Source organism: Cryptomeria japonica, chromosome 1 (genome assembly GCF_030272615.1).
Source record: "Cryptomeria japonica chromosome 1, Sugi_1.0, whole genome shotgun sequence".
NCBI lineage: Eukaryota > Viridiplantae > Streptophyta > Pinopsida > Cupressales > Cupressaceae > Cryptomeria > Cryptomeria japonica.
In genome coordinates, this window is record NC_081405.1 from 545,736,749 (window position 1) to 545,808,837 (window position 72,089).

A 72,089-nucleotide genomic window follows, 5' to 3' on the forward strand; every position below is an offset into this window, starting at 1 on the left:
TGACATTTCAATTCAACACAACTCTCAATGTCAATGGAAGACCCCTTGCATGACTAGACAAGGGGGTGAGTGGAATGAGTGATCAAAAGAAGAAGGGTTGTATGTATACATCTCCACAATTATGTCACGGAGGTCTTGCCCAAGATCAAATTTGTGAGTAGCTAGCACAAAGTTCTGGTCACTGTCATCTCCCTGCAATAGATTTCACTTTAAGGCAGCATATGCACAGTAAAAATTCCTCTAAAATAACACTAAATCTAATTTTCGATTCAATAGTACTCTTGTTAAATGCTTATTAGTATAATCTATACTCGATTCAATAGTACTCTTGTTAAATGCTTATTAGTATAATCTATACCCAAGAAAGTATAAATATATTATCTTGAATAAATAATGAGAACTCATATTGAATTGCTAGTGTTTTTAATTTCTATTACTATGCATAAAAGAGTTAGTAATAGTTGATTTATTTATAATGATAAAAGATTATTCTCTTTTGACTTTGTTTTAGTTACTTAGATTCTATTGGGTTTGGCCTTATTTATGTTTTCTCATATTTGTTGTTTATTAAGATAAGTTGTCGAAGGGTCGTTATCCCTTACATTAAGATACAGTTCAACAAAAGCAAGGACCAAATATTAGACAATTATTATGATATTCATGGAAAACAAACCAATTATTTTTTTCTCATCTTTATTATGGACTTAGTCCTTCTAAAATTTGTAAGTGTAATTCTCTACCACCTTTTGAATAATGTTCTATTATGTTTTATTAATATAATTAAATAAGAAATATTGATTAAAATTTAATGAAATTCTAAATGAACCTTTTAATTTATGAGATATGATATCAGGGCCACTTCGAGATTAAACTAGTCATTCTTTCTTTGATTGTTTGATCTTGATGAGATGTTTTCATAGGTGATTATTTTTGGATGTGTGTTTCACCATATATGATCTTGCCATTACACTTAGAAATTCCCCCCCAAAAAGTGGTGTAAGGCTGCATGATATTTGGAAAAAAATCATGGACATGTGCTTTTGCAAAATTGAAATCATCTCCCTTTTCCACCCCATTGATGTCCTCCACAGTTGTTTGACATTATTTGATGTCACCACACTAATGTCTTTTGTTACGAACCTCAATAATCACAATCTCTTTAAAAAGAGATGTCGCAAGAAATTCTTATCATCGATTATTTGAAAATACTCTATTGAGCATTATTTTCCATAATCAAACTTTTCAATTGGTTTTCCAATGATGTGTCATGGAGGAATCATAAGGAATTTAGTATTGAGAGACTCTTGTACATTTGATTTGATTCATAGGTAGTGATTGAAATTATTCCCATCCTTTCCTTTCAACAGGGCCTAATGTGTTCTTAATTTTCTTGATTTTCATAGATTTACTTGAGTAAACTTTCCTGATTTTCATAGATTTTGGATTAGAAATTTTAGACAAAAGTGGTTAGTGCAACTTGTTGTTTGGTTAATAGATCTCATGGACATGCTATTATTTACAAATCCCTAAGGAAGTTTAGATAGGTAAGAAGCCCCAACTTCAACACATTACAATCTTTAGTTGTGAGGCACATGTTATTGTGCTTAAGAAGAATAGTTCAAAATGTAATTCAAACTACTTAAATATATTAAAGAGATATGAGCTTTGGAATAATGTGACAAGAAATATGGTATACAATCAAAATATTATCTATAGGGAGATAAAAATATTTTTGTATATTTGAGAAACCAAAGAAGATTTCATAGCGAATTCTTCAACTAGTACAACTAAAAATGTAGCCACCCAATGAACTAGATGTATAGGTTGGATCAAATGGGAAGGGTAGTATAGAGAGTGTAGAAAGTTCAAATGAAGAGGCATCCCAATCTTTGCTTGTGAATAGGTCCACTTGGTAGAAGAGGCAACTAGAGAGATATGTCCCACCTAATTTTAGATGTATATTTTCTTTGTCTACTAATGTTGATGAGTGTATGGCTAGTAATAAGGCAATGCAAATAAGTGATAGTGTGTCTTAGAAGTTGGCCATGGATAAGGAGATGACAACATTAAAGAAGAATAACACATGATACCTTCTTTAGTCTCTTAAGAGGATAAACTTGTGTCATGTCCCTTCTCTAGCTGCTGTTATTTTTTCTCCTAATAAGGCTTAAGTATGTTTCTTCTCCATACTTAGCCAATTTTGTAAGTTAGAGAGGTCTTTTGTTTCAATAAGTGGTGGGGACCGGTTCACTTAAGTGGCTTCCTGATTTTCAGTCATGGTTTGGGGCCAAGATAAATTAGATATTTTATGACTTCTTCCTACCTTGTGGATCAACGCTAAGGGTTATTCTTTTCCCTAATCTTATCGCCAGGTTTGAAGGTGGAGAACATATTTTAGGGTTGAGGGTTATATTGCTACGATGGAAGAAAAGGAGGTATTTTGCAATCATTATAATTTTATATTATTTTTGGTCTGCCCCCAGAACTCCATGCTAAGGAGGCAACCCTTGAGCATCAATCCTTGGATGCTACCCCAAGCAAATAGTCCCAGTCGTTGGATGCATGCTACAACAATGTAGGTGCGGTTATAGTAGCATATTTCAGTTTCAGAATTACAGTTCGTCATTGCTGAGGGTTTCAGAGGTAGTCACTAAGGCAACATTGATGATGGACAATTAAGGGTTTGAGACCATCATGGGTCCTCCTCCAGATTATTTTGTCAGCTCTTGGTATTCCTCAATCATCCAATAAGAAATAAATGATATTGTTTTCAATACCTTACTTTTGTTTTAGATAGTTTAGGCATATCTGGTTGATATCCAATAAGAAATCTATTCCAGAACTATTTGATCTATATTGAATGTAATGCTTCAATTTGATAGCATTTTCAACCCAATACCCTAGCTGGGTTATTTGAGTGGTATTAGAGCCACAAACCTTTCCAGCTTGTGGGGTTTAGTTTTATTTTTCATTGCATTTTCTTGTAACAGGGTTCTATGCACTCCAGAGGGTTAGGATTTCACAGATACAATACAATGAGTAGGTCTAGACAATGTGAAGAAGCCTTGGAGTTGAATTTGAGATGGGTGAAAGAAGAGATGGAAGTTCGCCTAGAGATTTGAATAATCAACTGGATAACTTTTCGATAGTGTTCTCCAAACAACATCAGCAAATGATGCAGCAGTTCCAGGACAGAATGATCACAACCATAGAGCAACTAAGAATTGATCATGCTCGATCAAGAAGGTCAAATAGTCATCACAATAGAGGTGAGGTTGGACAGGGAAATCAAGATAGAACCGCCTCCAATATGGTAAGAACAACTAATACAAGGTTTGATCGACCTTTACGTCCTCAATTTTAGCACGTCAAAGTGATAGAGAACCCTCTCTTGAAGCAGAGGAAGAAGAAACTCACGTCACAGTTGAGGCACAAGATGAATATATGCAGCTACCAACTGATGTAAGGAAGCTAATGAACTTAAATCAATTCATGAACCAACGTAGGGACACGACCAGGAATCGTCAGAGAAGACAAGATAGGAGGCCTAGAGGTCCAGTGAGGCAAGCTTTCTAGCCATTGGAATATAAAGATGCCTTGAATAAGATAAATATTCCAACTTTTAATGGAACTGGAGAACTATTAGCGAGATCATGGGTTCATAAGTTGGATACCTTCCTGGCACTCAAACCCATGAAAGAGGAAACAACAATACATTTTTCTACCATGCATTTGGAAGGGGTAGCATATGACTGATGGCATCATGGTCTCGTTTCCCACGATCATGTCATGATTCAATCATATGAAGAATTTGTTAATAGGATGATCACCCACTTTGACAAGAAATATATAGAAGTTTATTACAAAGAGTTAGCTCAATTGAAGCAAACTGAACAACTGGAATCATATATCAATGAATTCGAGAAGATTGCAGTAATGGTGCTCGATATGCCTCAGAAAAGGATCACCATGATATTTGTTGAAGGACTTAATGATAGATTGAAAGGCTTAGTGAAAGCTCACAGGCCGAAATCCCTTGAAGATGCCATAAAACTAGCTATGGATTTAGAAGTTTTGGCACCTTATCAGCCTCACAAAAAAGAATATAGCCCATGGAAAATTGAGAAAAATGGGCCAAATCAACAAAGGAATACAAGTTTTAACTAACCAAGAAGTATTCCTTCAAAGGCTAACTAGGAGTCTAGAAATGAGCTTAGGAGAAAGAAGTTATGCTTTTCCTGTAAAGAGCCTTGGGAACCAGGACACCACTGCCTTGGTAAAGGCAAACTTCATTTAATTGAAGTTCACTCAGAAGATGAGGATGAGTTAGAGGAAATTGTTGAGGAAGATAACACACAAGGGTTTCAAAATCCACAGATTGAATTGGAAGATACTCATGTTAGAAAAAATCCTTAGGTACCTACTCTCTTTGGAATTCCGAGAGGTAGACCTTTTCGGCTGAAAGGAGTCGTTAAGGGGCAACAAACAGTTTATTTGGTAGACAACAGTGCAACTCACAATTTAATTGATGAGGGTCTGGTCAGTAGGTATGGACTTCAAGCAAAGGAGTTCCCTGGATTTAATGTGATTGTGGTAGATGGTTTTCCCTTGAGTTGTACCCGGGTTATACCTCAGCTTAAGATTCAAATGGGAGATTATACTTTGACAAGATATTTTAATGTTCTTAGTCTCAGTAATGTGGATGCTATCTTGGGTCTTTAGTGGTTGGAATCTTTAGAGAGGTATGTGCAGAACTTCAAACAAATGAAGTTGGAATTCATGGTAGAGGGCAAGAAAATAGTGTTGAAAGATATGGCGGATGGAGGACCTAGAGTGGTCTCTACCAAAAGGATGGAGGCTTTTTTCCGTCATAATGACATTTAGTGGGCAACCCACTGTTTTTTCTCTAATAATGTTGTTACAGAAAAGGAACCAGCCTATCATGTGGATATATAGTCTATGTTAGACAAACACGATGCAGTGTTTGGAGATATTCCACTAGGACGACCTCCTGATAGAGGATTTGAGAATGTTGTTGAGCTGGAAGAAGGGTCAAAACCAGTAATAACCACTCCTTACAAACATCCTCATCACTTCAAAGAGGAAATAGAAAAGACAATTAAGGAGTTGCTGAAAATGGGTCATATTAGGCCAAGTTCTAGTCCGTTTGCTTCTTCAGTGGTGCTGGTCAAGAAGAAAGATGACACATTGAGAATGTGTATAGACTATGGAGCACTAAATAAAAGAACCATTAAGAACAGGTATCGTATTCCTAGAATAGATGAGTTATTGGATGAATTACATGGTTCAGTCTTCTTCTCCAAAATTGATCTACGGTTTGGCTACCATCAGCTAAGTGTAAGAGAAGAAGATATACAAAAACCAACATTTTGTTGTCATTATGGGAACTTCGAGTTCCTTGTCATGTCGTTTGGTTTGACCAATGCTTACGAAACTTTTTAGTCTTGCATGAACCATGTTTTCCGTGAGTAGTTGAGGAATTTTGTATTAGTATTCTTTGATGACATACTAATATACAGTAAAACATGGGATGAACATTTGCAGCACTTAGACTTTGTCCTCAGCATCATGAAACATCAATCTTTGTTTGCCAAAGCTTCTAAGTGTGAGTTTGGAATGTTGTAAATTCTCTACTTGGGACATGTGATAGGTGTTGACAAGGTAAAGGTACATTAGGAGAAGATTCAAGCAATCCAAGGGTGACCAACTCCTAAAAATATTCTTGATCTCAGAGGGTTTTTGGGATTATAAATTGCTATTACAAGAGGTTTGTATGAAGCTTTTCCCAGTTAGCTTCGCCATTGAATGATCTTACAAAGAAAGGGGATTTTCAATGGTCCACAGAAGCAAAAGTTACCTTTGAGAAACTCAAAAGTGTTATGAGTACATGTCCAGTGTTAGCACTACTGGATTTTACAAAGCCTTTCATTGTGGAGTGTGATGCTTCAGGACATGGAATTGGAGTAGTATTGATGCAGGATAGACATCCTATTGTGTTTGAGAGAAGGAATCTAGAGATCCATAAAAACTGTACTCCACCTATGACAAAGAGATGTTGGCTATCATGCATGCTTTAGCCAATTTTAGAAAGTACTTGGTGGGTGCTAAATTTACTGTTAGAACCGATCATAATAGTTTGCAATATTTTTTGGAACAAAAGGATCTTAATGAGAGGCAACAAAAATGGGTGAGAAAGATTCAGGCGTATGATTTTGATGTGGATTACATCAAAGGGAAGAAAAATGTGGTAGCTGATGCACTTTCTAGGAGGCTTATTCTCTGTTCACTTATAGAAGTTTCAGCTGATTGGAAATCACAACTGCAAGCCAAATATGCTAAGGATTCTTTTCCTTGTGATATATTGAACGGGAAGATGCATGATGACAAATTTACCGTGCTAGAAGATATAATATACTATAAGGGTAGAATCTATCTTGTACCAGGGTCCAAGTTGAAGCAGAATATTTTGAAATTTTTACATGAGACTCCCATGGTTGGGCATCCAAGTTTCTTTAAAACTTACAAATGGATTAGAGAAAGATTCTCTTGGAAAGGTCTTAAGGACGAGGTGCTCCAATATGTTCGTGAGTGCTTAATTTGTCAACAGAATAAGGCATAACATATCTTTCCAGCAGGTCTTCTACAACCCCTGCCCATTCCTGAACAAAAGTGGGAGGGTATTTCAATGGACTTCATCATGGGTCTCCCAAGGGTACAAGGGAAGGATTGCATATTTGTTGTGGTAGATAAATTCACCAAATATTCCCATTTCTTTGCCATTGCCACAGATTACTCAACGTCATAGGTTGTTGATTTGTTTGTCAAAGAGGTATTCAGATTGCATGGTCTTCTGAAGACCATTGTAAGTGATAGGGACAACAAGTTCGTCAGCTTGTTTTGGCAGGAGTTGTTTCGGTTGGTAGGGATAGAGTTGACACCGAGTACCAGTTATCACCCTCAGACAAATGCGCAGACGGAAATAGTAAACAAATGGATTGAAGGCTATCTCCAAAACCATGTTTTAGGATAGCAGTGTACATGGATAAGATGGTTGTATATGGGTGAATACTGCTACAATACAACATATCATATGACTATTGGGAAGCCCCCATTTAAAGATCTGTATGGATATGAGGATTTGTCATTCATGGACTTGGCTTTTGATAACAACAAGGTACCCCGGGCAAGGGAGACTATACTGGAGTACCAGGATATACTCAAAGCGTTGAAGGATAATGTTCTACATGCACAAAACCAACAAAAAATGTATGCGGATAGGCATAGAGTGGAAACCTTACAGGCAATCTTCCCTAAAGAGTGGTGATTTAGTATTCCTTAGCCTGCAACCTTACAGACAATCTTCCCTAAAGAGCATTGGAGCAAAAAAATTGAAACCGAGATTTTATGGACCCTATAAGTTGATTAGAAGGATTGGAGAAGTTGCCTATGAACTTGAGCTTCCCTTAGGTAGTAAGATTCATAATATTTTTCATGTTTCCTATTTGAAGAAGGTTGTGGGATAATAGACAGTTGCATCTCCTAAATTACCACCATTAGATGAGTCCGGAAGTTGGTGCTTGTACCTAAAGGCATTGTTGATTGGCGAGAGAGAAAACTGAGACATAAAGTGATCCGGGAATATCTAATTAAATGGAAGGATTTACCTTTAGAAGATTCTTCTTGGGAAGGAGAGGAAATTTTGCAACATCCAAACTTGTGATTGCTTGTGGACCAGCAATCTCGGGAAGGGAGGATTGTCATGTCCCTTCTCTAGCTGTTGTTATCTTTTCTCCTAATAAGGCTTAAGTATGTTTCTTCTCCATACTTAGACAATTTTCTGAGTTAGAGAAGTCTTTTGTTTCAATAAGTGCTGGGGACCGGTTCACTTAAGTGGCTTCCTGATTTTTAGTCATGGCTTGGGGTCAAGATAAATTAGATATTTTATGACTTCTTCCTACCTTATGGATCAACGCTGAGGGTTATTCTTTTCCCTAATATTATCGCCAGGTTTGAAGGTGGAGCGCATATTTTAGGGTTGAGGGTTATTTTTGGTCTGCCTCCAGAAATCCATGCTAAGGACGCAACCCCTGAGCATCAAGATTTGGATGTCACCCCAAGCAAACAGTCCTAGTCGCTGGATGCATGCTACAACAGTGTAGGTGTGGTTACAGTAGCAAATTTCAGTTTCAAAATTACAGTTCGTCATTGCTGAGCGTTTTAGAGGTATTTGTGAAGGGTTTCAGAGCTATTCACTCAAGCAACGTTGATGATGGACAATGAAGGGTTTGAGACCATCGTGGGTCCTCCTCCAGATTATTCTGTCATCTCTTGGTATTCCTCATGTTGGCAATATTGCATTATAACAGACAATGAAAGATTGTTGGCATTTCATAAGGATATTGAGAAGGTTGTTGATGATTATGGATATAACTGATTAAGGATGTTTACTGTCTTGATATTATTATTTTGTCATTGATGTCAAGAAATTGATTTTCTAATTCAGTATGATGTTGCCATATCTTGAGAAGTATGATTTGAAGATTATAAAGATGTTGGTAAAAGACACAGGAAAGAATATGATGAATAAGGTATTCAATGGGCAACTAGTACCGAGTCAGACAATGATGAGATCATGATGTTTTAGATTGTTTTAACATCATACATATGTTGTAAAATGTAAAGGTTAATACTATACTATGTTATCAAGCAAAGAACCTAGTCGGTAAACCCTAAGGAACCTAGTCGGTAAACCCTAAGATTATCGCTATCGGTTAATGAAGGCGGAATGTCTATCGAGTGAAGTTTAGTATTCACTGAGTTATAACCGAGTTGTTACCGAGTTGTAACCGAGCTATAATAGAATACATTAAATGTTTGCATGCATTATTTAATGAAGGAAGCTGATGAGCTGGAATTGATTAAATGATTGGTGAGTCGTGGATGAAGTTTGTTAATGAATCTAAGGCAATGGAAAGTTGGCATGAAGATCTACAGCTCAAATTGAACCGCAATACCTTGGCACAAGTTCCAAGACATATACACAAGTTCCAAGGCGGGGTAAAATGTTTTCAGATCGAAAGATGCATTGAACCTGGACAAGATCAAAGATTTGATGGCTATGATTGATCATGGGAAATGTGATCAAGGAGATTAAGCGGTTACCTAATTGTTTATAAATAGGAAACTGTTGATAAACAATGTATGTGGGCAAGTGTATGCACAGGGATGCTACATAGTGATTACCGAGCACATAAGCTTGAAGACCTGTTTGAATAACAGAGTATAGAAGCCCAGCAGATAGACAAGATTAGTTTTATGTCTAGGTTGTATTGAACAAATAGGAATCTGCTTTAGCATTTTAGATGTGAAGTTGCAGATAGATTTTATTACTATTATTTTGTGAAAGTGACAGAAAATCTCTTAACCGAGTGGACTTAACAGTCTTATTTGTAAAACCCTCTAGCAAGGTGACATTCTGATTGAGTGTTTGAAATCCTTTAACAAGGTCACTTCTAACAAGGTGAAGATCCTAACAGATCTGAGGGAAATCCCTTAACCGGGTCACATCTAGCAATGTGTTTGTAATCTTTAACAGGATTTGCTTTTAACCGAACATACTCTAGAAGAGTGTATTTCTTAGTGGGTCCGAAATCCCACAGTGGTTTTTCCCTATTTGGGTTTCCACGCTAAATCTGGTGTTATGAAGTTTATGATGTTTATATGCTTTTGAGTTTGCATGTTTGACAATTTTGGTTATATTACTGTAGTATATGTTACCGAGGTTGAATCTGATGTTTTTATGGATGATTAAGTTTGTACGATTCACCCCCACCCCCCTGACCCCCCCTCTCATCTTGTTGGCTATTGGATCTGTACTTATATTAAGTATCAGAACTATCACCTCAATCATCCAATAAGAAATAAATGATATTGTTTCCAATACCTTACTTCTGTTTTAGACAGTTTAGGCATATTTGGTTTATATCCAATAAGAAATCCGTTCCAGAACTGTTTGATCTGTCTTGAATGGAATGCTTCAATTTGATAGTATTTTCAACCCAATACCCTAGCTGGGTTATTTCAACTTGTTTATTGCAACAAGTTCTCAAGAAAATATTTAACTTTGAGAACAAAAGAAAAAGTATAAATTGATATTAATTACTAGAGATTATTCTTAAGTAAAGGCGATAAATTTTAATGACAACTTATATATATGTATTTGTTATTATATTTCACCTCATAATTGATAAAATAATATAACTACTTGGAAACTAAAAGAAGATAACTAGATGACACTAGGTAAAGAATAAAGAAAAAATGATTTGAAAGCTAGGCCTAAATAGGTCTCTCTATGGCCCCCATTTAGTCACATTATTTGGCCACTCTTCACTACAAAGAAACACCGACTCTCTTCTCTTTCCCTCATTCTTTCCTGTATGAAACGGCTAAATAAATCTCTTTGCTGTACATCATTTCGCCTTTTTTCCTTAAAAAAAAAAAGAAAAAGAAAAGAATCACACTCTCTTCTCTCTTCCATATTCGTTCTTGTACGAAAAGGTAATACCTTGTTCCTTGTTTCAGATGCAAATCTCTCCTTTTATCGTTGCCAACTCTCTTTTCTCTTTTCCACATTCGTTCGACTTGCTTTCATGTGCGATTCCACGTTTCTTTTACATACTTTCCTGTATGAAATGGGTCCACATATCACAGGATTCCAAGTTTCTTCAACCAAGTACTCACTTTACTAATCCGGTCTCTTCTTATTTTAATTCCCTGATTTCTCTTCCCTTACGGACACTCAGTTTTCTTCCTCGATCGAAAATACCTTTCTAGCCTGTCTTCATTGTTTTTCTCTCATTGCTTCTCTGTGTTCAATTTATTCTAATACAATGGCATCAACTTCTACCACCTCTGGTCCAACAGAGAGGGAGAATGCAAACACTTGTCAGGGAGTGGCGCCATCTTCATCTTCTTCTTCATCATCGTCTCGAAGCTTGTTTTCATGTTGCTTTGATTGGGTTTCTCCCTTTCTTTCATGGCGTTCAATGGAATTCAATTCCATGGCATCTACTTCGGGTACCACTGGCTGTATCCCAGAAAATGAGGGTCTTATGGGTGCTTTCCATGATATCGCACCGTATTCATCTACTTCAGGTACATCCTCAACGCTCATCCAAAAGCCCTCTTTTGATGTGTTCATTAATCATCGTGGACCAGATGTAAAAAGAATATTAACCAGCAGAATCTATGATATCCTTGATAACATGAAGATCACAGCTTTTCTGGATTCAGAGGAGTTGGAGTATGGCGATTTCTTGCCTACAACAATAGAAACAGCAATTCGTGGTGCTACCCTTCATATAGCAAATTTTTCCAGATAGATATGCAGAATCAGCTTGGTGTTTGGAAGAGCTATCATTAATGCTTAAAAGTGGCGCCAAAATTATCCCTGTTTTCTACTATGTAGAGCCTTCTGATCTCAGATATGTAGCTCATGGGAAAGGAAAGTACGCTGCTGCCTTTAATAAGCATGAAAAAAATTGTAGATATAAACCAGAAAAGCTTCAGGAATGGAAAAAGGTACTCTCCGAGGTCTCATTGTACAGTGGCGAAATCATAAAAAATAATGGGTACGTACTACACATTCAGCCTCCCTATCTTTACAAATATGCACTCTTTTTCATATCCATGTGATTTAACTTTGGCATAAACACCCGTTTATGTTTGATTTTTGAATGTTTTTCTTGTTTAGTGATGAGATGAGGCTGTTCAAGAATATTGTGAATATTGTATTGAAAGAAATACGGAATGTGCCCCTAATAGTTGCAAAACATCCAGTAGGTCTCAACGAAGCAATGAAAGATTTTGAGAATACACTCAAACTTGTCCAAAGTGATCAAGGTGTACAAATTGTGGGTATATGGGGTATGGGTGGTTGTGGCAAGACCACACTTGCCAAAGAATTATACAATAAAAGATCTTCTTCCATGGAAAGGTCTTGTTTTATTTTTGATATTAGAGAAGCCAAAGATGTGTTGCAGAACAAACAGATTCAACTCCTCAAAGGCCTTGGCGTGAATGAATCAATTGACAATATAGAGCACGGTAAAGCAATTCTTGCAAGGCATTTGAGATCTTTTAGGGTTCTCATAGTTATGGATGATGTGGATCATCTGAACCAATTGGATGCACTTTTACCTACAAAAGACAGCTTTGGAAAGGGCAGTCTCATCATTGTTACAACACGGGAACGTGAAGTTCTTACATCTTGGGGCATATGCTCTATATATAAAATGAAGGCACTTGATTCATTTAATGCCGAGCAACTTTTTTGTTGGAATGCTTTTTTACAGCCCTCTCCTCTCATTGGATTTGAGGAGCTTGTTAAAAAGTTCATAGAGGCTTGTCATGGATTGCCCCTCTCCCTCAAGGTATTTGGAGGACAGCTATATGGGAAGTCCAGCAAATCGTATTGGGAGTCTTTGTTTCATAAAATCTCAAGAATATTGTCTAATGATATCAAAGAAAAACTCAAAGTAAGTTATGATGATCTTGACAATGAAGAGAAAGAGGCATTTCTTGATACTGCATGTTTCTTTATCGGTGAAAAGAATAGTTTGGCAATTGAAGTTTGGGATGGATCAGGGTGGAGTGGTTTGTACAGTTGGGAAAGGCTTCTAAATAAGTTTTTGGTTGAGGTTGATGATAATAATTGCATCAGAATGCATGATCACTTAAGAGATCTAGGAAGGGAAATTGCAAATCAACATTCACCCTCTCGATTTTGGTTATCCCAGCATATTGTCAATTCTGACAAACAAATAGAGGTGAGGTTACTACTTTATTTTATTGTCTAAACAAACAATGGAAAGGAAAACATTTTCTGTTTAAGAAATTTATTGACCTGTAACATATTAAACAACTATTTAAGATGAAAGTCTTGCTAATATATTAAACTCAAACTACTATGATTTTAGATTGGTAGTTTGAAAGGATTTGTAATCGTCATTCTTCATAATTATTCTTTGACATTTCCATTTACTTAATGCTTAATCTTTCTTTTTGTACAAGACTCTAGACCTTTTGAATATACTGTTTACCTTGATAGAACTTACTATTTATGCTTTATGTATTTGAACAATTAATAATTTTTTTCCATTTTTATAAAGATTCTGATTGTTTTTTCTTTTTCAGAAAATAAAAAGCATTCGAGGAATTAAGGCTGCCCCAATTGAAATTGAAGAGCGGTTGTTGTATAAAGTACGATTGTCTATGTTTTCTGTTCGAATGATGTAGGAAAGATGTTGATTAATTACTGGCTTTGCTGAGTTTTGTGGTTGCTGATGGCAGGAAGAACACTTAAGTGGGAGAATTTGGTCCCTCACCCACTCTTTAGTTGGACTAAGGCTTTTGGTGATTAGAGGAGATTATTTTACTCAAGTAATGGGTGAGGCATCAAGAGAGCTGGTCTGGCTTCGCTGGTCCGATATTGGACAGAGAAATCTTCCGACACAACTTTCATTGAAAAATTTGAGGGTTTTAGAACTATTTAGATCATTTCAGTTAGAAAAGTTGTGGGAGGCTCAGAGCAATGTCAGTAGTCTTCCTTTTCTCCTCTACTAAATCTGTATTTCAATTTGTTTTATAATTGCAGTATGTTTGATGTATGTTTCCCTGGAAGTGTGCTGCAGGCTCCCGTGCAATTAAGAGAGTTGATTATTTCTGAATGCTATGGACTCCACAGATTCCCAAACTCAATAGGGTGTCTTAATCAGTTGAAAAAGATAGTAATCAAATCTTGCAATATAGATTGTCTGCCAGAAGAATTTTGCTGTCTGCAATTGTTGGAGCACCTCGAATTACTTTATTGTGGAACGCTATCATCACTACCCAACAGTTTCGGCGATTTGAGAAACCTGCGGTATGTTGATTTTGTTGCTCTTTGGTACTTTTGTCCTCGATGACAAGAAAGAAAAAAGATGATGTGTTGGCATACACGGACATACTGACTTGGCTGACGTGTTAAGTGTTTAAAACATGTTCTTTGGAGCCATGTTGGTGACACGATAGCTCTGACTTTGCATTAATATTAATGACATCTTTGGTTAATATGGCTACGGTTTAAAGGGCATATTCCTCATGATACTTATTGTATCGAACAAGTTAATGTTTTTCTTGGAAGTTGCATTTGGCGTTTCATTTGTTTTGTTTTGGAGTCCGTCAAACCCTAACGCCGTGTGAGTCACAGTGCCGCTGGAGCTACAGAGCTCGAATCAGTTACAGAGAATGGTGCGAACAATGGTTTCATTCAAAAGATTAACGGTTGACTGGTTAGTTTATTTGTTCAGTTTGCGTTTAACAGGTATGGTTCTTGAAACACATGATTTAAGAGATTCTGTTTACCTTGGTTCGAATTTTTTAGTTATGCAAAATAAAAATAAGGAAGTGGTTGTGCTTTATTTTTGTTTTTCATGACTGGGAAATTAAAATGTCTTCCGTTTCTACTGTTTCCGTTGCACAGTTAGAATCAGTTATTTGTTTTTCAGTTTACAAATCTTGTAAGTTAACAGGTTATTTAAGATGAAAACGGGATTCTTTCTGGGTGTGCATAAAAACAGATTGACAAATCAGTCTGTGAGAAGAAAAAATGGAGAAACACAGTGCCATAGTTTGAGTGTGAACAAAGTTCTAACATTAAAACAGAGAAATACAGTGCCGTGTTTTGAGTGTGAACAAAGTGGAAGCGTTAAACAGTGCCGTAGTTTAACAGAACCAGCCGAGGGTTTCTTGAGAATCAATACTCTGTTTTTGTTACAGAGTATATGAGGCTTCATTGAATTGAAACCATATTATTCAGTGTTTATTGATTTGAAGTCATACAGTACAGAGTATTTGAGGTTTTATTTGATTTGAAATCGTATTGTTCAGGGTTTGTTGATTTGAAATCATACTGTTCAGAGTATATGAGATTTTATTGATTTGAAACTATATTTTCAGAGATTGGATAGTGTTGAAGAATATTATTGCAAAATTTTCATATGTACAGACTGATAAAAATATTTTCGCTCCAATCCCCGATGGTTTTGTGACTGCAAGAATAAAGTGCATGCATAAAATCACCAGTGGTTGTAGCTCGAGTTGAAATATACATTGATAAGAAGAGGGGTTGGTGCTCCTTGAGGCCTTGTGGTTTCTAAAACATGTGAACTGAGTTGGTGCTCTTTTTGAATTAATATAAGGGATCTTCCGAGTGGTTTTTCTACCCCAAGAGGGTTTTCCACTCATGCAAAATATTGTGTTATGTTGCATTGTCGTGTTTCATTCTGTTTACTAGTGTATGCTCTGATACATCATATTCTAGTCCTCTTTATCTCATACTCTGTTTAGTTGGATATATGTAATGCAATATTGAAAGTATTTTTAATGTTTCAAGTTTGTGTAATATTTTTAATACCATTTTAACAAGGTCTGAATCAGATGTTTTAGTTGGTTCAATGGTATACTTTATGCTGCATTAATGTACTCCTTCAAAGTGTTAAGTCTCAGCCATCTGTTCACACTGTGAATTAAAATTGTCAAGATCCATAAAAGTATAACTCGTTAAAATTTTGTCACACTCTGATTCACCCCCCCCTCTCAGAGTGTTTTCCACTTCCAACAAGTGGTATCAGAGCATAGGGTCCCTCATATAGGTCTGTCCTAGGGATTGTTCCTGGTCACTTGGAAGTTTGTTTTATGGCTCAAACTCAGGAAGGTGCTTCACTTTCAAGAGCTCCTCTTTTTGATGGAACTGATTATGTGTTCTGGAAAATTAGGATGGAAACTTATCTCATTTCAGTTGATCTTAATGTGTGGAATATTGTGATCACAAAATATACAGTTCCTTCTATTATTCCTACTGATCCTGATGATAAAACCAAGTATGAGTTAAATGCCAGAGCCAAGCATGCTCTCTTATGTGGTCTCACTAAAGATGTTTTTGTTAAAGTCATGCATTGTTCTTCTGCTTATGATATTTGGAAAAAACTTGAAACCATTTATCAAGGGGATGCTAAGGTTAAGGAGTCTAAAATCCTTACACTCAAAAATCAGTTTGAATCCTTAAGAATGAAAGAAGATGAAACAGTAGCAAGTTATTTTCTTAGAGTTGATGAAATAGTTAATTCCAGAAAGGGTCTTGGTGAAGATGTTGAAGAAAAGGAGGTTGTCAATAAAGTGATTAGAACCTTGTTACCCAAGTTTGAAACTAAGGTTTCAACCTTAGAAGAAAAGAAAAGTTTTTCTACCATGACACTTGATAATCTTCAAAGCATTCTTACTGCCTATGAGATGAGGATAGGTAATAATCCTTCTTCTTCAAAAGAAACAGCTTTTAAAGTAGAAAAGAAAGAAGAACCTGATAGTGACGCTGAACTTTCAGATGCTATAGAAGCCCTTTTTGTTAGAAAACTAAAAAAGAAATATAAGGGCAAATTACCTTTTAAGTGCTTTAATTGTGGTAAAGCTGGACACTTTGCTGCTCAATGTCCTTTAAGTGATCAAAACAGCGAAGAGGAAAAACCAGAAAAATTCTACAAAAAGAAAATGTGGAATCCTAAAAGGAGATTTAATACCTTCAAGAAAAAGAAGAGTCTTTTTACTAAAGAAGACTCTGGAAATGAATCAGATGATTCACCTTGTGAAGGTGATGAAACTCTATTTATGGCAGAATTAGAAGATGTAACTAGCAAAACAGAAAATGAATTTGAAGATCTAGATCAAGGAGAAATAGATCTTGAAGGAGAATTGCTTTGTGCCTTAAAAGAAATAAAGAGGTTAAAGAAACTTGTAGCTTCACATGAAAATTCAAATCAGATTTTACAAGTTGAGTTAAATGATGCAAATTTAGTGACTTCAAACTTGAAGTCCCTTCTTGAAGAAAGAGAAAAGAAAATTGAAACATTAGAACAACAGTCCACAAAACTTCAAAAACAAATTGAACAGTATGAAAGTACAATACATCTAAATGATATCTTGAGCAAGCAAAAATTGCATAAAGATTTGGCTGGTTTAGGGTTTGATAAAGCTGAATCATCAAGACAGAACACTAAGCCTGCAACTAGAAAATCATTTCAGACTTCTAACAGAACAAAACCTTTTAGGTTTGGCTTCTTTCATGGATACTGTTTCTATTGCAATAGGTTTGGTCATAAGGTTAATACTTGCAGATTTCTGCAGCAAAGATCTCCTATGGTTGGGTACAATCAAGGATATGACTTTCCAAAAACAGTAAAGTGTAATAAGTGTAACACTTTTGGGCATACTACTTTACAGTGCAAAACAAAGGCAAGTCCTAATAAAATATGGAAACCTAAGTTTGTAACTGGTATTGAGCAATCAATGATAGTGCAAACTGCATTTTTCTCAAATAAGAAATCTTTATGGGTGTTGGACAGTGGCTGTTCACACCATATGACAGGAGATAGAAATAAATTTCTGCATCTTGAAGACTTTAATGGTGGCTTTGTACGCTTTGGGGATAATTCAGGAGCTTATGTTCGAGGTAAAGGTACATTATTGCTAAATGATGATACTCCTATTCATGATGTGTACTTTGTTGAAGGGTTAAAGCACAATTTATTGAGTGTCAGTCAAATTTGTGATAGTGGTTACAGTGTATCTTTTAGTTCTCAAGACTGTACTATCAAAAATAAATCTGGTAAAACTGTTGCTGCTGGTTTGAGAACAATTGGCAATGTCTATAGTCTTCTTGATTCCACTGACTATGAGAATAATGAAGGCATTTGTCTTATGGGTCAAATAGAAGAAAATTGGTTATGGCATAAACGCCTAGGACATATAAATTTTGACAATCTGGTTAGAATCAGTAAAAATCAGAATGTTAGAGGTTTGCCTATTTTGAATAAACCATTCAATTCAGTTTGTAAAGCATGTTTGAAAGGAAAGCAAACAAAAGTGTCTTTCAAACCTAAAGAACATTCTTCTACTAGACCATTACAGCTTGTTCACACAGACTTATGTGGTCCTACAAGGACACAGTCTATAAATGGTGAAAAATATTTTATGCTTTTTGTTGATGACTATACCAGAATGGTATGGGTCACTTTCCTTAAACACAAATCTGAAGCATTTGATAGGTTTAAGATTTTCAGAAAAATGGTTGAACGAGAATCTGATCTAAAGTTGAAATGCTTGAGATTAGACAAGGGTGGTGAATTCACTTCACAAGAATTCATTGATTACTGTGAAAGACATGGTATTAAGAGACAATATGCTGCTACTCGTACACCTCAACAGAATGGAGTAGTTGAGAGAAAAAATAGAACAGTCAAAGAAATGGCTCGCACAATGCTTAATGAGGCAAATCTACCAGACAGATATTGGAAAGAAGCTGTACACATAGCTGTTTACATTTTGAATCGTGTTCAAATCAGGGTAAAATCTACCTTTACTCCTTATGAACTTTGGTATGGAAAAGCTGCTTCTATCAAATATTTCAAGATTTTTGGTGCCAAATGTTATCTAAAAAGAGATGAAGAAAATCTAGGAAATTTTGAGGCTAAAACTGATGAGGGTATCTTTCTTGGATACTCTACTCACAGCAAAGCCTATAGATGTTTCAATAATAGACTGAATAAAATTGTTGAAACAATAAATGTAAGGTTTGATGAACAATTTTTGTTAAGTAATGATTTGCAGGATATTGAAGAAGAGGAAATTACTTTAACAAAGGTTGATCAAGTTCCTAAACCTGCAGAAACAGAAAAGAAAAATGATTCATCAAGTTATGATGAAGAAAATACAGAGAATTCAAATGCAGAGACAGGTACTCTTCATTATACACCCTCAAAAATTATAACAAAGAGACATCCTCAAAGTCAAGTTATTGGAAATATAGATGCAGGTATTTTGACTAGAAGAAGGGCAAAAACAACTGAACAAGCTCAATTGGCTGAACATTTTTGTTTGATAACTGATTTTGAACCCAAAAATGTTTCTGATGCTTTATCTAATGAATGTTGGTTAAATGCAATGAAAGATGAAATCAGTCAAATAGAGAAAAACCAAACTTGGGAATTAGTACCTAGGCCAGATGATAAGAATGTGATAGGAGGCAAATGGATTTTTAGAAACAAGCTTGATGAATCTGGGAAGGTTGTTAGAAATAAAGCTCGTTTTGTGTGTAAAGGTTATGCTCAGCAGGAAGGAATAGATTTTGGAGAAACATTCGCACCAGTAGCTAGATTAGAATCAATCAGAATTTTTCTTGCATACTCTTGCTTTAAAAAATTTAAAGTTTATCAGATGGATGTAAAAACTGCCTTTCTGAATGGTTATCTTGATGAAGAAGTGTATATGGAACAGCCGGAAGGTTTTGAAATTGCAGGCAAATCTGATTGTGTATACAGATTAAAGAAAGCACTCTATGGCCTTAAACAGGCTCCAAGAGCTTGGTACTCTAGATTGGATAATCATCTTAAAGCAAATGGTTTCACTAGAGGTGCTGTAGATAGCAACTTATATGTTAAACTTGAAGGTAATGATGTCCTAGTAGTTGTAATATATGTAGACGATATCATTTTTGGCTGTAATAATGACTCTTTATCCAAAAAGTTCTCTAAAATCATGGAATCTGAGTTTGAAATGTCTATGTTTGGGGAACTGAGTTTCTTTCTTGGTCTTCAAGTGTTACAACTTCAGCAAGGTATCTTCTTGTCACAAACTAAATATGCCAAAGAGATGATTAGAAAATTTAATATGACAGATTGTAAACCAGTCAGCACTCCAATGGAAACAGGCTGTAAATTGATCAAATCAGATGACTCACCTGCAGTAAATCAATCTGAGTACAGGTCAATGATAGGAAGTCTATTATATTTAACTGCATCTCGACCAGATTTAATGTTTGCAGTATGTCTAGTCTCTCGCTTTCAATCTGCACCTAAACAATCTCATTTGAATGCTGTAAAACGAATCTTTAGATATGTTCAAGGCACACTAGATTATGGTCTTTGGTATCCTCGCAATAATGACTTCACTCTTGTGGGTTTCACTGATTCTGATTGGGCTGGTTGTCTAGATGATCGTAAAAGCACCAGTGGAGCTGCCTTCTTTCTTGGTGATTGTCTTGTTGCTTGGCACAGTAAAAAACAAGATTGTGTCACTCTATCCACCGCAGAGTCAGAATACATAGCAGCCACTGCATGTTGCTCACAACTGATATGGATGTCTCATCAAATTACTGATATGGGTATTTCTACTATTAAGCCCATTTCAATCTATTGTGACAATACTAGTGCAATTGATCTTTCAAAAAATCCTATTATGCACTCTCGTACTAAACATGTTGCCATTAAACTTCATTTTTTACGAGATCAGGTGTTGGCTAATGAGTTTCAATTGCTGTTTGTTCCTTCACAAGCCCAAGTTGCTGACATTTTTACAAAAGCCTTATCTAAAGAAGTTTTTGAACGGTTAAGGGATAGATTGGGAGTATTTTCTCAATCTGCTCTTGTCTTCACCTAAAGCATACTTTGAGGGGGAGTGTTGCTCTGTTGCTCTCTTCTTTCCTTTTGTCCTTGTATTGAAAAAAAAAGAAAAAAAGGGGGAGAATTTGGTATTTGTTTTTACAGTGACAGATTGTACAGATTGGTATTAATTCATTTCTTTTGCAACAGTGAGTAACATCGGTATACAGTGACAGTATTTCATGTTTGACAGTATACAGTGATAAATTTTTCATTTTTGACAGTATACAGTGATAGATTGGATATTGTGACATTGGATATTGGCATTTCACAGATATTGGCATATTGGTATTCACTCTAGTATTTCATTTCTGACAGTGACATTGGATATTGGCATTTCACAGATATTGGCATTTCACATATTGGTATTCTTTTTGATTGACATTACAGACTTGGCATGTTATTGGCATTTCATTGGCATTACAGTGATATTACAGTGACAATTGACTTTTCAGGCATTGGAATTTCATTACAGTGGCACAAGCATTTTGGGTATTTCAGTTCAGTATTCTTGTTTGATTCAGATTGGGAGTTCATTATTTACAGAATTGCAAGTTCAGAGAATGTTGTTTTATACGACAAAGTTCAGTGGTGATGTATATTGCATTTGTTGACAGTGGAATTTCTTGCATTGTTTTTGATCCTTTCAGATGATGGCATTTTTCATGGCAATAATTGTTTAAGTTTTTTCTTTTTTTGCCATCAAGGACAAAGGGGGAGTTTGTTGCTCTTTGGTACTTTTGTCCTCGATGACAAGAAAGAAAAAAGATGATGTGTTGGCATACACGGACATACTGACTTGGCTGACGTGTTAAGTGTTTAAAACATGTTCTTTGGAGCCATGTTGGTGACACGATAGCTCTGACTTTGCATTAATATTAATGACATCTTTGGTTAATATGGCTACGGTTTAAAGGGCATATTCCTCATGATACTTATTGTATCGAACAAGTTAATGTTTTTCTTGGAAGTTGCATTTGGCGTTTCATTTGTTTTGTTTTGGAGTCCGTCAAACCCTAACGCCGTGTGAGTCACAGTGCCGCTGGAGCTACAGAGCTCGAATCAGTTACAGAGAATGGTGCGAACAATGGTTTCATTCAAAAGATTAACGGTTGACTGGTTAGTTTATTTGTTCAGTTTGCGTTTAACAGGTATGGTTCTTGAAACACATGATTTAAGAGATTCTGTTTACCTTGGTTCGAATTTTTTAGTTATGCAAAATAAAAATAAGGAAGTGGTTGTGCTTTATTTTTGTTTTTCATGACTGGGAAATTAAAATGTCTTCCGTTTCTACTGTTTCCGTTGCACAGTTAGAATCAGTTATTTGTTTTTCAGTTTACAAATCTTGTAAGTTAACAGGTTATTTAAGATGAAAACGGGATTCTTTCTGGGTGTGCATAAAAACAGATTGACAAATCAGTCTGTGAGAAGAAAAAATGGAGAAACACAGTGCCATAGTTTGAGTGTGAACAAAGTTCTAACATTAAAACAGAGAAATACAGTGCCGTGTTTTGAGTGTGAACAAAGTGGAAGCGTTAAACAGTGCCGTAGTTTAACAGAACCAGCCGAGGGTTTCTTGAGAATCAATACTCTGTTTTTGTTACAGAGTATATGAGGCTTCATTGAATTGAAACCATATTATTCAGTGTTTATTGATTTGAAGTCATACAGTACAGAGTATTTGAGGTTTTATTTGATTTGAAATCGTATTGTTCAGGGTTTGTTGATTTGAAATCATACTGTTCAGAGTATATGAGATTTTATTGATTTGAAACTATATTTTCAGAGATTGGATAGTGTTGAAGAATATTATTGCAAAATTTTCATATGTACAGACTGATAAAAATATTTTCGCTCCAATCCCCGATGGTTTTGTGACTGCAAGAATAAAGTGCATGCATAAAATCACCAGTGGTTGTAGCTCGAGTTGAAATATACATTGATAAGAAGAGGGGTTGGTGCTCCTTGAGGCCTTGTGGTTTCTAAAACATGTGAACTGAGTTGGTGCTCTTTTTGAATTAATATAAGGGATCTTCCGAGTGGTTTTTCTACCCCAAGAGGGTTTTCCACTCATGCAAAATATTGTGTTATGTTGCATTGTCGTGTTTCATTCTGTTTACTAGTGTATGCTCTGATACATCATATTCTAGTCCTCTTTATCTCATACTCTGTTTAGTTGGATATATGTAATGCAATATTGAAAGTATTTTTAATGTTTCAAGTTTGTGTAATATTTTTAATACCATTTTAACAAGGTCTGAATCAGATGTTTTAGTTGGTTCAATGGTATACTTTATGCTGCATTAATGTACTCCTTCAAAGTGTTAAGTCTCAGCCATCTGTTCACACTGTGAATTAAAATTGTCAAGATCCATAAAAGTATAACTCGTTAAAATTTTGTCACACTCTGATTCACCCCCCCCTCTCAGAGTGTTTTCCACTTCCAACAGATTTGACCCATTGCAGCAACTTGAGGAGATTATCAGTTTCTTTTAAGAACTTGATGCTCCTGCAATATCTCAATTTACGTGGGTGTAGTAGACTCATACTTATGTCAGATGATTTTCAAAGCATTGCAAAGCTGGAGTTTTTGAGCCTTTCTGAATGTACGCAACTGGACAAGTTGCCCCGTCATATCACAAATCAGGCGTCTTTGAGAGAGCTCTATTTACATGGTGTGAAGAGATTAAGGGAGCTACCAATTAAAATCGGTCAACTAAGCAGACTGTTAAAGATGAAGATAGGGAGTGACTTGTTGATAAGTCTGCCAAACTCTCTTGAAGATTTGTCCTTTTTGACTGACTTTTCAATTGAGGATTGTCCCAGCCTGGAATCTTTGCCAAGCCCTCTTGGAAATTTGTCCTCCTTAACAAATCTTTCAATTAAGAATTGTCCCAGCCTGGAATCTTTGCCGACCTCTCTTGCAAACTTGTCCTCCTTGACAGATCTTTTGATTGAGAATTGTTCCAAACTGGAATCTTTGCCGACATGCTTTGGAAACTTATTCTCCTTGACAAACCTTTCAATTCGTAGTTGTCCAAATCTTAAGCATATAAAAATATGTGAGTGCCCAATCACCCAAGTAGATTTTGGGGCAGCGTCTTTTCCATTGAGCAACCTGAAGCGGCTGGAACTATATGAAACACATGTGTGCAGGATTTCAATTTCTGAAGACCGTTATCCCCGCTTTAAGAGGTTAAGGCTTGTTTCTAACAAGCATTTAACAGAGATCGCAGCACTGCCAGTAAACCTTGAATGTTTGTTTTTATGGGGGTGTCCAAAGCTGGACGAGCTTCCGAGCTTTGCACGATTAACTTCTCTTAGAGAGTTTGAAGTAAGAAATTGTGACCAAATTGAGAAGATTGAAGGTTTGCAACATTGCAGAGGATTGGAAATATTGAGTCTACACACCTGCTGGGAGGTGCCGGGCATAGAAAGTTTGGAGCAGATGGAGAATTTGAGGAGGGTGGAACTCAGAGCAAACAAGGGATCAGCTTTTCAAAGTTGCATTCAAACGATACAGGTAATAAAACAGTAGTTTCTAGGAATAAAATATTTTAATTTATCTTCATATAGTTGTGCATTGTCTGACTGTTGTGCAAGGAATTTGCAGAAATGGCCAGAAGAAATAACAATATGCACACGGTTGGACGCTTATGCGTCCTCACTTGAAGACTTCTTCCAACCTGGTCTCTCTCCGAATCTCTATGTCCTTGACTCCTTCTCTAACCAGGATATTTTCTTCGAACCAGAATTGCTGCATAACCATTTCTCTAATGGCAATGCCATTATGCCCTGTTTTGTTATAAAACGCATTTATTCATCAGAAATTTGGTTGTATCATCGTAAAGACAATGGCTCTTATGGAATGTCTTCGATGGAGATTGGAGAAGGTAGATGGGCAGTGATAGGCGTCTTCACAAAACGTTCCAGATGGTTCACTGAAAATGATGCATTTCACTTCTCATATTTGGAAGGACGAGTACCAAGCGTGCAAGTCGAAAGAGGTTTGCTCGTTGGAGGAGAAGAGCAGAGACTAGTGGAGGCATTATTGACACTTCTACAAAGCATTTGTAGATAATATTTATTATTTTATTTGTAGCTATCAAAGAAGGTTATATAGGTGTTTTGTTATATTTGTTTGATTATATATTTGTATTTAAAATTAAATTCATTTATTAGTTGATAGGTTATATATTGTGAGTATTTTTAGAATCAAGTCAATCTTAAGTTGAGAAGTTGAACAAGAATGTTTTATGCAGTTGGAAGTTGCATCATTCTTGAAAACAAATTTAACTTGTAATTGTTTTGTTTTTAAAGCTTAGCTTGCAAACATCTTGTCTTGAACTCGAGAATCTAGGAGATTTAAAATCACGATATTTTTAGTTATATTGTTTATTGTGAATACATTGATGCAACTATAGATGAGTTACTATAAGAAATGTCATTTCAAATGTGCTCTAAATTTAGTTGCCATTATCTTGAGATAACAAAAATTATGAATTGATCATTGAAATGAGATTTTAGAGTTTTCTTCATTTATTATTAATGTATTTCTTGTAATTGGTGAATATATTTATAGGTACAAAAAATGCCTTCTTTAATATTATTGTAGCTCACTGCCAAATCTCCCTATTAATACAATAAAAAAACATAAAGAAAAATAGAAACCATTTGTGATAGATAACATATTGAAGAGGATTGCACATTTGGGATTAAACACATTTGATAAGAAAGGTAACAATGATATCTTTGTTTTATTACTTAATTTCCTCTATCTTAAGAAAATTGAAATGTATAATATTATAACAATTTGAAAGGTATTCTCATTTATAGCATGTGTCATGAAGTAACGCAACAAGAAATCCTATCAATGAAACTATTATAGTTTATCTTGTAGCGTCCTAAAATTGCGACACTTGCAATTTCGACTGCATTTGGGTCTTCACGATGGCGGCGCAACGTTGAACCTGAATGGAGACCTCGAAACCTGCTTGTGACACCAAAAATTGCATCTTTTTGCACCTTGGCATGATCCCTCCTTGCACCCTGCTGTCCCGGGAGGTGGGACCATGGCGCCCAGCGCCCTGGTCCCTAGCCCTATTTTGGGCCCGGTCTCCTTTTGGGCATCGGGTCTTTAAGTTTGCAAATTGGAAAATAATGTTTCTAGGTCGGCCTAAGGTCGGGAAAATCAGTCTCTCAACCCTAATTGACAAGTATATAAACTACTTTTCCTCTCCTAGAAAGGGAGGAAGGAAATAGGCAAGAGCAAGACGCGGAAGCGATATTCAAACATTCAAGCATTCAAGCATTCCTTCAAGCAATTGAGCATTCTAAGTCTCCATTCAAGGCTAGGTGTTGCATTCAAGACAAGGATTCAACCATTGAAGAGGAGATCACATACAACATACAACATACTACATACATTACACCTTCGCATGTAAGAATACAAACATTCTTACAACAAGGTACCAGTACTCGTTTACATTACAAACATTTACATTTACAGCATTCTCATTTCTTGGTTAATTCCAAAACTGGGGTTTGACCTAAAGGCAAACCCCTAATCCCTAACCCCCCAATCGTCCTCTCTTTTCTATGTGTAGGTTGGAGGTACGCGGCTGTAATTGAAGATCTGGAATCCTTGTGCAGAGACGAACAGATCCCCCTTCATTTCGCGGATTCTTCGGAGGACCGTGTGCACTCCGGGCGCCATTGTCCTGTCAACTTTCGCTCAAATTTGCAGAGCAGCACCGTCTCGACATTTTATTGTTAATTTCAGGTCCACAGCTTCATCTCGTATCCCTATCTCTGTTTATAAGTGAATCTTTCCTACTTTACATGTATTCCTAGTTCAATCATTCTATCTACATTCTTTACAAAAGAGGGTATCCTTGATGTCTCAACCCTTGAAACTCATTTAAAATCCAGTCTTCCATTGTGTGGGATTGGATCTTGTGGGTTTCAACCCCTCTTTTGAATGTAAAGTCTCTCCTAAGTGAAAACCATCAACCCTAGTGACCTCCCTTCTCTCTCCTTGGAGTTAGGGGGGGGGGGGGGGGAGAACTACTAGGGTTCGATTTTTCCGCTTTACATTTTGGTGAACCCGACGTGAACATCCTAATTCTGATTATTCATGGTTAGATCTGAAAAATTTGCTTCCTTAATTACATTTTTCATGTTTGATCTTTTGCAAATTTTAGAGGTTAATTGCATAAAAACCCTAAAATTTTCTTTTTAGTAATTAAGCTTGTGAAATGTTTAATTGTTAATGCTTGTTTCAGATCTACCCTTCTATTGCAAATTGTCAATTCATATTTGTGCTCTAATTCTGAAAATTAAGTGGTTAAGTGTCAAAACCCTAATTTTTAGAACCCTCTTGATTCAACCTTTGACTGATAATTTCACTGATCAAAACACCTCCAAATCAACTGTAACTTTGGATTCTGCAACAAAATCACAATATCTTTCATCCCTGAAAATTTGGAAAAAAGTTGCGAGGACCGTGTGCACCCCGAGCGCCATCGTCCCCGATATTTTTTCCGAAATTTCTGGAGTTAGATCTTACTATGTTTTTCTGCTAAAATCTAGAATCTTGGCTGATTTTATGAATTCTAACACTTTCAAAATTAAAGTCAAAGTTGGTCTAGTGATTGCTTAGATTAAGACTTCTAATCATTCAAAAAAATTGTTGAAATTGAAATTTGTATCAAAATTGTGTTTCTTACTGTCCTAAATCTGAAAAGTGTGTTAGCATTCATTCAAAATTTCAGTGCTTTATTCAAATTTTTACAGTTTATGACTTTTGAAATTTAGTGTTTAATTGCAACAACCTTGATTTCCGCTTTCAAATTTGAATTTTGCATGAAATTGAGTCAACTTTTAAATTTCAAAGCCTGCATTGCTTTCAGTATTCCCTCTAAAATCATAAAATTCAAAATTTCGGTTTCCCTCTCTTTTTCAAAATTCAAATTTTGCATTTTTCAACAATCTTGGTAGGGTTCAATTTTGAGATTGCAACTTTAATTTGGCCTATCTACAGATCATAAAATCACTCAATTTTTTCAGATTAGCTTTAAAATTATCATAACTTTCATCCCTGAAAATTTTGAAAAAAGTTGCGAGGACCGTGTGCACTCCGTTCGCCACGGTCCCTGACATTTTTTCCGAAATTTCGGGAGATTGTCCTGATTGTATTTAACAGCTTAAATCTAGGAGATTGGCTGATTTTATTGAAATTTGCTACCTATAAAATTCAAAATCTTCTCTCTCTCTTTAGTGCATGAGTTTTACAACAATAAGCTCTACTTACACTATTCCCGTTAGACGAAGCCTTAGAATTAAGTCCTTCCAAGGTTTAATTACTGAGGAGATGGAACCTAATTTGAATGGCCTTTTTAACGAGGACATGGGTAATTCCTCTAATCCTCTTAATGATGAAGAAGCTCTCCATGAGGTTTCTGTAGAACAACTTTCGAAATTGGATAACCAATTTGATGATTTTCGACAATGGATGTCTCAAGAATACCTTGATAGTGAAGCTCTTTCATTAATTGAGGGTCTAAAACGTATGGTTCAAAGTGATAAGAATGGAATTGATATTTTGCGTGGTATTGCACACATTGTGGATTCAAATGTGATGCCTATGAAGAGTTGTGCCGAAACTTTAGGTTATACACAACCTCCTACTCAAGTCAATCATTCAATTCCTTTAACAACTCCTATTGCTAGTATACCTACTTTTACATCAAACATAATGACTACTTCAATACAAGACATTCCACCTATGATCACCAGTCATGGGGGCAATCCTTCTTCTTCAATCAACCCTCTTCCTTCCTTCAATCCAACTTCTTCATTCATTCCTTCAATGAGTGTTCCTATTATATCTCCACAAATGAACATGACACAAGGGGGCAATTCATTTAATCCTTCCATTCCTCCTTGTAGTGTTCCTTCTTTCCAATCATCTCCTATGACTAACTATCATAGTGTCCCGCCACCTTACTCTCAATCAATACCTTCTTTCAATAACATAATACCTCCATCACAATCTAACACGTCTAATATGAACTCTTCGACTGAAGCGACCATTAACAATCTTGCACAAACTGTCTCTTCTTTACAGCAACAAATTGCCTCTATGAATCAATCTAAGTTTAGTGTGCCCACATTTGATGTTGCGAGCCCACTTTCTCTTGACATTTTTTGAGCTATCCCCCCTAAACATGTTGAAATCCCGCATTTGGAGCTTTATAATGGTAAGGGTGATCCTCTAACACATGTTAAGACCTTTCAAACAATATGTACCGATTTTGCTTATGACCAAAGGTTGCTTACAAAACTGTTTACTAGAACATTAAGAGATAAAGCCCTACAATGGTATTGCTTGTTGCCTTCTTATTCTATTACTTCTTTCGAACAACTTGCCAATGCTTTTATTCAACAATTTCAAAACAATATAAGTCCTAAAGTTACTTTGATTGATTTAATGCATTGTAAACAAGGTGTTAAAGAAAAAGTGACTGATTTCATTGGTAGATATAAGCATTTGTATGCTCAAATTTCTTTTCCAGTACTTGACAATGATATTCAAAGAATCTTTATTTCTAATTTACAAAAAGATATTAGAGAAAAACTTCTATTTTCTGAGATTACTTCTTTCCAACAGTTGTGCGCAACTCTTCACAATTATCAACTGACTGTGAGTCAAATGGAACAAGCAAATCCTATGGCTCCGAGTGATAAGGGTGATAGTAGTCAACAACATTTGGGAAGTTTAAACCGAACAGAGAGTCTAGTAAATTCAATGAAAACATCATCAACAACAATGTGAATGCAGCATCAGGTGTGCCTCCTATTTCTAAGTTTTTCAAGAAAGAAAGAAAGTTTACTCCTTTGAATGAATCATTGCATAGTATTATGAATAAGTTATTGGAACAAAATGTGCTCACTCTTCCTCCTATAAAGCAAATAGATCCTGTGAAGATTAACTCACCCTATTTTGATAACAAATCTTTCTGTCAATTTCATCGTCATCCTGGGCATGATACTGAAAAATGTTTTGCTTTAAAGGGTAAAATTCAAGATTTGATTGATAATAATACTATCTCTATTTCTGGTGTGAATGATAAAGGCAACACATCTGTAGCTCCTCCTAACCAAAATCTTCAGATTTTTACTGATCCATTACCTTCTCATACCTCTAATGTGATTGAGACTAATGATTCCTCTTTCTCACCTGATAGTCTTGTGTCTATGACTCCGAATGTGATTAACTTTGTGGAACAACAGAAAATCCCTAAAGAATCTTCCATCACATTTGATTCTAGTGAAACTATCAGGGCACCTGATGGTCCTTTATATATAGTTGCAAAAGTAAAAAATACACCTTGCCGTGGAGTGCTTATTGATCCTTCTTGCATGTTTAATATCATTACTGAAGAATTTCTTTTTACTTTGCAATTGAATCAAGTGATCTATGACAAAACAAATGTGGTTGTGAAACTATTTGATGCATTTTCTTCTCCTGCAATTGGTTCTATTACATTACCTATCAAGGTCCATAACAAATCCCTTGATGTGGACTTTGCTATTATTCCATCGTCCGAACAATTTTGTGTGAAGCTAGGCTATCCTTGGTTATCTTCCATGAAAGCAATTGCTTCTCCTATTCACAAGTGTTTGAAATTTCCTCACAATGGTGAAGTTGTTACTATCAATCATAGTCTCTTTAAACCAGCTGAAAGAACTTCTAGTGTTCCTATTGATTGTTTTTGGCCTAAACAATTCCAATCTCTTCCACCGCGGAGTGATCATCTTTTCAAATCTTATCAAAAGTGGAAAAAAGATATGATCCTATCTCTAAGTGAACCTAGAACACCCAAACTTGATATTCCTATCATTCTTGAGAAGGAAGTTCTTCCTTTGAAAGACAAAAACTAATGTCTTTCCTCAAGAAGATTCCCAACCCATCCCTATGAATGGGACCATGCCTATGTCTAATAAACTTCCTAAAAGTAGACCTATACCTCCTCGTCATGATGGACTTGGTTTCCTTCCTAAACCAAATATTCCTCCTTTATATGGAGCAGTTCCTCCTCCTTCCTCTTATGGAGAGAAGAGACCTTCCTCTTCTCCTATTGTTCAACCTAAGAGACCACAACCTAAACACCCAAGTGATAAGGATGAGAACATTCCTCCTCCTCAATCTTCTCAACTTCCTGCTAAGACTAGATGAAATCGTTCTGCACGTGAACGTCGACGAAAGCGTCGTCTTAGAGCTCAGGCAGCTGCTTCTCAAACTTTGCAATCCCCAAAAACACCTTCAGCCAGTATTATTCCATTTTCTCCTCAGCCAAAAATTGAGCCAAAATCTCCTAAACATAAGGTGCATGATGGTCTTGATCCTGTGCGAGTTAAAGATCCTATTTTTATAAATCTTGATGATGATATAGATGAAAATGTTACTCCTCTTGCTTCTTTTCATTCTAATAGTGAATATGAATATGTTGATGTTGATAACCATTTATCTAACGAATTTTCTAAAGCACTTATCCTATCTCCTAGACAAGAACAACGTGGCTTGGAACATGAACATAGCCCTTGTTTGGATCTTGTGATAGCTCCATCTACTGTGTTGGATGTTCCTCCTCTAGCGTGTTTCCTGCCTTCCCGAAATATTGATCAGCAAGATCGGGGGGTGGATGACGTGCTAGACTAGTTTCATTTAGCATAGCAGACTCTCTCCTCCTCTCTTGATCTCTTTTGTTACTTCTTCTATGTGTTATTCTCATTCTTCTATTTGTTGTCCTTAGTGTTGTCTACTTGAGGACGATGCAAAGCATTGAGATCTCTTTTGGTCTCTCTCATGTTGACTCAAAAGACACATGTGTTCCCTTCTTCTAGGTGACCTTCCTTGATTGGGGAATGAAGAACAATTATGCATACATACATATGATATACATGAATTATCAAACAACATACTGACCCCGAGGAAAGCGAAGTCACCTTGTGCTTTGTGTTTTATGTCTATTATCCTTGGGCTTATCTCACACTTGGGGGCTAAATCCTTGTGATAACGTGCTCCTTTCCCTTCTCATTTCTTATGTGTATCACTACCTTAAAGCAATCACCCCCGATGAGGCGTGTGCGATCACTTTAACGTAGGGGGGCATACACCCCGTTCATATCTCTCCAAGATACTTGAAAATTTCTTGACAAATTTAGCTTTGCCTTGAAAATTTTTGATATCTTTCTTGCATGACTCATAGTGAGGGAACCTTACTACTGACAGTCATGGTTCTCCCTCATGATCTTCCCTTTTACTTTGTCAATCGAAGTCGTAAGATCCTTAGTCCACTGGGGGCTTGATGTATCTTGCCTCCTTGACGTGGTGAAAGTTTTTTTCAATGTTGTTTCCTTGTACTTTACCGGAAGTATGGGCGTACGCTTATACTCCCGCTAAAGTGGGGGCTAAATGTAGCGTCCTAAAATTGTGACACTTGCAATTTCGACTGCATTTGGGTCTTCACGATGGCGGCGCAATGTTGAACCTGAATGGAGACCCTGAAACCTGCTTGTGACACCAAAAACTACATCTTTTTGCACCTTGGCATGATCCCTCCTTGCACCCTGCTGTCCCAGGAGGTGGGACCATGGCGCCCAGTGCCCTGGTCCTTTAGGACTAGGGCGCCCAGCACCCTGGTCCCTGGCCCTATTTTGGGCCCGGTCTCCTTTTGGGCATCGGGTCTTTAAGTTTGCAAATTGGAAAATAATGTTTCTAGGTCGGCCTAAGGTCGAGAAAATCAGTCTCTCAACCCTAATTAACAAGTATATAAACTACTTTTCCTCTCCTAGAAAGGGAGGAAGGAAATAGGCAAGAGCAAGATGCGGAAGCGATATTCAAACATTCAAACATTCAAGCATTCAAGCATTCCTTCAAGCAATTGAGCATTCTAAGTCTCCATTCAAGGCTAGGTGTTGCATTCAAGACAAGGATTCAACCATTGAAGAGGAGATCACATACAACATACAACATACTACATACATTACACCTTCGCATGTAAGAATACAAACATTCTTACAACAAGGTATCAGTACTCGTTTACATTACAAACATTTACATTTACAACATTCTCATTTCTTGGTTAATTCCAAAACCGGGGTTTGACCTAAAGGCAAACCCCTAATCCCTAACCCCCCAATCGTCCTCTCTTTTCTATGTGTAGGTTGCAGGTACGCGGCTGTAATTGAAGATCTGGAATCCTTGTGCAGAGATGAACAGATCCCCCTTCGTTTCGCGGATTTTTCAGAGGACCATTTGCACTCTGGGCGCCATCGTCCTGTCAACTTTCGCTCAAATTTGCAGAGCAGCACCATCTCGACATTTTATTGCTAATTTTAGGTCCGCAGCTTCATCCCGTATCCCTATCTCTATTTATAAGTGAATCTTTCCTACTTTACATGTATTCCTAGTTCAATCATTCTATCTACATTCTTTACAAAAGAGGGTATCCTTGATGTCTCAACCCTTGAAACTCATTTAAAATCCAGTCTTGCATTGTGTGGGATTGGATCTTGTGGGTTTCAACCCCTCTTTTGAATGTAAAGTCTCTCCTAAGTGAAAACCATCAACCCTAGTGACCTCCCTTCTCTCTCCTTGGAGTTAGGGGGGGGAGAACTACTAGGGTTCGATTTTTCCGCTTTACATATCCAAAATGAATCAAGTTGTAAATTTAACACATCACTATTCTTACATCTCTATTCCTGTAATCACACCAAATGGTTCACATAACACTCAAGACACCTAGACTTCATGCATTCACTCACTTTAGAACATGTGCTCAACCAAGACAAATAATATGGGTGATTGGAACATGAAGGGAAATTTTTGTAAAGGCTTAGAAGGAAGCTTAGCCCATTTTCAACCCTTTAAGAAGTCCTTATGTTGTTTGCTATTTATTTTTGGTTGTTGCACTTCTGTTGGACAATTGTTTTCAATTAAGATTTGAAATTTTTTCTTAAATATTCTCTATAGATTTAAAATGTAGAGGTTTTTTGACAACTATTTGTGCACTTATGTGAGGTATTACATATCTAGCTTTGTGAAACATCCAAGTGTCACATTTTTTTAGCTCAACATTATTGTATGGAACCAAAGTATCAACTATATGTATTTATTGAAAGAATGAATGAAATCACTCTAATTAAATCAAGAAATTAGTATAAAACACAATTTCGTATCTTGCACCTTCTCAAAAGGTGCTTGTATAGTGTGCATTTAAACTTGACCTCCCAAAACTCTTAAGTAATGGGCTGAAGTCCCCACATGCATTCTTCTTTCACCTCTAATCTCCATGATATCATCATTGTCAATCTCCTTCACCATTCCTCATAATCATAACATCTAAAAATACAGCTACAAATTAACAAACTTGTGAAAAATGTAGTTAGAAATCATTTTACACAATACTTTGAACAAACATTGGGTAAGAGAGAAAAAAAATTTACACAAGTGACTCTAAAAATTAAATTTTTGGTGATGTTTGAATGTTTAAATGCTACTAACTCAACATACTTCATGCAACAACATGTGATGGAAAATTTGCCTTCAAACATTTGTCTTAGCTTCTAGTAATTGTACAATTTCCTTTTTCTTCCAAGAATTACAATTGCAACATCTACTTGTGTTGCATTTCAAGATAGTGATTAATTACACTCTAACATGTTAATTATAACAAAAAAATAAAAGTTGGTTTTATCAAAAATTGATTGAAGATAATTTTGAATGTCACGATTATTGACTATGATTTAGTTGAATATAAAATGATGTTTAATTTTTCTCCTTTATTTTAATATCCATACAAATAACCCACTAGATAAGACTAGATTTTGCATATTATAGTTTTCTACATAACATATGTGATTTTCCATATGTTGACTATGTAGGTAATCTTTCGTCTTTATAGGTGATTAAAATAAAAAATGTGAATAGTTTTATATACTACAAATTCAATCTTTCATAATTTAGAAGGGCTAATTTAATATACACTTTTTTAATAAACATTTAAGTTTTCATTATTTATAGAACCTTGTGAGATTTGTGTAACATCTATTATTTATTTTTTAATATTATTATGTAAATATTATTTAAAGTGATTTAATGCATAATTATCCCTAATTATGTATACATTCCTAGCTAAGAGACACAATAGCTAAATGGATAGGCATTTCCTAGATAGGTTAGTTAAATAATTCCAACTATTTAATCAACCCTTTTAGCTACATTTGTCTATGTATTGAAGTTGGTTTACAAGTTAACAAAAAAATACAATCGCTATTTAATCCTACTCTTGCATTAAAGCAATTACATTTTTTTTGTTTCAATTAAATCTTCTTCAAGTTTATTATAGGGTTTGGGATACTTATAAATTTAAAAATGTTTCAAAATTACAAATTGAACCCCCTAAAAAATCTATAGAATGTAATAACCATATTAGAAGAGCTCGTTAAAAAGTAGACAACATGACCCAAGAACAATAATCAAGTCATATATTTCTTTTTTTTTCTTAATTTCTTAGGCAAAGATTTTCTTATATAAACCAAAATGGGTACATTATAACTATCATCATAACTAAAAGATTTCTTTGTCAATTCTACTATTGATTTCTTTTTCAAATTCATTTTTCAAAATTTGGTATTGCATAGTGCATGCTCAGATTGTGGTACCTACAAAAGAGACAAAAACAACACAAACACACCAATGGGACATTGCATTAGATATTAAAACCAACAAAACAAGTTAGTTAATTAAAAAAATCTCAAAATTGTCTCATTGTCCTCTATCTCCAAGGATCCTTCAAATTCAAGGTGGCTCTTAGCTTGGAAGAGCACTTGATCTTGGGATGACTACTCAAACAACAAGAGATATTATATGATCTAAGATCTAAATGGATGCAACTAAGATCTTAGTGAAAATCTAATGATATGTCAAACTAGATATATTACCAAAATGAGAGATTTAGTGTGAGATTAAGCTAGCATGGGAATGAGAAATATGATATGGAACTAACATGAAATTGAAACTAGCATGGTAAAAGCTAAGCTATAATGCAACTAAAATGATCTAAATGTTTAAGAGATGACAAAATGAACTCCTTGATGATCTTGCACAAAGAAAATCAACTATAACTTAATAGCAAAATAACTAAGATGGGATCCTTGGATTGAAGAAATGGGCTCTATTTATAGAGGAATTGGTCAAATGGGTGGCCAAGATTGAATAATCTTAACAAGGGCTAGGATTGAAAGTTATCAATCCATGTAGGCTTTTCAATCCAATCTCATGTTGACAAGTGTCACCATGAGAAGGGTTGAGGGGAGGCTAAGTAAGCATTAGATGCTTAACAAGCTTTGAAGGTTAACCTCAAGAGGATGATTCATTGGATAAAGATAATATCCAATGAGGAAGGCTATTATCCATTGGTTTAATTCTTGTATAAAGTCAAATTTGTACAAAGGGGACAAGCCATTAAGGTTGATGTGTTGAAAGGATGATTTCTTGTAAGAGCCTTAAAGGATCTTTGAAGACTTTGGAGGTTTAGCTTGTGTGAAGGGAGAAACCTTCAAGGCTTTTGTAATAGCCTTTAATGGTTTAGAAGACTTTAGAAGCTAATTTGTAAGAGCCTAACAAATTTGGGAGAACTCGACAAGTTAACTTGTTGAAGAAATAAAGTCTTTAATGCATTTAGAAGACTTTCTTCCAAATTTGGAGAAGTGAATTCCCCAAATTTAGGGATGTGACATGATAGAAGGATTAAGCTAGTTAAGTGGGATTAGAGGGTTCTAGAAGAATGCTTAGGAGGTTAATGGAAAATGTAGGAGAATGCAACTCGGATAAATAGAAATTTTATTTAAAATAAAATTATTTATTTCAATTAAAATTAATGCAACTTGCATTTGTAGGAAAGGAAGATGCAAGTGGGTGGAATTTATAAATAAATTTGATTTATTTATATGCAATATATTTTTTTTATTAAATGTAAATTCAATTAAAATGTGGAAAGAGAATTTAATTAAATAAATAAAATTTATTCAATTAGTGGAAGAAAGGGGATTTAATCAAATGTTGTATTTAATTAATGGCTAGACAAAAGAAAAGGGGATATTAATAAACCTTAGTTTAACTAATAGGTGAATAAGAAATAATTAAACAAATAAAATTCATTTAATTAGATGTGCAAGTTTTAGGTGTCTACACATAGAAAATAAAAATAAATAAATAAATGCTGCAAAACTAGAAATTGAGCTCCCCAAAAAAGCTATAAAATGTAATACCCATATTAAAAGAGCTCGTTAAAAAGTAGACAACATGACCCAAGAACAATAACAAAGTCATATATTTCTCTTTCTTTTTACTTAATTGCTTAGGCAAAGCTTTCTTATATCAACCAAAATGGGTGCATTATAACTATCATCATAATTAAAAGATTTCTTTCTCAATTTTACTATAGATTTTTTTTTCAAATTCATTTTTCAAAAATTGGTATTGCATAGAAAATTTTAAAAATTAAAAAATTGTGCAACAATAGAAATTGAGCACCCCCCCCCCACACCCCCCCCCAATATATATATATATATATATATATATATATATATATATATATATATATATATATATATATATATATATATATATATATATATATATATATAATGTAATACCGATATAAGAAGAGCTCGTTAAGACATGACCCAAGAGCAATAACCAAGTCATAGATTTATCTTTATTTTTTCTTAATGACTTAGGCAAAGCTTTGCTTATATCAACCAAAATGGACACATTATAACTATCATCATAATTAAAAGATTTCTTTGTGAATTCTACTATGAATTTCTTTTTCAAATTCATTTTTCAATGTTTTACATTGCATTGAAAAAAAATATATCAAATGCAATACAAATTGATTACCCACAAATATGCACTTGCCTTGTAAAGATGAACTTCAAGTAGCTATAGTTGGACTTGAATCCTTGCGAGGTTTTGACATAGTTGTCTTTTGATTTTGGACTTGTATGAAGGTGATTTGGCTTTGATTTGGTGTGATGTTTTGATTTTGGACTTGGTTGAGTTGGTTGAGTTGGTTTGACATGTTTGAAACTTGGCCTGATGTGAGTTGCAACTTTGGTTTTTGAATTTCTGGTTGTATTTGTTGATAGTGATTTGTTGGTTGATTTTGTTGTTGGTACTCCACATTTGGTTGAACCAATTGTTGAGATTGTGTGTTTGGTTGAGCATATTGTTGAAATTGCACCATTGGTTGTGTTGATTGGACATGTTGGACTATTGGCTGCATTGGTTGGAAATGTTGGATATGTTGTGTTGGTTGAATTTGTTGGATAATTGGATGTTGTTGGATCATTGGTTGTTGTTCTTTGATCCAAATCCTAATTAAGACTATGTGAGAATTGTAGGATTCATTCAAACCTCCTAATTAAACTATATGAAGAATTATTGTTCATTAAAACCTCTTAATTAGACTATATGAAAAATTATTGTTCATTAAAACCTCCTAATTAGGCTATGTGAAGAATTATTTTTATTGCATGTTAAGAAATCCTGCATGAATCATTGTTTAGAATCCATAAAACCTACATGCAACAACAAATTAGTTCAATAAACTTGCATGCAACAACAAATTAAATAAACCCGCATGCAACAACATATTAGCACCAAAAACCTACATGCAAAAACAAATCCACACATAAAAACTGCATGCAACACCAAATTAGTTCAAAAAACTTGCATGCAACAACAAATCCACACATAAAACCTGCACGCAACAATGGATTAGCACCAAAAACCTGCATGCAAATGGATTCATAGAATTATTAGACTTTGCATGTTCACGTCGGATTGACCAGAAAATTTGAGGTAGGAAAATGAGCATAAGATTCAAAGCACAAAAAATTAGCCAACCACAAAACTAATTGCTATGAAAGTAACTCCTATCACAATCAATAAAAGAATTGAAAACAAGACATTCAAAAGAAATGAAAACCATCACCAATGTCTCCTTCAATTGACCCCCATTGTCCTTCTTTCTCCTCCAAATAGCTTGTTTTGTGGATCTCACCTATGAGTGCATAAACAAGATTGCAAGATGATTTTGACAGAATAACCCGATACTAGAAACGTGGTTGATTGAAAAGATTGAAGAAATGCATCCAATTTATATGCAAATTGAAGAGGATGAAATTAGCATGAAAGATATGAAAGAGGCAATTTGATTCGAAAATGGGAAAATTGGATTGAAAAGAGAAGCCTGTGACACCTTCTATGTCATGATTTATGACACATTTCCAATGCAAGGTGTGAGGACAAGTTGCTATGTCAAGAGCAATGCAACGTTGCTATGTCAAGCATTGTGACACATGAGAAATTCATGCCTCCACTCTATGACAAGCGAAGCACGAAAATAGGGACAACTAGAGAGGGACAAATTAGTTGGAAATTAGAATTGGAAAATTAGGAAAATAGGTGAAAAAAATGAATTAGAAATTAGGAAATTAGTAAATGAGGGAAAATTAGGAAATTAGGAAAAAAGGTGAAATTAATTAATAAATTGTCATTCACTAATTAATTCACAAAGGGGGGAATAATTAGCCAATTAAATCAATATTTAATTGTGACAAGAGGAGACTTAGGATTAAATAAATAAATTTATTTAACCTAAAATGGAAATGATGAATAGGATTAGATGAATAAATCATAAAACCCTAGGAGAAAATTAGAGATGAAAGGATATTGATTAGGTCATGACAAGATTGGAATGATTGATGCAATTGATATAAGATTAATTCGATCATGGTTAAATGATGAGAATTGATAATTGATAAAGTGTTGACATTGGTTGACAAGGATCAATGACAAATTGATCAATAATTGACCAAGGATAAAATTGATAGGCGCCAATTGACAAGGGCCAATGACTAATTGGTCCAAATTGATGATAAATGATGATTGGTTGAGATCAATGACAAATCGATCGAAGATTGATAAAATTTTTGACTTGATAAAGGTCGAATGACAAAAGACCAATGACAAACTGGTCGCAAATTGACAAGGGATCAAAATTTGACGATTGAAAGAGACCCAAAAGGATCGAAAATGATGATAATTGATCAAAGATGATTGAAAATGATAAAGATCGAGGACAAAGCCCTAATTCGACATCAATTAGGATTGAGGATGTCCAATTGACATGATAAGATTGATCACGACCAAATCTTGCAAGTTGCAAATGATGTTGACAAGACCTAATTGAAAATGCTAGAAACACAATCGAAGAGGGAATAAATGTTGAAGAATGACAAGATGTCGACAAATGATAAAGATCAAGTGCACGACATAGAAGAAATGTCAATAAGATGGGAAAACCCTAAAATAAGGTCACGCAGACATGTTAGAGTATGGCACCGCAAGCATTGACCATTTTTAAATGCCTACATTTTGCCCCTCTTTGAGACAATGTGATTTTGAGCATTGTTTCAAAGAACAATCAAGAGATATGCCCCAAACAACAATTAGGATATATGTATGCCCCCTTGAGGAATTGGTTGGAAAAATCCAGAAAAGAGGCCAATTTGTCAAAAAGAATGTCAGGACTAGACCAAGATGACTTCAAGAGCTTATGGAAGAAATGTTAGTAAGCAAAAATTAGACGAAGAATAGTTAGTGGTGAAGAAAAACTTGCTTTCACAAATGAACAAATTTAGATGAGAGCCTTTATTTAATATGGCAAAATGGATGCAACACACCATGGCAATGAAGGCCAGGGTGATAATGCAATCCTTTTGCATAAAACAAACACATTGTAAACAAGGAATGAGTCAAAAATAGGCTAAGACATTACGTGTGTTAAGGGTCGAGGTATGTACGACGTTCACAAAGTGAACGTACTTGTCAGAGACACCCAAGACATGCATGCCCCAGAATGCTTGAAACACTCCACAAACATAAAATGAAAAATGAGAAAGACCATGAGCCATACCGGTCACTCTAAATCACTCAGTGACATCATCGAGCAACATAGGAACATGATCAAAGATAAATCAAGGAAAGATAAGAATCACAAATTCAAACAAGACAAACAAACATTTTGATCTTCATTGCCAAATTGATAGTGTTTTGGATAGAAAGATGATCATGTGGTCTGGTTTTAGGGAATGCAGTACCTCGTCTAAGACAGGACACAGTCTGGTTTCGAGTATACCACACCCTGTATAAGACCCATGATAATGGTTGACAAAGGACTGATAATGTTGATGTTGTTTTGATTGATACGAAAAATGGACCAGTTTGAAAGCTTGGTTGATTGAACAGTTCATCTATTGATGCCTGATTCATTGTAAGCACAATGTTTATTGTGTTTCTATTTGACGCCTGCTAAAATGTCCGTCTATGTACAAGAGGGACAATTTATTGGCGAAATGAAAAAAAAAGCGATTGTTTTTGGATTTTTTATGTTTTCCAATTTTTAGGGTTTTTTTGAGTTTTTAATTTTTTTGTGCTTTTTTCAGGACATTCTACAATTTTTTTTGTGTTATTTCAAGATATTTTTACAATTTTTTTGGATTTTTTCAAGATAGTTTTGTAATTTGTTTTTATTTTTTAATAATTTTGCCCCCAGTGTCTAGCAAGGAAAGGGATATGCCAAAATGGATAAATAGGCTTGTTGTAAGGTTGGTGGATAGAGGAAAGACAAAGGCCACTTATTATGGAGACAAAGCGAATTCAATTTCCAAGGGCTATCATGGAATGGGATAAAGGACTAGATATGACAATGTAAAGCAATGGCATGTCCCGAGGAACATGGCAAGAGGTTTTTGAAACCATGTTTTGCATTTTATGTCCTTATGTCAGATCAAGATCAAGGGACGAAAAAGAGAGTATGGACGGTGATAGGATATGGATAGGACAAGCAAGATCAAAGACAGATAAGGGACATGGATTGAAGGTTGTGATAGGCTAATGGATAGGTACAAAAGGTTGCAATAAGACAAGGAATATGGACGAAAGGTTGTAATAAGCAAATGATAAAGACCAAAAGTTGTGATAGACTGAAAGCTGTGAAACTAAATAGGATGCATGATATTCATGAAGATCCTCATCCTTGTCAAGATAAAAGGTGGAAAAGGGACTATGGATATGAGGGATGATAGGATAATGGAGGAGTATGATAGGGATAAGATAGGATAATTAGGATAATGAAGGGTAAGAGGACATGACATGGGTACGATAGGATATGATAGGATAGTGTAAATGAAACTTGCCCTGAAGTATGGTATGCAAGAAGTTCATATATTACACATGATGCTTGTTTGTTAGGTTTTCATCATGGTAATTTCCCGAGGCACCTATTTTCCAGGTTTTCGCTAGAGGATGAATTATTTTTCTTTACTTTTTTTTTTCACTTTTTTTTTTCTCTTTTTCGTTCTCTTTTTTAATTTTTACTTTTTTGCTTTGGTTTTTCTTGTATTTTTGGCTTTTTGGAAGAAAATGGAAACATGATAGGGGATGGAAGAAGGACTCAAGCATCTTGTTGTTTGGATAAGAGCCTTGAAATATGGATCATGACTATTAAAAGCATACTCAAAGACATTGGCGGGATAAGGACATGGAAATGAGATGGAACTAAGGATTTAGGCCAAGGATTGGATAGGATGGATGAAAGGATGGAAAAGAGGTGTTGGATAATGGATAGGGTATCAGAAGAATTGGGATTGAGGGGATGGAAATTATTGGCAAGATCAACATTGGCACACACCTTGAGGGATGGTGGACTGATAGAGGAAAAGCGGATTTGGGATATCGAGATTTAAATGGAAGAATAGCCAGGGATTTTAGGACATAAGGACCCAAAATGGATGAAGGAGATTTTGGAGGAATAGGTTTTGAAGGTTTGGATGGAGGAATAGAAATTTTCGATGCCAATTTGGATTTTTCTTCAGATTTTTGTTCTTCAAGGAGCTTCTTGGGAATCTACATTGTTTTTTATTTTTCATACTTTTGTAGTTCCTTGGAATGCATTGCTTGCACAAGTGATTTAGGAACCCATATAGATTTTGACTTGCATTTTTGAGCAATGGGCCTTTGTGGCCTTTTGGATATTTCTTTTTATTTTTGGATCATACTTTTCTTTCCTCAGACATGTCTATTAGATTGGACATGTTGATCCTTGAATACATATAGATTGTTGGACTTATGAATTTTATGCATGGCATCCACATTTCTTGGAGGGGTAAGGCATCCACATTTCTTGGAGGGGTAAGGCATCCAAATTTCTTGCAGGGGGAAAGGGATGTATGGATGGGTAGAAATGATATGAAGGTCATTTGGATGGATGGAAATTTCTCAAAGATGTGTGCCTTTTTTGACCTTGCATAGAGGACGAAGGGATATATGGACCTAAAATAGATGGAAGGGATGAAGGGGAAGGCATATGTTTGGATTTTGAATTTGTAGGGATACCAATGTCTTGAGGAATTTCACTAAGGCCATGACCATTAATATTTTCTTTAACATGAAGGAGTTCTTTCTTGAGAAGGTCTACCCCTTTACCTTTATAAACATGTTGACCCATAGGATGCTCTTTGCTTTGGGAAGAAGACGCGAGTCCATTATGCGATGGACTTGATATGATGGGAATGAGTGAATTAGAATGGAGCAAAGAGGAAGAACCCATTGTGCATGGAGGGGGTTCATGAACATCTTATGCCAACAAGCTAGAATCATGAGGGGGAGTAGGATCATGTGGTGGACATGGATTGATGATAATCTCTTCATGAGATGGAATGGGAGGACTGAAAGAAATGAGATCTTGGATTGTATATGGAGGATTAGGACATGGAGATTGAGGGACAATGAAATCTTGTGGAGGATATAAAGCGATGATAGCATCTTTTGGAGGATTTGAAAGTGAAGGGATACTTTGATCTTGACAAGGAGGAAGATCATTGGATTCCTTTTTTTTTTGTTATTGTCAGGGTATCCCCGTGGCCCCAGCCCAACACCCCGACCTTACCCTGGTTCAGGCAAGGGGTGAGCTGGGGGCGAGACTAATCCCTGCGGCTACAATGCAATTAGCACCGCCCCCCAATGTCCGCGACAGAATAATTCTGGGAGAGAGAGTCGAACCCAAGACCCTAGGGAGCAAACTCGAGACTTAGGACCAACTACTCTAACCCGTGGGGGCCATCACTAGATTCCTCTTTAAAGGTTCCCTTCTCTTGACTTTTGATGGGATTATTAGAAAGGATAAAGAGGACATCTTGATCTTGCTCAGGGAGTGGATTGTCAATGGGACTTAAAAGGACATGTTGGTCATGCAATGGAAGAGGATCATTTGGGATAGGATGGATTGGGATATCTTGATCTTGATCCATTTTAGGACTCATTTCTTTGTGCTCTAAATTGTCCTCATGACATGGGGTTGGACTTTGAATATGCACGGGGGATTTTGGCAAGGAATCAATGTTTTGACATGAGGGAGATGGACTTTGAATGGGTTCCTCTAAAATAAGTTTGATGCGAAATGGAGCGCATGGTGGAATTGGGTCTAGAATTCTTGAAACATGGCAGGGACTTGCATCATGAATTGGATTAGCTTGACAATCAATTGTGGACAACCCTTGAGGATTTCATCCTTGGGTGTATCATTTGATGAGGATAATATGTAAAGCTCTTGCAAATATTGGAAAGGTGTAGGAATAGATTCCATTGGAGAGTCAATTTGCTTATGGGGGGATGAGCCATTACAAGACATAGGTGCACAATTTTGATCTTTCTCAAAAAAATCACTTAGGGCTTTCTTTAAGAGTTATGTAATAGAGCCACCTTGCATTTGAATCCTTGCGAGGTTTTGACATAGTTGGCTTTTGATTTTGGACTTGTTTGAAGGTGATTTGGCTTTGATTTGATGTGATGTTTTGATTTTGGACTTGGTTGAGTTGGTTGAGTTGGTTTGACATGTTTGAAACTTGGCCTAATGTGAGTTGCAACTTTGGTTTTTGAATTTCTAGTTGTATTTGTTGATAGTGATTTGTTGGTTGGTTTTGTTGTTGGTACTCCACATTTGGCTGTACCAATTGTTGACATTGTGTGTTTGGTCTAGCATATTGTTGAAATTGCACCATTGGTTGTTTTGATTGGACATGTTGGACTATTGGCTGCATTGGTTGGAAATGTTGGATATGTTGTGTTGGTTGAGTTTGTTGGATAATTGGATGTTGTTGGATCATTGGTTGTTGTTCTTTGATCCAAATCCTAATTAACTATGTGAGAATTGTAGGATTCATTCAAACCTCCCATTTAAACTATATGAAGAATTGTTGTTCATTAAAACCTCCTAATTAGAATATGTGAGAAATTATTGTTCATTAAAACCTCCTAATTAGGCTATGTGAAGAATTATTTTTTATTGCATGTTAAAAAATCTTGCATGAATCATTATTTAGAATCCATAAAACCCACATTCAACAACAAATTAGTTCAATAAACCTGTATGCAACAACAAATTAGTTCAATAAACCTGCATGCAACAACATATTAGCACCAAAAACCTACATGCAACAATAAATCCACACATAAAACCTGCATGAAACAACAAATCCACACATAAAACCTACACGCAACAATGAATTAGCACCAAAAAACTGCATGCAAATGGATTCATAAAATTATTAGACTTTGCATGTTCACGTCGGGTTGGCCAGAAAATGTGAGTTAGGAAAATGAGCATAAGATTTAAAGCACAAACAATTAGCCAACCACAAAACTAAATGCTATGAAAGTAACTCCTATCACAATCAATAAAATAATTGAAAACAAGACATTCAAAAGAAATGAAAAGAATCACCAATGTCTCCTTCAATTGACCTTCATTGTCCTTCTTTCTCCTCCAAATAGCTTGTTTTGTGGATCTCACCTGAGTGCAAAAGCAATATTGCAAGATGATTTTGATAGCACAAGGATACTAGAAACGTGGTTGATTGAAAAGATTGAAGAAATGCATCCAATTTATAGGCAAATTGGAGAGAGGATGAAATTAGCATGAAAGATATGAAAGAGGCAATTTGATTCAAAAATGGGAAAATTGGATTGAAAAGAGAAGGCTATGACACCTTCTATGTCATGATTTATGACACATTTCCCATGCAAGGTGTGAGGACAAGTTGCTATGTCAAGAGCTATGACATGTTGCTATGTCAAGCACTATGACACATGACAAATTCATGCCTCCACTCTATGACAAGTGAAGCACCAAAATAGAGACAACTAGAGAGGGTCAAATTATTTGGAAATTAGAATTGGAAAATTAGGAAAATAGGTGAAAAAAAAGGAATTAGAAATTAGGAAATTAGTAAATGAGGGAAAAATAGGAAATTAGGAAAAAAGGTGAAATTAATTAATAAATTGTCATTCACTAGTTCTAATTAATAAGAAAAACAGGTTTTTAGGACTCGAAACCTTTAACATAGGAGATTAAGAAGTATCATCATAGAGTATCCAGACCATAAAAAACTGCTTACAAAACGACTGGCAAAAAGGCTAGTAAATAGAAAGGACAACAAAAGTTGGAAACAACAAAACAACAAAAACCAGGAAAACAGTGCACAGTTAAAGAGTCTTCAGGAGGTCCTTTGCCTTAATCACCAACTGGTCATAGGTGGCCGCAACAACTTTGAGTTCATCGAGGTCCTTATTAGGCTTCTTCTCCTTCTTTTTACCTCTGTTTCTTGTTCTGGGTCCTTGAACATCTCTTGTACCTTCAGTGTCAGGGTCAATTTCCAGGATGTCCTTCTCCTCATCCAATTTGTTGATGAGAGTTTCGGTATTACCAGCAGAGACCTTCAGAATGCTTAAGCTTTGCTTTGCGATACTTTTGAGACACTCCTCAATTTTACTGACTTTACTGACAGTTCCCGACATAGTTTGATCCATAGCATTATCATTCTCTTTCCTCTCCAGCAAATCTTTCTCGATTTGCTCAAATCTGGGGTTGAAGGAGTCTCTTATATTTTCAGCTTTAGCAACTGTATTTGTCAAATCCTCCATATAATCTGCCATAGTCTTCCCTTCATCGGTGTTGATAGTTTCCAGAATCTGGATTCTGTGGCTGAGCTTCTTGTTTTCATCCACAACTTTCTTGTAACTGGTGATTAACCATTCCATGGTGTCCATAAAAAATTTCAAACCCTCAGGAGGAGGGTTTGAGGGGGGATCAATCTTACCAAAGTTGTCTTGTTCCTTATTTGGGGTGTCACCAATAGTAGCTTTATCTTCAGCCCTATGAACTTCTCTAGTGGTCACCTCCTCCAAATTCTGATCAACATCCAAAATCTTTTTCTGTTTATGTTCCTCCAGCTCCTTCACATTCTCATCCTTTCTCTTTTGTTTGTTTCTGGTTTGAGTATGGGCTTTGGTTTTGTTTTTTAGTGAACCCTGGGGTTTCTCCTTCTCTAAATTTTCAGAGACCTCCGAGGAGGAGGAGGAGCTTAGTTGGAGAATTTTGCCTCTAGGTTTCTTGCCATTTGAGGAGGAAGGCCTGGTTTTCAAATGTTTCCTCTTCTTGCCTACTTGAACTTATGAGTCATCCATACTCTCCTCAGAATCTCTTGTTGGATCACTATCAGAACCCTCATCCAAAGAAAAAATAGAGTCCGACCCATCCCCCTCAGACTCAGAAATAAAGGACAGAGGGTGGGCTATTTGGTTAGCCTTGAGGTGGTCATAAATAAGAACCATTAAGCCTTGATGCATGGTAGTGTCACCTGTAGGGTTCTCTTTATAGGCCTTAATGGTGGCATTCATAGAACATAACAAAAAATATGGAATGTTAACCTTCTTGTCATGCCTAAAATGATTCATCAAAACAAAATGGTAGTCGTATACTTTAGTGAATCTACCATCCAAAGTAATATAGCGCATTATAACAAAAAGGACCTCCCTCTATGGTTTAACAAAAGCCCTAGGGGGATAGTAAGTTTTACTTAGCTTCACTAGGTGTTTTTTCTCCTTTTCAGTTTCAAGATATCTTTCAATGGCCTCCTTGCTCACTTTTCTGTCTCTGTAGTAGTTAATTCCTTCCCTACGGAGACCCGTGGCCTGGGCAATAAGGTCTTCATCTATGACAACAAACTGGTCTCCCATCTTCAAAGTGCCCTTTCTCCAGTTTTTACAAAAGAAATTGGTGACTGTGGCATCCTGTCCATGGAGCCTCTCCATAAATTTTGAAAACCCTCCCTTCTACAGAATGTTCCAGATCGCCTCCTTTTCCTTCCATTCCTTATAGCTGCTAGGTTCGTAGCGGCTCCTGTTTCCGCCCATATTTTTGCTATTTAGAGTTGAATGTCGAAACATGCAGAGAGCTTCAGACAGAGAGTTTCTGAGAGCTACCAAATTTACCCAGAAAGCGTGGGAAGTGATAGATTGAGTGTTATAATAAATGGTGCTGACAATATTATAATTGCTTGAAGTACTCCTTTTAATCCGTTTCATTATTGTTTTGTACATTAATGATCTTTGGGGTGCTATTGTATCGGTCCTTAAAAATGATTAATCTGACATCCTCTAGGAGGCCTTGTTCTCCCTTCCAAGTAATCATTTCATCTTGATTGACCACTGCATTGGCTACCCAGTTAGCAAAACCATTCGCTTCACGGTAGATGTGAGATATGTAACTTTTCTCAAAAGTGTTAATTAGGTCACTAGTGGACTTTATAATGTTATTAATATACCATGAGGGCTTAGAGGTCCCCTTAAGGCATTTGATGATGTTGTTAGAGTCCCCTTCAATCCATATGTAGGGGCAATTCCATCTTTTTGTGAGGAGAATACCTTGGAGTGCTGTCATTGCTTCTGCCTTGTGGTTTGTTTGGCTTCCTATTGGAACAACAACCATTTCCTTACATATACCTTTGTCATCTCTAATAATAGCTCCACATCCCGCAGGGCCCAGATTACCTTTTGTAGCACCATAAAAATTGACTTTGAACCAACCATGAGGGGGAGTTTTCCATCTTGCTTCTAATCTTTTGTTTTGCTTGGGGTCAGAACTGCCAGCATTCTTCAAATTCTAGGAACTTAAAATGTGAGATTCTAATGGGTTGGTCAAAAAGCAGGGACCCCCAATGATCCCAATGTTCTCCACAATTGCCCATTGTATTTTTTGGAACACAATATCCTGAGTAAGAGAAGTGTCCCTAAAAATACAATTGTTTCTTTCTTTCCATAATCCCCACAGAATGTGAGGGAGAGATAGCTGCCACTGAGATCTCAAAAAGGAGTTAGACCAATGGTAATTCTAGGAGTAGAACAACTCACTGATAGTGTTAGGAAACACCTAATCAATGCAAAAACTCTTAAGAAATCTTTCCTAGATAGAAGCAGAATAGGAACAGTGGATAGCCAGATGGTCCACTGACTCTTCCTCCTTAAGACACATAGCACATCTATTAGGAAAGGCAAATCCTCTACCCTTGATGTTATCTAAGGTCAAGGTTTTGTTTTGAAAAATAGTCCAATAGAAAATGTTGATTTTGGGGGTCAGACCCTTTAACCAAGCTTTAGACCAAAAAGGATTTTCAAAAGGGGTAGGGGAGAGAACACCATACATTGAAGAGACAGTGATATTACCTTTGGGTTCATATTTCCAAATGAGGGAGTCTTCCTCTTTATTCAACCAGGCCAAAGACGGGTGATTTTTGAGCTTGATAAGGCTTGGGTGAATACTTTCTATGTTCTTCCATTTATTACCAGTCCAATACCCTTCAACTAAAGGACCAAAAGTTCTAATACATGAGGAGGCATAAGGGGCCCATTCTGGGAAATCAGTCAAAGGTATATCAAAAAGCCAGGGGTCTTCCCAAAAATTAACTTGCCTACCATTGCCTACTTTCAAAGTAACCCCTTTAGCAATGCTATCTCTACACTTAGAAGCATGATTCCAGATATGGGACCCATTAATGTTGATTTCAGAATTAATAAAAGAGGAAAGAGAGGAGGACAGAAGAGAGTACTTACTTCGCTAGATTTTACACCATTCACTCTCTGAGTGGAACATTCTCCAAACCTGTTTATTCAGGAGAGCTTCATTTAAGATTCAGATTCTTCTCAAGCTTAGACCACCTTTACTTTTCGGTTTGTATACCTGATCCCAAGCCACAAGAGACATTCTTTTCTTATCCTCAACCCCTGACCATATAATTTTTCTTTAAATTTTCTCAATTGCATCAGCATACTTGATTGGAATTTTGAAAAGGCTTAGGGCATAGATAGGTATGCTTTGAAGAGAAGCTTTAAGAAGCTGAAGCTTTCCAGCCTGACTTAAAAGTGCTCCTTTCCAACCAACTAGCTTTTTATGAAACTTGTCCACTAGAGAGCTCCAAAAAGAATCAGGAGGTGCAGTGCCCAAGGGGAGGCCAAGATAAGTGGTGGGAAGATCAGTAATCCAATATTCCAGGATTCTACTAATTCTATGTTGTCTTCTCTCTGGAGTATTGATGAAAAAAACTTTGCTTTTGACCCAATTAATGAGTTGACCAGATGTAGAGGCAAACTTACAAATAGTGTCCTTCAGGGTTCTAGCTTCTGAGATACTTGACTCCCCCATGACAATTGTATCATCCACAAACTGTTGGTGAGAACAGATAAGATCAGCCAAAGAAGGTTGGAGTCCCTTAAAAGATCCTCGCATAACCATGTTTTCCATAGACCTACCAAAACATTTAGCCATAATAATTAAGAGGATAGGGGAAATGGGATCCCCTTGCCTCAGTCCTCTAGATGCTTGGAAAAAGGGGGAAGGGGAACAATTGATAAGAACAACAAAAGAGGTTGAGGTAATAAGTTGACTGAAGAGGTCAACACATTTGGTGGAAAAACCATAAGCCACAAGAACCTTCACAAGAAAAGACCAATCAACCCGGTCATAGGCCTTAGAGAGATCAAGCTTGAGGATGAGACCCTATTTCTTAGCCCTAACAAGAGAATGAATATTCTCATGGACATTAATAATGGAGTCGATAATTTGTCTTCCTGGGACAAAACCATTTTGTTGATGATTAATCAGAGAAGGAAGGATAGTCAGGATTCTGGTGGTAAGAACCTTGGAGATATTCTTATAAAAAATAATTGCATAAGTTGATTGGTTTGAACTTGTCCATGGAGTTAGCACCTTGGGTTTTAGGAATAAGTGCAATGAAAGTGCCATTAATTTCTACTTGAGCTATTCTGTTGGATTTCCTTAATTGAGAAGCCGAGGGAGTGGATTCTTTCTTGTTCCTGTATTTTGGTATTTTCCAGTCAGCTTCTTTCTCAAGAACCGCTTCCGGATTACTGAGGATTATGGATATTTCATCTTCATTGCCCCAATTAGGGAATCTAGAATCATGTGAAGCATTGTTTACTATTTTTTGAGTTTTGATCTAAGTCCGAAAGGTTCATACCCAGTATTGCACATTTTTTGGGCTTCTTGCATTTCAGAGCTTATCATGAGCGGGGAAGAGTCAGTCTCTTCTTCTTGGGAGCTAGAGATCTCCTCTTCCTCAAGTTGTTCCTCTTTCTTTTGCATTTCCTTATCAGCATAAGTATTAGCGATGACCACTTCAGCTGTGTCTTTTGAAGATTCAGTCTGTTCTTTCAATTCCTCTATTTGGATCTGCTTTGTCACAGGGTTGTTTACTTTGGTTGACTCATTTCTCAATACTTCCTGGGTTGGGGGTTTGGAGACAGAAGTTGAGGATACCACTTCCTTATTTTCCCCCAAGGGTTCAAAACAATTGTTGTTAGTAAAGTCAGCTTCCTTATTTTTTGAATTCTTAACTTGCCATACCTTTTTATCTGGTACCTTTTTACTTTCAACTGGGGGTTTAGTATGCTTGAGCTCTCCTTTAGGATTGATAGGACAAGATTTTGCCCAGTGACCTACTTTATTGAGATGGAAGCAGGCAAAGGGGATAGATTCATATTCTATTTGTTGTTTCCATGTCCCCAACTTTGACACTATATCTATCTGTTCCGGCATGTCTGCATCATGGGATATCCCTACACAAAACCTATCATGAGTGAGTCTCCTTTTTGAAGTTGTGACTGGGTCTATAGAGAGGAGTTCACCAAAGGAGCTTGCTATTCCTAAGAAGATGCTTTCTGCCCAATATTCAAGAGGCAGACCTGGTAACTTTACCCAAACCGGAACTTGTGCCAGAAGAGAGTCATTCATGTTCAAATTCGGATGCCATTTCTGAAGAACCAAGCCTATCTTTCCTACCATCCAGGGACTACCACAAAGTATCCTTAATTTATCTTCTTCACACGAGAAGGTAAAAGACAAGAGGCCTTTAGGCAAAGCCGAGATTTCAACGTTACCCTTCAGAGCCCATTTCCGTTTGACATAAGACCTTACAACTTCAATGTTTGGACGCGAACCCATAAATTTGCCTACCAGGGAGTTCGACATAAGACCTTACAACTTCAATTGTCATTCACTAGTTAATTAAAAAATGGGGGAATAATTAGCCAATTAAATGAATATTTAATTGTGACAAGAGGAGACTTAGGGTTAAATAAATAAATTTATTTAACTTAAAAGAGAAATGATGAATAGGATTAGATGAATAAATTGAATAAAACCCTAGGAGAAAATTAGAGATGAAAGGATGTTGATTGGGTCATGAAAAGATTGGGATGATTGATGCAATTGATATAAGGTCAATTTGATAATGGTTAAATGACGAAAACTGATAATTGATAAAGTGTCAACATTGGTTGACAAGGATCAACAAATTGATCAATAATTGACTAAGGATAAAACTGCTAGGCGCCAATTGACAAAGACCAATGACTGATCGGTCCAAATTGATGAGAAATGATGATTGATTGAGATCGATTACAAATCGATTGAAGATTGAGAAAATGGTCGACTTGATGAAGGTCAAATGACAAAAGACCAATGACAAATCAGTCGCAAATTGATAAGGGATCAACATTTGACAATTGAAAGAGACCCAAAAGGACCGAAAATGATGATAATTGATCAAAGATGATTGAAAATGATAAAGATCAAGGACAAAACCCTAATTCAACATCAATTAGGATTGACGATGTCCAATTGATAGGATAAGATTGATCACGACTAAATCTCGCAAGGTGTAGATGATATTGACAAGACCTAATTGAAAATGCTAGAAATGCAATCGAAGAAGGAAGAAATGTTGAAGAATGACAAGATGTCGACAAATGATAAAGATCAAGTACACAACATAGAAGAAATGTCAATAAGATGCAAAAACCCTAAAATAAGGTCATGCAGACATGTTCGAGTATGGCACCGCAAGCATTGAACATTTTTAAATGCCTAAAGACACTCATATGTTTACAATATACTTTGATATGATAGTCAAATAATTTAAACAAAAATATTTTAAAAAAGAGTTATTTGATTTTATAGAAAAGATAAATGGAAATAAGGTCCAAATGACACGAAGATAAACAATAGATATTGCTAAAATAAGTTCGAAGTGTATTCATTTAGGGGTCTTTTCATAAAATATTCTCAACTTTCACATCATAAAAAGATCTTGAAATATTCATTGTTTATAATGATAAGAATTTGGTTGTTCCATATACCTTCCTTTTCTATTTTAAAAACCATCGATCAAAATATTGTGCAACAGTAGTATGGAGTGCATTTCATTTGTATTATGCCCAAAGATTTCATCATACCACTTGCTTTTCAAAGGCACCCAAAATTTGATGTGCAGTTGCTTCCAAAACGTCCAAAATAACCCTAATTCTTGGTGTTGGCATCCGTTCTAAGATTTTATAACAAGGGTTTCTATATTTTAAATGTTTGTATTAAAATATTTATTGCACCCCCAATATTCAATTTTTGTGCTGGTATATAAGAAATATATGCATATCAAACCTTGTTCCTAACATCTTTATTTTTTCAAATCATGGAAACATTATATAATTTAAATGAAGGCAACCAAAAGAATGCAGAGAGATACAAAAAACTCTATAAAGCACCAATTTTACACACCTCAAATACAAAATCATAGGAGCCCAATCGGGATTCAAGTACCCTTGAGGCAAAAAACCATATTGCTCAACTAAATATTTTTGCAATTTCAAACCAAAATAGAAATTAAGGGTATTGTCCAGGCTTCATTATTTCTCTATTTGGGTTCTCGCTTACTTTATTTAAAGAGTCATACGAGGCAGTGAATCCAGGGGTGGTGCCCATTGCATTACAAATGGCTGAATTTTATCAACATGGAAGCACAAGACAATGGGTAAACATTTACATGTATTTGGCTGCGAAAGACTGATGCAATGAAGTAAGGCAAGGACATGCCAATACTGGTTCTTGTCATTATTATTAGAATCCCAATGCTATATCCAAATGTCATCCCAACCAGTACCACATTGAAGGTGCTGATGGTAGTAGAAAATAGGACACAAACCCATTGACCCAATAAGCACAAATACAAGTGCATTCACATTAAAAGTCGTTGCTTCCCAATCTAAGACTAGTATAATCACCTATCAAAAGGAACATAATAAGACCTTTATGAGAAGAAAATTACTTTTTTTAGAGAAAGAGTAGGCTACATCCATGTAGTTTTTCTTCCAACCTCGAATGCAAGAACAAAACTAATTCCAATCTGAATATTCACAAACCAATGATCATAAAATTTAGCAAAAGGTGAAGAATATTAAAAAATACAAATATCTCACTCCGTCTACTTCACCGAAAATTGCAAATATATCCCCTGCCACCTGAAATATGCTACAACTCACAATCATTTTGAATTAAAAAAAACAACTACAAGCATACATGCATGTGTGTGCCCATTAACATACATAGACAAAAATGCCAATGCCTTCATCCCTCCCTCCTAGTCACACTCATGTTCTTTTCCATCTAAATCCAAAGTATGTTAAATATTTCCATCTAATGTTCTTTTCCATCTAAATCCAAAGTATGTTAAATATTTCCATCTAACTACCATAACATGCACTCACACCATAATGCCATCCCAACTAAGCTAGACTAGATATTAACTTTATCCGGGATGAAAAGAAACATTAAAAGTGACTTTTAAAAATCTCCAAAGGAAAGAACAAGAACATTTCAAAACCTACTCAATTAGAATTAGCATTCCCAAGATGATGAAAGCACCTACAAGTGCCAACAAACTAGATCATAACAAAACCACCGTAATCCACCGACATATGAAATACTTATCTACTTTTTTTCATAGCTTGCAACCTCCCAAATTCGTGGGACTCAGGTTCATCTAAAAGACCTAATCTAACATAACTAGTTTTTTCCTGACATGTGTCACCTGCGTAACATTCAAAATGACTTCCCTCATTGATTTCACACTTAGGGAATATTTGGAACAAGCGCATGGACAGTGAACGTGGATTTTTGTTGGATATTAGTTGGAAATGCTCTGATATATGCTTAAAATGAATATGCACAAAATCAGATTTGTTGAAAAGGTCACAGAGACTTTCAGGGTCTTTCATGGTTTTAAAATAGGTTATGTATAGGGAATTGAGCTGGTCATTTTTTTCGAAATATGTATCTATTTAAGAAACTAATATCATCCCAATTTAACCATTTTTGTCAAAAAGATGCATCTATTCAAGTTAAGGATTCTACACGAGAGGTTGTGACCCTACTTTGATACCACTTATAGGGAGTTGAGCTGGTCAATTTTTCTAAAAGATGTATCTATTCAGGAAACTGATAACATCCCAGGTAAGGATCTCACAGGAGCTTGTGAAGTCATGTCACAAATCTTGAGGGATATGCTGGACACTTACAACATTATTAACATGCATCAAAGCATAAGTGGAATTTTTGTCAGACATTATAATTGGAAATGCTTATGGTGGACATGCTTGTGAAATGTGGAATCATAAACAAAGAACATGAATTATTTTGACAAAATGATTTATAGAGATGCCATTCCAAAGAATGAAATGAAGCGATTACAAGAGTTGCATATAATGAATATAGTGAAAAAACTTCGAAAAATTTTAAGCAAAAATAATCGATTGAAGGAGGATGTGTAGGAAATGAGGGGAGAGAATATAATGGAAGGAAAAATAAAATAAATAGTTTTAATTTGAAGAATTTTAAGTACTGAGGTCAAGAAGTGGAACCAATATTGTTAACAACTATCACATATGTAGCATGAGCTTGGGGCAACATAAAGTAGGATGGCATATGAATATAGGTTGTTATTCTCTTACAAGGTTGGAGCAAAGGCAAATGTGAGAGGCAAATGTGAGAGGACATAAACATAAATGTGTGATGGGGATGATTTCGTGTGTAAAAAGAAATATATTAATGTGAGGACAAGGGGCATTTTAGTACAAGATGAAAAACTATTTCTATTCTTAAAAGTATTGTGAAAAAATATTTGGCAAGGTGTTTTGGTGTTAAATATTTTATGTAGAGGAGTGAACAAATTAATTATTTCAAGTAAATATGAAGTAATTTTATGTGGAGATTTTGGTGGTAGTAGGCTTAAGGGGTCAAGTGAAGTATTTTCATTGGGGAAAGAAATGTTGAGTGAAAATGCAATTTCAGAAATATGCATATATGGAAAAATTATTTTTATCAATAAGGAGGAATTATTTCTTTCAAAGATGCATAAAGGGCCATAAATACTTTTTATCAACAGGGTGAAAACATTTTCGCAACAAATGCAAAATGGATGAAAATAGAGATGATGCACCTGTGGAATTCTATTGGCAAAGGAGGCCGAGTAAGAATAAAAATGGAAAAATGTTTATGAGTTGAAGATCAAAGGTTTGTCAACGAAATGATTAATTACTTTATGTCTTTTGTTTTTTACGCCATAAGTGAATAGATTTCTAACTGAATGTGGCGGTCTTGTGTTTATAAAAAGGAAATTAGGATCATGAAGAGGGGGGTTGGGACAATAAGAGTGTTGTATATTTTTATGAATTTTCAAAGGAGAATGTACTATAGTGATATGTTCTAATGATGGTCTCAATTTTTTATTGATTGTAATGCAAATGTACTATAAAACCGTCTCCAAACTGTATTTCTTTTAATCATATGAGTCAATTTATAAAGGATTTGTTGATTTGTCATTGCATTTTAAGTGCTTCTGTGTGATTTGTTTGTTGGGCTCTTTCAAGTGGAGATGAAATTCTATCAAACTTATTGTGTGGTTTGAAGGAATCAATATGGATTAAAATAGGGTTTTGTGGTTTAATTTCTTGCACGTTTATTCAAGGCATAAACAGACATTGTGCTAAACAATTAGAGTTGTATGCTCCTGGTTGAGCAAAGATTCATTCTAAAGTTTGACTTTGTTGCCTTGAATAAGACATTGCTTATAATTATGTTCTAGAAAATACAAAGTTAATATGTGTTTTATTTTTCAGTTGTAGGAGTAAGTGTAGGTGTTAAATTTTATTTCAAATTTCTATTTTACACCTTATGCATGTGTATACTAGAAGATAAAGGGGATATTCAATCAAGATTTAGAATAAAGAAGCCTCTAAAATTGCGTGAGGTTTTAATCTGCTAATCGCTAAAACATTATTGTTGAGTCTTGATAAGTTTTCTAATAATGATGTTAATGGTATGCCTGCTAAGGCATAGCAAAGCCTTAAGAGTACCTAGAGTATAATCATTTTGATTAATCTCATTCTTTGGCCAAATCCAACATCAAATCTCAACACAAGAAATTGGCATGATATTTAGGATTTGGTGAATTTGTTGATTTAGGAACCAATAGGACCCACCATCTTTCGTCAGTGGGGGCATGGGGAACCATCAAATCTAAATTCTTTTGATCTGTACCATTGAATCTTCTTTAATATTCTAAATGAGATTGTGTCCTTTGCCACATGGAACTCTCTTGCTTTCTCATAGAGGAATATTAATAGATATACCTCTTTGGTCTCATGAGCACATGAGAGCCATTAGATCTTTCTATGTTCATCTGAACCATTGAAGAATTTTCATTTTATTTAGTCAAACAACTACGTGCCATCCTCATGTAGTTTCATGGTACTGACAAAACCTAACTGCCTCAGTCTTGTGAGTTAGCAAGAATAGTTAGATCTAAAAGATCAATGATCTTGACCATAAGATTTAATTTTGTTGACGTAATGGTGGGATCCATAGATGAGTTACAATGTCATGCTCTCATTGTTTTACAAAGTTAATTAAGGCTCATTATTTCAATCTTGCAAACAAGGCAACACTTTTTATCTTAACATTGCATGATCCTAACCATTCAAAGATCTACAAAGTCTAAATTATTAAAAGGGTTCTTGAGCACGCATATGCTAGCCCCTCCAACAATTCTACAACACCAAGTCAAGAAGGCCAGATAGCTCTCACGGTCATTTGGGGAGCTAAAATGTAACATTTTAAAGGATGAGAGTAAGGGAACATAAAAGGCTTCCCTACTAGCCCACACGCTTAGAATAGGAAACTAGTAGTTGCTAGTGGGCTTGTGGGGAGTGGGAACACTTAAGGAGTTTAATGCACACATGGGAAATTATTAAATTAATCTATAAAGTAATAGACTTAGGGAAATTAAAAATATATTAGTCAATTTAAAAGGTAATTGCTAATGATGAAAATAGTTAATTTTGACAATAGGATATACTTAAGTTTGTTGAACACACCATAGGACTGAGAGAGGGGGCAAATCAATCCGAATCAATTCCCTTTAGATGTATAGAACTATTAATATTCTACTTTAATTGCAAATCATGAAAGAATAAAGCACATTCAACACTGAACACTAGATTTACATGGTGTAAAGTGGAAAATTGAACCCTAGTGATTCCCCACCTAGGAGAGAGAAAGGAAATCACTAGGATGATTTTCACTTGGGAAATACTTTACATTCAAAAGAGGGGTTGAATTTGTTACTACTTATCAAGTTGCCATTAGTTTTATGTTCAAAGTTATTCTATATACTCTAGTCTGTTACTACTACTGAGATATTCATTCGATATGCACAGTCTAGTCGGTTACAGAAGAAAGTAGTCTCAGAACGTAGTATACACCGAGATGTCTACCGAGTATCATTCCATGTCTACCAAGCAGCAAAGATGACACACTGAGTTGATATACACCGAGTTAAATGTGTTACCAGATTCATTGAACCTGGATATACATATGAAAATGTGTTACAAGATCGAGGAACATCTAACCGTTATCACATTGGAAATTACACTTAAAGATTGTGTATGATTTTGAGGTCATCTAACCAATGAAATATCTTGCATGGTTATTCATTCGATAAATCATATTTGTAAGATCGAAGCAATGAATGGATCACCAACATAAGAGATCTATTTATACAGCATGAGTTAAGAATTAAAAAGTGTGTGTGCATGAGTGTAAGATGACTGTTACAGAGACACAGAGGTCACCGAGAAGGTTTTCAGAGAACAGTCGAAGAATAGAGTAAACAGAAGGGTTTACCGTGTTACTATATGGGTTACCAAGGTATGCTATAAGCAAGGTAATTGTATTTTGAGCACATAGAATCTGCTATAACATTCTAGATGTAAAGTTGCAGATATTTGTAATGATTTTATTGTAATATTTTGAAGTTGTAAGAGAAACCTTTAACAAGGTAAAAGACTCTAATCAAGTCTATAAATTGTAAAGCCTCTAACCAGGTACAACATTTAGATTAAGTGTTGTAAAATCCTTTAGCAAGGTAGATCTAACAGATCTTATTACTCCTAATAGGGTAAGCTATCAGAAATAGCTAAACATGTAGCTCTAACCGAGCACTCTTTATTACTACAGTAGTGAAGTTGTGGGTGCCATCCCCACTGCATTTTTTCTCTCTAACCAAGAGTTTCTGCGTAACCAAAATATATGTGTTATGGAGTGAATCATGTATGATTGTTATCTATTTGTTTTAGCTTTATATTATGTTACTGCACTATTCGGTTTATGCATAACAGTAAAGTTCTTATTGAAGAAAAGTTTTGAAGTACTGATTCACCCCTCCCCTCTTAGTACACTAGCTTTCCATATTGGGCCTAACAATTGGTATCCAAGCTTCAATCTTGGAAAAGGGTTTAAATGCCTAAAGAGAAATATCTTATCAATGGAAGGCTATAAACAATCTCGAAGGATTGTGTATCTACAAGAAGAATTAGATCATGCTAATCAAGTGATTGCAAACATGCAAAGACAAATGCAAAAATCTCTGAAAGTAAGAAGAAGATTATCTGATGATTTGTAGGACTCTCAAGAGTTAGTGGAACAAATTGAGACATCATCTGAGAACAGTATATTTGAAGAGACTGAAGAAATGATTGGAGTATTGAAAGAAAAGAACAAAGAACTGGCTGATCAACTGAAAGCAATGAAAAAAGAACATGAACATTTCAGCACAAAGATGACTGAAAATCTTGATTCATTGAGGACAACCGAGGATAAAGTAAGAGATCTAGAAAGAGAGAAACAACAACTGGAAGTCTTAGTATCTGATGAGAATGATGAAATCACAAGGTTGACTGGAATTCAACAAAATCTGTTAGATCAACTAGGTTATGCACATCATGAAGTAATTCTGAAGGATGATAAGAATCAAGCATTGAAACTTGAAGTATCAAGGTTGACCGATGAACTTGAATGAGAGAAGAAATCCAAAGAAACACTAAAGAAGAGTTATAAAGCATCAAAGATGTTGGATGAGCAACTGAATACAAGAAGACCCAACAAGGATGCAGGACTTGGTTATAAAGGAAAAGACTCTACCGAGAAAGGAATTCATACTACCGAGAGAGGAGAATCATCAAAGCAAGCTGGAAACAAGAATAACATCAAAAGAAAGAAGCCTATTTGCAACTATTGTGGAAATTAAGGTCACATTGCCAACATGTGCCAAATCAGAAAAGGTAAGCAACAAAATGTCACTAAGTCCAATGGTTATTGTTACAATTGCAATAAATATGGTCACACATCTAATCAATGTAGGACAATGTTTGTGAACGATTATCAAAAGGCAAAATTCAAAGGGTTTTGTAAAAACTGCAATAGATATGGACATAGTACTGAGAAGTGTTGGTTTAAGCAAAAAAACTATATGTGGTATGCACACCGAGCAAACACTAGAGGTTACCGAACTCACACAGATCCTTACCGACAGTATTCTGCAGTACCATGGGATTACAATACAAGGATATGGTGTGAATTTTGTGGAAGACATGGACATATAAGTGCCAACTGCTTTATAAGGTTTGGGATGAACAACCGAAGATCATGGAGAAATCCTAGTATGGCATGTTTTCATTGTCACAAAGTTGGGCACTTGGCTGGAGATTGCAGAGACCAACCTAGAAAAGACAATAGGGAAATAAAAGAAAAATTAAAGATGATCTAGAAAGAGAAAGAAATTGTGTCAAATGAAGAAAGCACCTTAACTACCGAGTTAGGTGCACCTATTCCAAATTAATCGGTAAAGGTATGAAGGGACTGCATTCTCACAAGGCTAAATCTTAACAGTTCCTATTTTATTATGTACTTAATTCAAAATCTGCATAATTAAGATGTAATTATAAAGTTTTATCAAAGTCTTTTAAAGCACTATACAGGAAAACTGTCAAGTCAGTGAATACAAGAAACCTGTCTAGTTAGTGAATGAAGGAAGTTTGGTTACTCGGTTAAAGCAGAAAAAGGAAAGAAAGTTAAAGTGAACCGAGAGAATTTAATGTTTTTGACCTAACCCGGACGGAGCCCGATAAGGTATAATGTGTACTTAAAAGCATTTTCGCGGTCATTTTCACTTACCAAGTTTTCGAGAGAGTAGAGCAAAGAGATTCAAAGGCGATCAAACCTCCTACAAAGCAAATTCAAGGTATTTACATCAATCTCAATGCATTGTTAAGCTGGTTTACCGATCTTATCAAGTTGCCAATATTTGCTAAGTATAAAGCGTCAGTCGTTTGAAATCCTAAAACCCTAAGGATTTTTTGTTAGCTTTTATCTGAAATCTACAATGGCGCCCAAGATCCAAGATCCCATAGTTGTCAAGAATGTAGAAAAGCCCTCACTAAAATACTCTTTGACTCCCAAAGTTACATCTGAACCAGATGACAAAACCGTTTTTTCACTCATCCTGGACAGAGTGTTGTTAGTCAAGGATGTGAGATTCTTCACCAAATGTCAAGTTGAAGAACTCGGTCATGTTGAAATTAAAGACACCTATGATGAGCTGTGTACCGATGGTAAATTGAATAGCAAGTATGAGCACATTAAGATCAAGGGATTAACTGAAGCCCTAACCTATCCCTATGTGTTCAAACCCCAGTGGGTTAAGTTTGTTCTAAGCAGAGTTCGTGATGATTTCATGTGGCTAGAAGAACAACCATTTAAGATTACCAAGGAGATCATTCATTTGATTATCGGTTATCCCATTTATGATCATGCCTGAGCCCAAAAGATGATATCACAGAAGGAATTGATCAATTTAATCAGAGTGGAATCGGATTGTAGAGGATTGAAACTGAATAATGTCACTGATGAAGAACTAAAATTTGCCATAAGAGTAATGGGTTACTATTTCTTCCAATCAGCAAGGGAAAACAGTGTACCCTGTGCAGCAGTAGACCTGGCATACAAAATTATGAAAAAGGGAATGAAAATTGATCTATGTGAGGTGTTGCTGAAGAACCTATTTGAGAATCTGAACACCATCAGGAAGCCGAAGAAAAACAACTCGGCTAATACACTAAAGTTTGGATCATTACTTGTATGCATGTTTTTCTATTTTGAAAAATTCTTTCCATCAGTCGGTAAAGTTGTTTGGGAACTACACCGACCAATCACCCATCAGATTAATGACTTCATCAAGAAGTTAGGTGATAATTTCAATGATATTATGGATGACTACTTCAGTAAATTTCAAGAGAAAATGCATAACAGATATAAGATTCCACCCCAGCTAGTGGAGAAATACAAAAATGACATATGTTTTGATGTTGACACTGATTACTGTTATGTGAATGTTGTGGAACCGAGAACTCAATCTTTGTCACCTATGGGTTATGAGATTGATCTTGACATCACACAATAATAAATTGATGCATTTATTACATTACCAAGGCATGCTACTGAGCTAAGGTATGGAACCTATGAGGAAGTGAAGGAAAAGGTAAAGATGAGCATTGTAGTACCCAAAGCTACAAGAAAAGAAACAAAAATGATAAAGGCATTGTCAGAGAAATTCGGAGAAGACTCTTCCTCTACACCTATCAAAGGCACCATTACCATTACCGAAGAGGAATCTGAAGCCCAAGAGGTAGCAATAACACTAAGCACTGAATTGCCTAAGGGTAAAGTGTTGAAGAGAAAGAAATAGGACACATCAAAGGCCTCACTGAATCCACCTCCAAAGCGACCTAACACAAGAGCATCTGCAACCTCACCGAGTAAGAAAACAAAAAGTGTTACTGCTCCCAAGGTAACAAAGACCTACAAAAAATCTACTCAGAGACTCATTTTGGCAAAAGAGTCTAGTGATACCGAATCAGAGGATGCAAGCAAATTTCAGATTGTCAAAAGCAAGAAGGTAAATGTACATAGTGTTGAAAACTTCTATACTAATCTAAAAGAATATGGAGGGTTTGGTTCATTCAGATATGTAAAGTATGAAACCAGAAATAATGATGAGAAGAGACAAATTGAAGAAGCTGTCATTTGCACACTTCTAAAATTCTGGTTAGCTTCATTGGAACTAGCAAAGTCACTTCCAAATGAACTTTACTTGCATATTGATAATAGGTGGAAGTATGCAATGGACTTAGAGAAACAGATCAGAGAAAGAAGTCTGGTTCATCTATTTCCTGACATGTCAGTAGCTGAAATAAAAGAACATCTGACAACCTATAACTCAAAGTTTCTTGTCAAATAGAGAGCCTTAAAACTGATGAATGGGCTGTACATTGAAGTTGAAAATGAGACAAAAGCAAAGTGGTAGGAAATATTTAAAATCAAGGATGCCGATGAGCAAGCTGAAATTGAAATTGTTGATGTCACCGAGCAAGATCCTGATGTTACCGAGAAAGACCCTGCTGACACCATACAAATAGATGAAGATGTCATGGATACAGAGGCACTGGAACAGGAAATGATAGAAGGAAATGCATATGCAAAACTTGTATCTAGTGAATCAGTCTTGGAACAAGTTTAGCCTTATCCACTAGTCAGGCAACTAGTCTCAACCGAAATCCCCCAGGATACGGAACAAGGCACTGAAGGTCACAAGTCTACAATAGGAGAAGGTACTACTGAAGAATAGACATCTCAAGCACCCTCTAGCACTTAAAATGTTGCAACTGAGACACCGAGTACCGAGACACCGAAGGACATTACAGAGGCTAAAGAAACCGATCAAAGTGTTGCCTCTACCGAGCAACCTACTGAGGGTCATCAAGCCTCACAAGCCATTGTCTTAGTTCCATCGGTGAAAGGTAAAGAAAAGAAGTTGAAAAAGCATAGTTTTAAAGTTGATTTGTCAAAACCAATAGTGTTGCCCAATGTAGACATATCAACGTTAAAGGGGGCAAGCACTCATTGATTTCGGTGAACTATGCAAAGCAAAGGCTGAACAAGAGAAGCAAATTGCTATTCAAAAGAAAAATAAAGTACTTCAGAAGGTGAAAGCACTCTTAATAGATATGCTACCTGAAGCTACAGTATCCACTAATGCAGCCATCCACATTCAACTGGATGAACTCCTAACAAAAAGAGAGACATCTGGAGTAGATGCATCGGAATATTTGAGAAAACTAAAAGACAAAGAGCTCACTGCAAAAATGATAGAAGAGGTACAAAAAGCTATAGCTATTGGCAAAGTTAAACTTGCCAAATTTATTGTTGAGTTGACTCCTCAACTCAAGCACATTCTTTATTTATTTCAAAAACTCTGCATATTTTCTTTATTCATTAAAGACATTAAAAATAAAATAGAGGCAACTGAGAAAGAGATCACCGATCTCTCAAATAAGTTGACCACAAAGCCAAATTCAGTTCAGAATTTTTATACCAAGCTACAACAACTCATGGCTCAACAATTGGACTTAAGAAATGAAGAACACAAGATCAGGATAGATATAATGACACTACAGACATTATTCCTTCCTCATCTTTCATCTGTCCAAGAACAGATCAACCGAGCCACCTCCCTATCTACTACACAAGAGGGAAGCACTCTAGATGGCTTAATATCATTATTGGCTGATATTCAAGCACATAATTCTTTAATGGACAATGTAAAGAATGCACTCTCTATCTCTCTCACTGAAGCCCAGACCAAGTACAAATCCTTTTTTGACCAGTTACCACCCCTGAATGGTAATTAAGTTTTGATGTTTGTCAAAAAGGGGGAGTGATATAGTACTAGAGGAATGATAGGAGTGATACAGTATTGGGGGAGTGATATAGTATTCAAAGTATCAAACAAAAGGAATATAGTATACAGGGGGAGTATACCGAGCAAGAGTAAGCAGTGAACCGAGCAGCAAATAGAACATTAAGCAAAAAACAAGAACAGATCACCAAGCATGCAAAATCAGAGTTTTGTACAGTATATCGATAAGGGGAGTATATCTGGATATGTTATTTTATTGACTATTGTACATACTATCAGTATAGTCAAATTTTGCAAGTATATAGATTACTGAGTTATAACTTTGAAAGTAGTTTTTGTCAAACATCTCAACTAATGTCAAAAGGGGAGATTGTTACTACTTATCAAGTTGCCATTAGTTTTATGTTCAAAGTTATTCTATATACTCTAGTCGGTTACTACTACCGAGATATTCAGTTGGTATGCACAGTCTAGTCGGTTACAGAAGAAAGTAGTCTCAGAACATAGTATACACCGAGTTGTCTACCAAGTAGCAAAGATGACACACTGAGTTGATATACACCGAGTTAAACATGTTACTAGATTCATTGAACCTGGACATATCTATGAAAACGTGTTACAAGATCAAGGAACATCTAACTGTTATCACATTAGAAATTGCACTTAAAGATTGTGAATGATTTTGAGGTCATCTAACCAATGAAATATCTTGCATGGTTATTCATTTGATAAATCATATTTGTAAGATCGAAGCAATGAATGGATCACCAACATAAGAGATCTATTTATACAGCATGAGTTAAGAATTAAAAAGTGTGTGTGCATGAGTGTAAGAAGACTGTTATAGAGACACATAGGTCATCGAGAAGGTTTTTAGAGAACAGTCGAAGAACAAAGTAAACAGAAGGGTTTACCATGTTACTATATGGGTTACCGAGGTATGCTATAAGCAAGGTAATCATATTTTGAGTACATAGAATCTGCTATAACATTCCAGATGTAAAGTTGCAGATATTTGTAATGATTTTATTGTAATATTTTGAAGTTGTAAGAGAAACCTTTAACAGGGTAAAAGACTCTAATCAAGTCTATAAATTGTAAAGCCTCTAACCAGGTACAACATTTAGATTAAGTGTTGTAAAATCCTTTAGCAAGGTAGATCTAACAGATCTTATTACTCCTAACAGGGTAAGCTATCAGAAATAGCTAAACATGTAGCTCTAACCGAGCACTCTTTATTACTGCAGTAGTGAAGTTGTGGGTGCCATCCCCACCGCAATTTTTCTCTCTAACCAAGAGTTTCTGTGTAACCAAAATATATGTGTTATGGAGTGAATCATGTATGATTGTTATCTATTTGTTTTAGCTTTATATTATGTTACTGCACTATTCGGTTTATGCATAACAGTAAAGTTCTTATTGAAGAAAAGTTTTGAAGTACTAATTCACCCCTCCCCTCTCAGTACATTAGCTTTCCATATTGGGCCTAACAGAATTCACTAGATCCAAACCCTAGAGTGAATAAGGATCTGAATACTAAGTGAATTGCAAGGGTGTAATGCAATTTACCCTCTTTTCCAAGTAGAAGAATTGACTTGTTGACTATGTAGAAAATGAAGACAAAATGGGTGAAATAAGGAGCTACCGATTTGGGATCACATTGTAACTTCAGATCTGAGTGTTGGCAATTGACACTCTATTGGTTAGGTTTCATTATGTTGTCATTGATGGCAACATGATTTCGGGTTCTGACTTCATATGGTGTACTGACAGGCACTTCACAAACTCTACACCGACACTAACAAGATAAGAGATTTCTTTGGTTATCAGCAATATAGGCCGACATGGTATAGAAAAGTTCATCGGTATTGGAAGTCGACACATCTTGGATCCGACATAGACAACTTGTTTTAATGCTTATTCATTTATGTTATATGGCTGACATGTAATATGATATTGTATATATCCTTGTAAGTCGACATAAGGCATAAATTTGTATAGGGTATATAGGGGAGATTGATTAGATAATTTTGTAATACGAAAAAAGAATAAGAGAATAATGATAGATATGTGGAATGGATATATAGATGTAATTTAATGCGAAATATATCAGAGAGACTGTGTATGTGAGGAATTTTGTATAAGGGTTATTCTGGTACTGAGGTTTAGGGTTTTGACCAGAACAAACAGAGCTTAAACTGGAACTATATTCTGGCATAGGAGATGCTATACTAAGCAGTTCACTATTCTCTGGATCGTTGTTTGGATTTTTATGTAGTCAGTGAGGCTCCTTTTGTGATGAGCAGTGTGCTCTAGGCTATAAGCCTTCTTGCAAGTGCAGGCCCATCATATATTGTAATATTTCTTCATATGGCCAGTGAATTGATATTGTGGGTCACAAATCCCATCGTTCTTTTTCCTCATTGAGGTTTTCCACGTATAAATTTGTGTTATGTTTCTCATTTATGTGTTTGGATTATTGGTTGCATTACTTCTTTCAATTTTGTTTATACCAGTATACCAGTTGGTGTATGTATGTTTTGTTAACGTTAAAATCTTTTATTCTGGTATAACACTGATTCACCCCCCCTCTCAGTGTTATTGGTTTCCAAAACTAATGTATTTAGACTGATAGGGATTTTCCCTACAAATTTGGAGAAAATTTGTTAGGACCGAGTTGAAGTTGCACCCGGTCCTCCAAAAAATCCGCGTGTCGAAAAGGGTTTTTTTGTCTTTGAAAATGAAGCTTAAATATGAAATTACAACTACACACCTGCAACCTACACACATAAAAGAAGGGAAGAAGGGTTGTGGATAGGGGTTTGCCTTAGTCAAACCCCGATTGAGGAATCAACCTTGAAATAAAGTAATTGCAAATACTTAAATGTGAATAATGGAAATGTATACCTTGTAGATCTGCAATTTGTTAATGATGGTTGCTTTGCTTCTTGAATATAATCACAAGTGTTGCATGAAATGCCATGTAACATGACAAAACCCTAACACAAACACATGCTTGTAAATGAATGTTTTAATGTTGCTCCAATGGATGAATTAAGAAGAAACATGAAGAAGAAGACTTGAAGAATTGAATGCTTGATGACGATAATGGAGACCTTCCACTTGTTTACCTAATTTTTTCTTATCTTTGCTTATGAAAATGAGCTTGAATTAGATCCCCTTTTATACTTGCCCAGGGGAGTTAATTTTCATCTCACCAAAGGCTGACATAGGGGAACTTAAATCCCAAATAGAAAATTAGGTTCAAGGGTCAGATGGACCCATTCTGGGGCCACACAAAGAGGGAGGACAAGGGTGCCACACCCCTATCCTAAGGAGGAAAAGGGTTCCACACCCCTGTCCTAAGGAGAACAAGGGTGCCACGCCCTGGTCCTGTCCATTTTTGGGGCCTAAAACATGGTCTAATCAAGTTGTAAAGTGTGGAAATGAGGCCCAGTTCCATGGTGGAGACATAGATGGATCTCGATCAAGTGTGGGAGATGATATTGCCAAGGTAAGGGGTCTAAAACGCGATCAAAATTGCAAGGGGTGCAATTTTATGATGCTACATCTAGCCCCCACTTTAGCGGGAGTATGGCTTATGCCAATACTACCAGTAAAGTAGAAGAAAGAGAGATGAAGATGAGAGATGCAAAGCAAGATCACAAGGAGTATAAGACATCACTAATCTCAAGGAACCAAGACCCCAATATTAGGATCTTAACTCACTCAAACATATGCACGTGCAAATAAAAAGGCACGCAAAAAAAGCTAATATCTTAAGACCTCAAGTCAACTAGCCAAAGAGAACTCGATATGAAAAATGTCTCAATCAACTAATATCATTATTGAAACATAAAATGCCATCTCATGAACATGTATAATCACATAAAAGAGCAAAGCTTTCATCATCCATGAACCATCAATAGTAAATCTATGAGTCCATGAGAGGAAGAAGAGAAAGAAACTGAATACACACTTTGGTGATCCATGAGAAGAAATGCGAAGAAGAGGAACCATGGACATCTCTCCCCTAAAATTAGGTGATCCACGGAGAAAAAAAAAGGACATGGAAAATTAACCCCTAGATTTTGTCTAGGTGATTCATGTAAGGGAGGAGAGTGAGAAAATTGTTAGTTCCACTCAACCTCGTGCACGTGTGTGCAAGTGAGGTTCGAAGCACCTCATAGGAGTCTATGCCCAAGTTTTCTACAACCTGTATAAGATGTATAGTACAAATGTCAAGAAAGTGGCGACATCTCGCTCTAAGAGGTCGCCCTCTGGTTTTGAGAATGACCCACTGTATAAGAGAAAAGTGGCGACATCTCGTTATAAGAATGACCCACTGTATAAGAGAAAAGTGGTGACATCTCACTTTAAGAGGCTTCTCTTTGGTTTAGAGAATGACCTACTATATAAGAGATACAATGCACAAGAGAAATATAATACAAAAAGGAGTAGTGTGGGTGCCCCCCCTTAAGAGGTCAACATAGTTTAATGTTGATATCTTAAGGCAAGTAGAACAAGGATATCTACCGTCAACACAAAGAAGATATCCATTATGCAACAATGTCATAGATCGAAGTGAGAGAGGGAATACTCATCAAGCAAGGATAAGATAGTTGAAAAGAGATCTTGTTGTAAGTGTAAATGAGATCCTTGGAGGAGAAGAGATATTTTTTCAAAAGAAATCTACCCCCCAAGAGGAGTTGTCTTAGACAAATATAATATCTTCTAGAATAAATCAAAGAAGAGAGAGAAAGAAATCCTTCCTCCTATTGCTAAGTGAAAGGGATTCTTGATGAAGGATGACTCACTTTTATCCCAATGGGGATGGATGGATTTATTATAGATGTACATTACCAAGTGTAAAAGAGGTTATAGTCAAGAACTTACACCCCTTGTATAAGAGAGAACCCTTGGGAAAACAACAAGAAATTCACACAAGGAATGACATCAACTAATAAAACTCACACCATCCACAAAATAGGATAGAGTGGATCCTTTAGAGAGAGGGATAGAGATCATTGCCCCCCAAGTGTAGGACAATGAGAAGAATTACACAACTTCTAGAAAGAGATTACTCATAAGAGACATACCATTTCAAGCAAAGAATACATCATATCCAAGGAATAGACATGCGCTTGCATGAAGGAAAACTCCATGCAAGAAAGGACATCAAGTTTATGAATAATGTACTCCATAAAGAAAATAGTGAAACCTTAGAAAGAGGAAAAGGAATATTCTTGCCCCCAAGCATAGAGGCAAGAATAAATAGACCATTAAGTTCCTCACTAAGTATGACTGCACCTGAAATTATACCACCATGAATGACAAGGATCCCCCAATAGGTACGCTAACTATGTCACATAGTGAGGAGAAACATAATAGGAACTTAAATGTTATTTTAAATGATCACGATGAATATGCCATTCATTGTCAGATATTATTTTTAACATGTCTGAATCAATGTAATGTTGTATTTGTGTTTTCAAAGCTTGACACTCATTAGTAGAATGGCCATGGGTTTGATGATATTTAAAAAAAAGAAGAAGTTTGAGAATGTTGTTTATGTTTACTTCTTCATTCAGGACAGAGAGGAGATATTAAGTTAGGATTTAGAAGATTGGTCAACACATTTTCTTGTTGTAACTCAAAATTAAAATGAGAAGGTGTGGATTTATAAGACAATGGAGAAGAAGACAAAGGAAAGTGTGATTTCTCATGACTTTCAAGACTTTATTACACACATTTTAGAATTCATCCAGTGTATTTGCTCCTTTCAAGACATGTGTTAGAAGGAGAAGTGGAAATTGGTTTAGAAGCTTGGATAAAAGACACAAAAGGCTTCGCGGAATCTTCAATCTTAGATTGAGTGGTCTTGTATCCATTGGAGGAGGGTGTAAATTCTCTTGTACCCCAATTCTTTTTTTAGAAGCATTATTGATGGGAGATGGTGTTGCTAAAGGAATCATAGTACTAAAGGGGGGTGTGAGATTTTTCCAAGATCAAGAGCTCAATGAAATGTACAAATAGAGACAAAATATAGGACAAGAATAAACTGTATTCTCATCAATAGTTGTTACATACAATGAATATGAACCTGCATATATAGGCAAGACAATATGGATATGTGAGCACACAAACATGACATGTGGCTCAAGAAGAAACAAGGGTAGGTAGGAGAAACAATAAAATACTCCACATGAGGTGGATCACCCACCGAAGATGGAATTATCACTCCACAATAAGTGGATATGATAAAGTAGTAACAATATCAACACCATAAAAGGTGGAAATTCTCCTACACACACTATCCCAGTGTGGCACAAACACCCAAGTGTCTCATTCCCAAACTACTATGAAATGCATTTCCTAGGTAAACTTAAGTATAGTGTAATAATATCCATGATGAATAATTATTTACACCAATAGGGGGAATATATCCCACTTCATCATAAGTGAAATTATAAGGACTAGAATCATCCTTTATCGAGTGAAGTTCATTGTTATATATGAATTTGATTGTGTGATGAAGGGTAGAAAGGACTTCTTTCATAGCATGAATCCACAATCTACCTAGAAGAAGGTTATAATTAAGATGGTTCAGCATGACATGAATAGGAGCAGGCAAAGTCACAAGCCCTACTTTAATAGGTAATATGACTATACCAAGCGAATCTCTAGGAACATTATCAAAGCCATGCACACCAAGATGATTAGGTTGAATAGAAGAATAATCCCAATTTATCTTATCTAATAAGTCAGGACAACAAAAGTTAAGAGCTGACCCATTATCAATTAAAGTACCTCTTATCTTTTGTTCATAAATGAAAGAAGTAATTATAATGGGATCATCTCTATTTTTAACCTCTATAGAAGGAAATTCATCTTGTGAAAATGTGATATCATTTGGTTTAGAAGAAATATGAGGAACCACCCTTTGGAAGGCTTCTTGGATCAACTTATGATATGAAGGTGAAGTTTGAATTAAATCCCAAAGGGAAATCTTAGCTAAGATATCATGAATCTTTTTCACAAGATTAGGTTTCCTATCAACATGTTTCG

General features: G+C 35.8%; 2 protein-coding genes across 2 annotated transcripts; both read left to right on the forward strand.

Moving 5' to 3' along the window:
- Positions 1 to 11,096: 11,096 nt before the first annotated feature.
- LOC131858055 (disease resistance protein Roq1-like) lies at positions 11,097 to 22,164 on the forward strand. Its single transcript, XM_059210944.1, has 14 exons — positions 11,097 to 11,651; positions 11,774 to 12,848; positions 13,216 to 13,281; positions 13,372 to 13,614; positions 13,713 to 13,966; positions 14,592 to 14,839; positions 18,779 to 18,925; positions 19,787 to 19,874; positions 20,004 to 20,181; positions 20,401 to 20,495; positions 20,824 to 20,914; positions 21,005 to 21,145; positions 21,687 to 21,700; positions 21,909 to 22,164. The coding sequence occupies exons 1-14, from the start codon at positions 11,443 to 11,445 to the stop codon at positions 22,162 to 22,164; spliced, it is 3,105 nt and encodes a 1,034-aa protein (XP_059066927.1). The 5' UTR covers positions 11,097 to 11,442.
- An 840-nt stretch (positions 22,165 to 23,004) lies between these two features.
- LOC131875477 (putative disease resistance protein At4g19050) lies at positions 23,005 to 24,747 on the forward strand. Its single transcript, XM_059219850.1, has 2 exons — positions 23,005 to 24,072; positions 24,163 to 24,747. The coding sequence occupies exons 1-2, from the start codon at positions 23,053 to 23,055 to the stop codon at positions 24,628 to 24,630; spliced, it is 1,488 nt and encodes a 495-aa protein (XP_059075833.1). The 5' UTR covers positions 23,005 to 23,052; the 3' UTR covers positions 24,631 to 24,747.
- The last annotated feature ends 47,342 nt before the right edge of the window (positions 24,748 to 72,089 follow it).

Coding starts and splice junctions, on each gene's coding strand:
- LOC131858055 (XM_059210944.1), top strand. CDS start 11,443: ATGCTTAAAAGTGGCGCCAAAATTATCCCTGTTTTCTACTATGTAGAG. Junction 20,182..20,400: donor ACAGTAAAAAACAAGATTGT/GTCACTCTATCC, acceptor TTACGAGATCAG/GTGTTGGCTAATGAGTTTCA. Junction 20,915..21,004: donor TATTGGCATTTCACATATTG/GTATTCTTTTTG, acceptor TTGACTTTTCAG/GCATTGGAATTTCATTACAG.
- LOC131875477 (XM_059219850.1), top strand. CDS start 23,053: ATGCTCCTGCAATATCTCAATTTACGTGGGTGTAGTAGACTCATACTT. Junction 24,073..24,162: donor GTTGCATTCAAACGATACAG/GTAATAAAACAG, acceptor AGGAATTTGCAG/AAATGGCCAGAAGAAATAAC.